A 72,089-nucleotide genomic window follows, 5' to 3' on the forward strand; every position below is an offset into this window, starting at 1 on the left:
AATGAAAAGATGAAAACTCATCACTGAAAGTATGGATAGCATTACCCTATTGTCAGATTCTGGGAATTCTTAAAAATTAATTTCAAGACTGGTGATAGTTGTCAATTCATGTCCTTGGCCCACTTTTTGATGGGACTGTTTGTTTTTTTCTTACTGATTTGTTTGAGTTTGTTGTAGATTCTGGATATTAGTCCTTTGTCAGATGTATAGATTGTGAAGATTTTCTCCCACTTTGTGAGTTGTCTGATTACTCTGCTGACTGTTCCTTTTGTCGTGCAAAAGCTCTTCAGTTTAATTAGGTCCCAGCTATTTATCTTTGTATTGCATTTGATTTTGGGTTCTTGTTCATAAAATCCTTGCCTAAGCCAATGTCTAGAAGGGTTTTTCCAATATTATCTTCTAAAATTTTTATAGTTTCAGATCTTATGTTTAAGTCCTTAATCCATCTTGAGTTGATTTTTGTATAAGGTGAGAGATGGGGATCCAGTTTCATTCTCCTACATGTGGCTAGCCAATTATCCCAGCACCGTTTGTTGAATAGGGTGTCCTTTCCCCATGTAATGTTTTTGCTTGCTATGTTGAAGATCAGTTGGCCATAAGTATTTGCATTTATTTCTAGGTTCTCTATTCTGTCCATTGATCTATGTGCTTATTTTTGTACCAATACCATGCTGTTTTGGTGACCATGGCCTTATAGTATAGTTTGAAGTCAGGTAGTGTGATGTCTCCAGATTTTTTTTTTTTTTTTTTTGCTTAGTCTTGCTATGGCTATGTGGGCTCTTTTTTGGTTCCATATGAGTTTTAGAATTGTTTTTTCTAGTTCTGTGAAGACTGCTGTGAAGAATGATGGCAGTATTTTGATGGGAATTGCATTGAATTTATAGATTGCTTTCAGCAGTGTGGTCATTTTCACAATATTGATTGTACTCATCCATGAGCATGGGATGTATTTCCATTTGTTTGTGTCATCTATGATTTCTTTCAGCAGTGTTTTGTAGTTTTCCTTGTAGAGGTTTTTTGACTCCTTGGTTAGGTATATTCCTAAGTATTTTATTTTATTTTTTTTGCAGCTATTGTAAAAGGGGTTGAGTTCTTAATTTAAGTCTCCACTTGGAAACTGTTGGATATGGGTTGAGAAATTATCTATTGGGTACTACACTCACTACCTGGGTGCAATATATCCATGTAACAAACTTGCATATGTGTCCTCTATATCTAAAATAAAAGTTGAAATTAAAAAAAAATGATGATAGAGAAATAAAGGACAATCAGTGACACAGTCATATTCCATGTCCAGAGAAGAAGACCCAACCTCAGTGAAATGTGAAATGAAGACACCCTTGATTCCTTTTCCTCATGACCCCTAGTACTTAGTGCTGTTGTTAAGAAGTTTTATGTTATTCTGATCCATGATACATTATAAATCACCTGATTTTTTTCTCTCTGAAAGCATTTGAACTTTTTATTTATATGTGATGCTTTGAAATTTACAATAATTTGTATCGATGTCTTGATTTTTATTATTCAATTTACAACTCACAGGCTTGGCACTTATCTAAAGACTCACATGGAACTTCAGATCTAGAATATTGTTTTCTATAATTTCTTTGAAAATGTCTTCCCTCTGTTTTCTCACTCTATATTCTTGCTAGTTGGATATCAAACTCTTCTAAGTTGGTGCTGTTCCCTGGATTGTAATACTTGAATCTGCAGTCATTTTTTGTTTATTTTAATTTAATCTTTTTATTTATAGTGTCCAGTATCTTTAATGTTTGGTATTTTCGCTTTTTTTTTTTTTTTTTTTTTTACGGAGTCTCACTCTGTCACCCAGGCTGGAGTGCAGTGATGCAATCTTGGCTTACTGCAACCTCTGCTTCCCAGATTCAAGCTATTCTCCTGCCTCAGCCTCCCAAGCTAGCTGGGATTACAGACGCCCCCCACCATGCCCGGCTAATTTTTGTATTTTTAGTAGAGTTGGGTTTCACCATATTGGCCAGGCTGGTCTTGAACTCTTGACCTTGTGATCTGCCCGCCTTGGCCTCCCAAAGTGCTGGGATTACAGGAGTGAGCCACTGCTCCCAGCCACGTGTACATTTTTAATTAAAAATATTATTTTTAGAGATTTTGTCTGGTGTCTGTCTTCTACTGACTTCCCCAGAAGTGGAAACATCTCAAATTTCAGAATGTGGGCATATACTAAGGCAAAAATGCATGATCCTACTGCTAGACCAGTGTAAAGATAAACACGTTTTTTTTCTGTTTTTTTGTTTTTTGTCATTTCTTTCTTTTATTTGGCTAACAGGTTAAATACTTGCCTGCCAGGCATTCTGTACACTGAAGTGGAAAGTTCCATTGTTTAGTATTTATTATCCAAGTATTCCAATTTTCATACCCACCTTTTTTTCACACCGGTGATTAAAAGTATGAAAGTTTTCCAGGGTCTAGCCAGTCATTAATTTCCTTTGCACACATTGTAGGGGATGGATTCTTATACTGTATATCAATCACTACTTCTCTGTGTGTTCTCTATCTTGCAGAAAATTGAAATTACCGTATCTATCATTTTCCCCATGCCAAATGTCATTATTGTAGTTCACATACCCATAATGTCTCTTCTTTGATTCATAAAAGCCATGGTTACGTAACTTTCAGGTTCTTCTCAATTCAGTTAAAACTTGCTTTCGCCATCAGGGTTTTCTACCTAAATAACAAATATAATTATGTCATTACAGTGTTTAAAAACTTCTCTAATTTAACCATTGATTATGGAATTAAATGTAAACCTGTATTAGCCTACAGTATCTGTAAAAATCTGTCCCCAACATAATATTTGTGTATGCTTTTAATAATTAGCTTAACTTATTTGACAGTATTTTATTCTATCTTTTCTAGACAATGTGCCTATTAGAAAAGGGGCAGGTTTTATTTACCTGTGCATCTCAGTGCCAACAAAAGTTTGCCACAAAATATTTTCATTAATTCCAAACACTTTTTGAGAATTCCCACAATATCAATTATTTGTCTAGATTCTAGATATGCAATTTCGAAGAAGACATATAGAATTACTGTTTTGATAAAAATCTGTTGGACACATTAAATATATGTGTAAAACTTTCCAGCCTGTCTCCTTCCCAGCTATGCCCTGCAGCTGAATTTTTCAGCATTGTCATAAAATAGCAAGAACATTTAGAATTCTGGGTCTTGTAAATTCATTTCTGTGGTGTAAGACTTAAAATTAATACTCAAAATTATGTGCTACCTTGATATCTGGTAAAATCAGCAGGGCTTGAATATCCTAACCGCAAGTTCCCCTCTACATTCTGCCTCCACAGATAAGGACCCCTAGATAACCAACCCTAGCTATCAAAGGATCAGGCATAGTTCTGGTTCATCTCTGTATTGTGGGTTTCATTTTCCTGACAACTATGAAATTATTCAAATAAGGCAATCACATTGTCCTACAGAAAACAGAGGAGTACCCTACCCTCTTGATGCCATAAAGCCCATCTTTCACGACCCCTGGTTCCTCACTCTGTTCCTATGCACAATCCCTGTGTGGTACAGTGTCCCCTTCCATCTAGATGTGAGTATATGTGACTAATAACTGCTGTTGTTCTACTTTGTCCAGTGTTGGCAATATATATGCAATTGTTCCTACAACCATAGGGCAAGAAAACCTCTTTTGCCAATGGGATGAATAGGCAGCTATTGAAATAATTCCTCTGCTTGTAAATCTTTACATTTCTTTGACTTATCTAGCCAAAAGTGTCTTCTTTCATAAAGGTTTTTCAACTTATCAGGAAGATTTACTCCATTTTCTTTACTATTTCTAATTTTTATTAATCTATTTATAGTATGACATATGCTTTTATGCATATTCTTTTCTCTCATATATGGTGAGCATCTCAAAGAAAATAATTATCTTTTTACTCCTAGTAACTAGTAATATGCAGAATACTAAGATTTGCTCAGAATTATTGGTTAGAAAAATTAGTATATCCAAATATATGTTGTTATTTTTAGCTGGGGCTGAGCAACCATTTAGAACCATTGCACTGAGAGAGTCTTCCATGGTACCTATTATTTAGCAAAACTAAGTAATCTAAGATTAAAAGTTATGGCCAAGAAAATTCAGTTTGATTCCTCGAATAGTTTTTGTATATAAAGAAAATAAGCAAATAATATAATATGACTGAATTGGAATGTTTCCTATAAAATTGTATACCATTTGAAGATTTCATTTTTATAATAGTATATTGAGATAACTAAATGTACAAGACAATAGAAAAAGACTAGGAAAGAACATGTTCTAAAATGTGTCTCAAGGAAGTGAATAGTTCCTGAGAGGTCTGGTATATTCAGGCAATATAATTATATGGAAATTGCTGGAAAACCATTTGAAATCAAAAGAGTGGCAATCTCTGTTCCATTTGGATTGCTTCATTAAGTGGAAATAATAGAAAGCCATAGGAGCTTTCCATCATCATTTCTGAACAGTTGATTGAATTCCTAATAAATAATGGAAGGCAGAATACACAAAGTGGCACATTGTTAAATTATTGTACTAAATGTTTTGAGAGAAAGTCTGGGAAATAGTGTTCTGAAAAATTTCTATATAAATCAGTAAATAACCTAATTTGCCAAAGGAGGGAGTAAACTACCTCTGTAGTGTAATGTTTACTTGAGCAATGAGTTGCCTATATTCTTTTATGTGAGAGAGAGAAGAAAAATGGAATGGAAGTACAGGTAAATAGAGAAAAGGAAGAAAGAATGAGTGATTAGTACAAGGAGCATGTTCCTATGATTTTCAGTAAAACAATTGCAACATACTTTAGTGTGCATAATTCTAGATAATGACAAGAAAAAAAGCATAGCCTTTTGACATTTTACACAAGAATTATCCTTAGTAAAAAAAAAAATGTTAAGAATGCTATTTCATAGTGACATATCCATCCAGAACCCTAATGTATTAGACTTTGCAATATCTAATCGCATCAAGTAGATACTACTATGAAATAAACCATCTCAAAACTTAGCAGCTTAAAACCGTTTATTTAGCTTATGATTTTACTGGATGTCAATTTAGGCTCGGCTCAGTTGGACAATATTTCTTCTTGGATGAGCTCCTTCATACATTTTTAGTCAAGATGTGATCAGCAGCTTTGTTGATCTTGGCTGGGCTTTCTCATATGTCAGAGGCCTTTTATAGGACAACTAGATAGACTCTGCCCTGGTTCATGCAATCTCTTATCATCTAGGAGACTATCCCAGGTTTGTTCACATGGTGGCTGGACAGAGTGTCAAGAGAAAAGGAAGCATGCAAGGCCTCTGGAGGTCTGGTCTTTGAACTGCTTCACTATTATTTTTACTGTATTGTATTTGCCACCACAGAATCATCTCAGATTCAAGGGCTGGAGATTTATGGACTACTTTGTAAGAGAAGCTGTGATGTCACATGGCAAAAGGTACTGATATAGAGAAGAACAGAGTATGGTAATTGTAGCAATTTAGCACATACATCTACAGAAAAAATGGAGACTACTGAGAACAAAGTCCTAGAAAATGATGACAGACATAAAATATTTTAAAATCAGAAGTTCTTTCAGAATATTGTTTTAAAATTTGATAAGTATTTATTTTAGGTTTTTATTTCCATTGACTATTTCTCAAAAGCATTGATGAATGTAATAGGAAAACAATGGATCTTGCACAACATAAATGTAAGCTAATCTACAAAGGAATATAAACTCAGTTGCCATTACTAGTTGCACAAGTTTGTGGTCTTCCATTGATTCTATTCTAGCTAAAAATAAGTTTTTCAGCTATTCTTGTGTAATTTATTATAGGTCAATAAATTTGAATGGAAAGCATTTACTGATAAATTTGACATTTCATTAATATTATTTAAAAATATGTAATAATTTAAAAGATCTAGGCTGGGCACCATGGCTCACGCCTGTAACACCAGCACTGTGGGAGGCCGAGGTGGGTAGATCACGAGGTCAGGAGATCGAGACCATCCTGGCTAACATGGTGAAACCCGTCTCTACTAAAAATACAAAAAATTAGTTGGGTGTGGTGGCGAGCACCTGTATTCCCAGCTACTTGGCAGGCAGAGGCAGGGAATGGCGTGAACCTGGGAGGCGGAGCTTGCAGTGAGCCGAGATGGCACCACTGCACTTCAGCCTCGGCGACAGAGCAAGACTCTATCTCAAAAAAAGAAAAAGAAAAAATAAAAAAAAGATCTAACTATTAACAATTTAAAAGGCCATGATTGATTGCAGATTTTAGCTATATTTGTTATTAGAGAAAAAATTAATAGAATCTCTCTGTAATTGATAAGGAATATATATATTTTTAATTTCCTGTACCATAGCTAAAAATGTGACTCCTACAAAAACGTGAAACCTCCTTCATATAACTCTAGAAGTTCCCACTACAGAAGAGTGAGTGATCAGAATCAACCGGTGTTGGTTCTAAAATATGAGTTAGTGAAATTATCTGTAATATTTCTTAGAACAGCATTTTCAGCTTCCTTCACATAAAGATTGATTATATAGAAACAGAAAACTGAGGTACCCAAATAAAACGTTTCCTAATTTATTGTTATTAGCTAGCTCAGAAAGCAAGGAATCCAAAGTTTTATCCAATTCAGATAACTCATATTCAAAGAATATTACCATGAGTATTTATATTAATAATCCATTTTTATATACTGGAAGCCAAACAAAACAGTGCTGAAATGAGTTGACACGAGATTTCAGATTTTAAAAAAGAGAGAGAGATCTACCTGAATTACTGATTGATGAGAATACCAGTAAAGACACTAGTGTTATTATTTAAGTAAAATAGTGACTAAACTCTTCACCCAAAACACAGAGGAGATGAAACAAGGTAATTGCTTTTCTACAAGCTAAATTATAGAGCATACCAGTGCTAAAAATTATGTTTGACTTCCTATGGGAATGGAATAGCGACAATTATCCTAAATATGTACACACCAACACAGGAGCTCCCAGATTCATGAAGCAAGTTCTTCAAGACCTACAAAGAGACTTAGATTCCCACACAATAATAGTGGTACGTTTCAAAACCTCGCTGACAGTATTAGGCAGATCATTAAGGCAGCATATTAACAAAGATATTCAGGACCTCAAATCAACACTTGACCAAATATATATAGGAGGGGAGTTTATTAAGTACTAACTTACAAAATTACAAGGTCCCACAATAAGCTGTCTGCAAGCTGACAAGGAGAGCCAGTCAGTCTGAGTCCCAAAACTAAAGAACCTGGAGTCCGATGTTTAGGACAGGAAGCATCCAGCACGGGAAAGTACTCTTTCCTATTCAAGAGGTTTGTCTGTTCACTTTGTTCAGTATTTCTTTTGCCTTGCAGAAGGTTTTTGGTTTAACTGAGTCTTATTTGGCTATTTTTGTTTTTGATACCTGTGCTTTCAATCTTAGTCATAAATTCTTTGCCAAAATCAATGTGATACCTCCAGCTTTGTTCTTTTTGCCTAGGATTGCTTTGGCTATTTGGATTCCTTTTGGTTCCATATGAATTTTAGGATTACTTTTTCAGTCAAGAATGGTTCTGGTATTTTGATAGGGATTGCTTTGATTTGTGGATTGCTTTGGGCAATATGATTATTTTACTGACATTAATTCTTCTGATACATGAGCATGGAATGTTTTCTTCCATTTGTTTGTGTCAGTTTCAATTTCTTTTATCAATGTTTTGTAATTTTCCTTGTAGAGATCTGTAACACCCTTTGTGGAATTTATTTCTAGCTGTTTTTTTTTCTCGTACTTATTGTAAGTGTGATTGCTTTCTTGAGGTCTTTCTTGGCTAGATCATTGTTGATATATAGAAATGCTATTGATTTTTGTATGTTGATCTTGTATCCTGCAACTTTCCTGAATTCATTGATCACATATAGGAGTTTTTTGGTGGAGTCCTTTGTTTTTTTTTCTAGCTATAAGATATATGATCTTATATAATATCATCAAAAAAGAAAAACAATTTGACTTCTTTTCAAATTTGTTTGCCTTTGTGAACACCAAAACTCTGAGACAGATTTCAGTTCATTTAGACAGTTTATTTTGCTGGGGTTGAGGATGCATGCCAGTGACAGCCTCAGGAGGTCCTAATGGCATGTGCCCAAGGTGGTCAGAGCACAGTTTGGTTTTATACATTCTAGGGAGACATCAATAAATGTAAAATGAACATTGGTTAGGTCTAGGAAAGGTGGGACAGCTCAAAGCAAAGGTGGGACAACTGAAAGTGGGGCGGGGGCGGGGGGCGGGGGCGGGGGGTGGCGGTTTCCCAGGTTAGAGACAGATAAGAGACAAATGGTTGCATTATTTTGAGTTTCTGATTGGCTTCTCCAAAGGAGGCAATCAGATATGCATTTATCTCAGTGAGCAGAGGGGTGACTGAATAGAATGGGAGGCAGGTTGGCTCCAAGCAGTTCCCAGCTTGACTTTTCCCTTTAGCTTAGTGATTTGGGGGCCCCAAGATTTATTTTCCTTTCACACTTTCTATTTTTTTCTCTTATCTAATGGCTTTGGCTAGGACTTCCAGTACTATGTTGAATAAATGGGGTGAAAGGGGGCATTCTTGTCTTGTTCCTGTTCTTAGGGAAAAGGCTTTCAACTTTTCCCCATTCATTATGCTGTTAGCTGTGGGTTTGTCATATATGACTGTTACTATCTTGAGGTATGGTACCTTCTATGCCTAGTTTGTTGAGTTTTTATCATGAAGGGATGCTACTTTTATCAAATGCTTTTTCTACATCTACTGAGATGATCATACGGTTTTTGTTCTTAATTCTGTTGATGTATGAGACTTATCAATTTGTGTATGTGGAGCCATCCTTGCATCCCTAGAATAAAACCCACTTGATCATGGTGTATTACCTTTTTGATGTGCCATTGGATTCAGTTTGCTAGCATTTTGCTGAGGATTTTCATATCTGCATTAATCAGGGATATTGGCTTGTAGTCATTGTCATTGTACCATTGTATGTTTTTAGTATCAGGGTTACGATGGCCTCCTAAAATAAGTTAGGGAGAATTCTCTCCTTTTTAAATTATTTTTTGATGTGGTTTTAGGAGGGTTGCCATTAGCTCTTCTTTATATATTTAGTAGAATTTGGTTGTGAATCCAACTGGGCCTGGGCTTTTCTTTTTTGGGAGATTTTTATCACTGATTCAATTTTGCTACTTGTTATTGTTCTATTCAGGTGTTCTATTTCTTCCGAATTCAATCTTTGCAGGTGGTATGTTTCTGTAAACTTATCCATTTTCTCTAGATTTTTCAGTTTGTCAGCATATAGTTTTTCCTAATAGTCTCTGATCTTTCATAATTCTGCGGTATCAGTTGTAATGTCCCCTTTTTCAATTCTGATTTTATTTGGGTCTTCTCTCTTTTTCTTAGTCTACCTAGAGGTTTATCAATTTTGTTTATCTTTTTGAGAAATCAAGTTTTCATTCCATTAATGTTTTATATTGATTTTTTTTTTGAGATAGAGTTTTGTTCTTGTTGCCCAGGTTGGAGCACAATCCTGTGATCTCGGCTCACCGCAACCTCTGCCTCCCGGATTCAAACGATTCTCCTGCCTCAGCCTCCTGAGTAGCTGGGTTTACAGGCATGCACCACAAGGCCTGGCTAATTTTTGTATTTTTAGTAGAGAGGGGGTTTCACTATGTTGTTCAGGTTGGTCTCGAACTCCTGACCTCAGGTGATCCACCCACCTCGGCCTCCCAAAGTGTTATATTTAACATATATTTCTAAGTGTTGTTAGAATTAACAACAATTAGAAAATAATTAGATTTTTTCCTTCTTTTTTAATGTAAGCATTTATTGCTATAAATTTCTCTCTTAGCAATGCTTTTGCTGTATCCCATAGATTTTGTTACATTGTGTCTTCATTTCCATTCGTTTCAAGAAATTTTTTATTTCTGTCTTAATTTCTTCATTGACTCAGTGGTCATTCAGGTGCATGTTATTTAATTTCTGTGTATTTGCATAGCTTCCAAAGTTCCTCTTGGTATTGATTCCATTATTGTCAGAGAAGATGCTGGATACTATTTCAATTTTTAAAAATGTTTTGAGAGAAATTTTTGAACCTCCAGGTGGTTTGCTTGGATGTTGGTAGTTGAAGCAGTGGACTTGGTGGGTGGGTGAGGTAGGTCCCTGGGCAGCCTGTGTGTCATGGGCAATGGCAGTAGCAGTGACAAAACAATTCCTTGGGTCCTGAGTAGCATGTTTCGATGTTGGCAGTAGCTGTGGTGGGTTGGGTGTGCCAGTCTCCAGGCTCGGAGTTGGTGCTTGCAGGTAGGTGCCAGCTGAGGTGGTAGTAGCCGGGAGTTTAGACCCCACTTCAGGCACCCAGAAGGAATGCTCAAGTGCCCAAGGTGGTAGCTTGGGTTGGATTATCCAAGACCCTGGATTATGTGCTCTGTCTCAGAGGGAAATGCGAAGTCAGTCTTGACTGACTTGTGTTCAGGCTTCTCAATGGTGAGAGCACACACTGGCCATGATGTGTGGGACAGAGTTGATTCTCAGGCTCCAGGCAGAGAGCTAGGGCGATGGGCAGTAGGAGCAGCACTGAGGCCATACCATTGGAGTGGGTGGGGCTTGCCTCAGTGTCCATAGCCTCGGCCGGTAGTAGGGGAATACATATCCCTCTCTTGCCCAAGTTCTGGTGGGGTTGTCCCTAACTCCCCACTATAGGAGCACTCTTCCAGCTTGCAACTAAGTCGCAGCAGCAACTTGTGCCCCACTTGTGTTCCAGTTTCAGTCCTGCCAATGCTCGCTTCCTAGCACTGGCAGCTGTAGCCCATGTCCCACTTGATTCTCAGCTTCTGCTGAGAAAGTCTGTTCACAGCTCATCCTGCAGTCCCAGCAGTGACAGCCTGTGTTATTCCAATGCCTCTGTCCCCGGGACAACAGCCATAGAACATGAGTTTCCCTAATGCTGGGCTCTAGGACAAAGGCTGTGATTGAAAATGGCTCCTTGCTGTAGCTGCTTGAGTCTCAGAAAGGGTGTGGGACCCAGCAGGGGAGCTTCTGTCCTGGAGAAGTGCCATATCATGGTCTCCTGGTAGCTCCCTATATTAGTTTCAGAGCTTGGGAGGGTGGAGGGGCTGTCCTGTGGTCAGGATTATACAATTCCACAGTGGGGATGTGGAATGCTGGAAGTCTTATCCCAAGGTTGGGAAGTCACAACTGATCCTGGCCAAGCAGACTGCCTTTTTTTCTTCTCCTTCCCTGCTTTTGATGTTTCTCTGTCAGTTTTCTGTTAAATTCCAGTGTTCTCTCTTGGATAATTATTCAAAGTGTAACTGTCTGTACACTATTTTGGTTCTTCTAAGTGGAGCAGGTGAGCATAAAATACTTCTAGACTGCCATCTTGAAGCTGAGATTCTAATTTTTTAAGGTCATAAAGTTTATTTAGGCCCTATGTAATTTTAGCATTAAAGTCATAAGTAGCAATCTTTTAAAAGGCAAAGGGCATTTGCTATTTTTATAACTACATTGCAGCATTCTTATAATATTTTATGTAATATTTTCAATAGCTAAATTTCAATAGGATTTATTATGCCAGTTTAGTTAAGTTCTTAGAGATTTTTACCTATACACAGTAATTATGCAAATTAATATTGCTTTGAGAATTGACCACTAACATTGATCACATGCAGTAATCAGTCATACAATGTGTACAGAATAATTTGTCCTTCTGAGAGTTCCAGCTGACTTATCAAGGTACTTGCTGTAATTTAATCCTTGTCAGCTGTATATATAACAGGGGCTGTTTAAAGTAAGAAAATTTTAAAAGTGCCACAGTTTTAATGTTCATCTTGTTACCTAAGCAAATGTTCTTGATGGTATTCCAATTGGAATCTAGCTTTTTTCTACTTTAAGACAACGTTATTGAGGACTATGAGTAAGTGAAAATTAAGTTTATCATCCTCATGGTCTCAAAGTTGTCCTTAGAGGGAGGTAATGACTGCCTTAGTCTATTCCTTCTCTTGGGGTGCTCAGGCTTGTCTGGCCAGGACATGGTTTGATGGGTTGGAGGGAGAAGTCCTCATCTAAGACTGTGGAAGATGACAAATCACTTGGGTTCACTGGTCCCAAATAACAAAATGAACCAGGACTAAATTAAGCCAAAAAGACATTTCTTGTAAGACTGGAGAACCAGGCTTAATGGACTACATTTATTGGGTGCTTAATAGGTGAAAAGAGCTGTTCTCAGTACTTGAATTGTCTCATTAAATCTTTACTATAAGCCTAAGATGTGTGTTATTGTTCTTGTTTACAGCTAAAGAAACAGAGGTACAGAGAATTAAGTAAATTGTTCAAGGTTACACAGTGAATGCAGTACAGGCCCCAGGACAGGAACCAGACTGCCCTGGGTGACTGTGCATAACTACAGTACTGTTCTGCCTGGGAGGAGCAGCTGGATCAAGTGCACACCAGCCATTTTTCAATCTGTGGAGCTCTCTGTCCAATATTCAAACCTCACAAAAGACATCTGTTGATGTGACTTGGGTCTTAGCTGATCAGTACAGGGGACTTTGAAAGGATTCCTATAATAATATGCACAATGAGAGATGAACAGTTTCCCAAAAGGAAATGGCAGTGCTGTTAGGAAGGAGAATGGATGATGCATGTTTTAGTTCTTTTAGTCTGCAAGAACAAAATATAATAAATTAGATAGCCTTATAAACAACAGAAATATATTTGGAGACTGGGAAATTCAAGATGAAGGCATTTTTGATGTCTGGTTAAAGTCTATTTTCTGATTTATTTATGGTGCATTCTTATGCTGTCCTCATATAGTGGAAGAAGTGACTGAGCTCCTTTGGACCTCTTTTATAAGGTACTAATCTCATTCATGAGGGCTCTTTGCCCTTGTGCGGTAATCACCTCCTGGAAGTCCTATCACCTAATACTGTCACCTTAGGGGGTTAGGATTTCAACATATGAATTTTGAGAGAATAAAAATATTCGGGCCATAACACTGGGTAATCCTCTAGAAATCAAATCCCTTCTACACTAGAGGACTAATTAAACTCAAAATCAAGTCTTATCTCTTGCAATAAGGATGAGTCAAGAAGGTTATCATCACCAAGGAACTAAGAGAGGAGAAAGAATGATTTTTTTTGTTGTTGTTCTAAGGAAGGTGTAAACAAGCATGAGATGAAGAGGATAAAGAGTTTCCTAAAACATCAGACTGTAGCCTACTTTTATAATACATGCTTAGTTTATAAGCTACCAAAAAAATTGAGGGGAACTGAACCCACACTGTAAATTAGACTGGTATAGAGTTTACTCCCTATTTAATTTAAATACATAGCCAACTACAAACCATATACAAGAGTATTCAAGTAGTGATTAATTTACATTTTTCCCTAGTTAAGAAAGTGCTGAAACCCTTAACAAGGCATATCCTCTTCCTCCCTAGTTTAAGTGCTGTGTTGCCCACATGGTCATACTTGCTTATATCCTGTACCATCTTTTCTTTACAGAGGCTGAAATAATAATGGATGCTACTTAGATACATCTACAAAAAAATGGTCATCTTACTCTTGGAGTTCAGCACTGGGCAGATCAGGTAAATGTTCCTTCTTCTCTTAACGAGGCTTCATGATGTTTGGGGTGTACCATGCTCTTCATTAACAAAGGGTCAGAGAAAGCTTTTAAAATGGTGTGTGATCTAGCTGCTGTATCTGTTAATTCTTTCAATTCAATATCTTAAAGTTTCCAAGGGGAACTTCAATGCGAAAATGAGAAAAGAGATGAGAATAGACAAGCTGAGAAAGGCCAAAAAGGGTCAGGGAATACAGAGGACACTGGCTAGAATTTTTTCATGAAATTCTCATCTGATGAACGATTGATTCTCTCTAAAAGAGAAATTTGCTTATAAGGTGTACTTGTAATCAGTTCTTTATATTTAACCAAAATGTTTGATAAATTTTGTTTATAATTTTATACATTGTAAAATTATAGGTTATCTTATACAAAATTCTTTTTTGCCTATTTTTGTCCTAATTTTAAGAATCCTAAGGGTAATTTTTGTTTTAAAATATTATAGGAGGGTCCTTTATTATATTTATTCTAATGTAACAATTGTGCTATTTGCTATAATGTTTATACATTTGAATAGCTAATAGTTAGATTTTCTAAATTAAAAGAAAAATGTCATATGATTTTCTGATTCTGGGTGTACTTTACTAAAAATATGTAAGGTTACTTGTTTGTTAGCTTTGGCATAGACCCACTAACTTTTGTTGTACTTGATGGAAGTTCCTTTGTAACAGGTAAAAAGGAAAGCAGGTTGTGAGTGAATGCCATGATTTCTCTGCAGTGCAATTCACTTGTTTAAATAAATTACTTTTTAAAGTGTTTTTGTTTATGTGGACCTTGTTTGAGATAGAATATAGAATGGCTTACTTGGCTATGACTCAATTTAAATTCAGTCTGCTATATTGCAAACAGCTCTGATTTTTCAATATTTCTAAATTAATTTATGGAGACACTAAGTTTATATTTGCGCATGGTAATCATAAAATTTTGACAAAATAGTCTAACATTTTAATATCTATTGTGGGTAGTATTAGGTCTTTCATCCAGTTGAAAAAAACAAGACAAAACACAAAGATAAACGAGGAAAATAGGCAACAGGTGGGATTGTGTGTGGGGGGGGCAAAACACGAAGGGTCAGCAAAGCTGTGGGCTGATACAGGAGGAGATGCAGAATTGATTCTTAATGTCCTATCTCAAAATGATTTTTGAAAATAAAATGAAACAAATTATGATGCTACCTTAGAATTCTTAGAAGAATAGGAAAGTTATCTTTCTCATTTAGTAATGAGTGAATGAATGAGCTACTACCATACTTTCCCCTTCTCAAACTTGAATAAAAGTTACAACTTCTATATATACTTACTGTACTTTTACTTTATCTTCATTTTTCCCCTGAAATTGCTCCTGTCAAGGTCAGTAATTAGCTTATTTTCATGAATAAATCCATCTAGATATTTAGCTTCGGCCTATTAGCTTCTGTATTACATTTGCTTCTATTGGTTTCTGTGTGTTTTTAAAACCACTTATTTAAAAAATAAAAATTTGTATTTTTTTGTTTAAAAATATTTCATACAAAAAAGTCATATATACTAAAAGTATCATAGTAAAAATGATAATAATAATGGTCCTGGTCACCACCCAGCAGTATCCTTCTCCACAGCTCTCCAGATGCAAACAGCTTCTGCCCTTTTAGATGTTTACAATTACTGTTGTAATTGTAAGTAGTTTTCTTATTCTACATCCTAAAAACTTAACTTTAGAATTTAAATTTTTTGTTCCGTGAATATTTTAGTTTATACCTTGTCTTCCTCTTACCATCTCATCACAATATAATTATACATAAAAAGTTGGATAGCATATTTAGTAGCTTCACTGTTACGATAATTTAAATAGCTTATTTCTATTCCAAATAGTGTCTATAATTTTGTTTTTTCTTGTATGAGCTTATTAATAATGCCTCATTTTTTATTTTCTAATAGTTATTAGAATAACTATTTGAAGTATAATTTTTGTCAAATATTTTCCAATGCGGTTTTCTATATGGACAAGTTTGCTAAATAATTTATCAGTTCAGTCACTTTTTTACTGGAGACATCTTCCTAGAACTCTCTGATCTCTTCTTGTATTCAGACCCACCAACTCTTTTGGCAGTGGTATAGCATTTGTCTTGGAAATTCTTGCCTTTCTGCCCCTTTGTTAGTCTTTCTTATTCTTGGTTTACTCTTTTCTTGGTGGCACATGTTTTTCTAGTAGTTTCTTGAAAACAAATAGGCCCATGGCAAGCAAATATATAAAGATTCACCTATTGAAAAATGTTTTTATTTTATATATTCCCTTTGCTAGTTAGTTTAAATAAGGGAAGAAATCCATACTGAATCTCATTTTCGCTCAGAATTTTGAAAGCATGGCTTCATTGTCTTCTGGCTTCTAGTATTGGCATCTTTTATTTTTTCTATGTGACTTTAGTCCTCTCTTGAGAAGATTCGAAGCCTTCCTTTTTGTTATTTTATTTTGAAATTTTATGAGAATGTGTCTCAATATAGTTATTTAGTGTAGGTTTAATTTTTTCCTTTCCAATTATTTGGGTAATTGGGTAGGCATTTTCTTATCACTTTAGAGGTTCCCAAGTTGTGGAAAATGTAATTTTCTTATTTTTTCAGTGATTCCCTTAATTTGCATATCAATTTTCTTATTCTCAAATTTCTATTGGTTTAATATTTTATTTTCTGGATTGATGCTATACGTTCTCCCCCTATTTTTATCTTTATTTTTCTCTTACGTTTTGGAGGATTTCCTCTTGTATATTCCAAACCCTCCATTGAATCATCTTTTTAGTTATTAGTTATCAGAGTTTTTGAATAGATCTTTATTTTTCTCTGAATGTCCACATGTCTTAGCAGTGCACCTGTGACACTTTGAGATTTGATCCCAGCCTTATTTCCTGTCACATATCTTCAAGCACACAATTATCTGTGTGTATAGAAACTTAAGTCAGTCTCCTGAACATGCCATGATGTCTCATAACTTTGTGACTTTGTGTATGAGGACCTAGCTTTTGGAAACACTCTTGGGCTGTCTTGTGGTTGAGCCTTACCTTGTATCTTTCTCACATTATATTTCTCTCTTTGTGTTTGTCATTGACTATTTTAATACTTTTTGTGGTGGTTGTTTTTTGCCTTCTCCATTAGATTATGAGTTTCTTATGGACAGAAACTGAGCTCCATTTGTCACTGTATCCAACGTGGCTTGCTAGTTTTTATCACATAATAGATGGTCAATAAGTATGTATAATATTGTTTACTGATTCCATAAGACACATGCACAAATTAAACCCATGCCATTAAAGTTTTACTTCATATACAGTCAGCTCTTTTGTGATTCAAATAGTATGGTTTATCACTTTCCAGGAATTAATAATACATCATTTAGAAAATAATAAACACAGAGTAAAAATAATTTGTGAGACAGTGACCATTTAATATAATTTGTGAAAAAATAAACACTGAATAATTTTTTTGTTATTTATAGGACATCTATGGGTCGTATCAGATGACTGCTGAAACAGTAGTTCATCTGCAATCTCACCTCTTATATTAAACTAGGTAAACCTACTCTATTATTAATATTGAAAAAATTTAACTGATAGATAACACTACTATATTTGAATAACCCAATTTTTTTCCTTTGCTTGATGTCTAGATCCTATATTGGATAACATAAGTATAAATGAAAGAAAAAGGGAGGCTGTAAAAATTAAGATTATAATGTGGGACACACAAAAGAGCTGTTTTGATCCATGATATATTTTTAAAAGATTAATATAATTTTCCAGAGACAAAGTGCACCAGAGCTACTCTAAAATATGATTTTGAATTTGAATTTCTCTGAGTTATTTTGTTAAAGCTTGCAATATTTTTTTTTTTTTTTTTTTTTTTTTTTTTTTTTTTTTGAGACGGAGTCTCGCTGTCACCCAGGCTGGAGTGTGATGGTGCCATCTCGGCTCACTGCAAGCTCCGCCTCCCGGGTTCCCGCCATTCTCCTGTCTCAGCCTCCCGAGTAGCTGGGACTACAGGCGCCCGCCGTCACGACTGGCTAATTTTTTGTATTTTTAGTACAGACGGGGTTTCACCATGTTAGCCAGGATGATCTCCATCTCCTGACCTCGTGATCCACCCACCTCTGTCTTCCAAAGTGCTGGGATTACAGGCGTGAGCCACTGCACCCGGCCAGTTTTTAAAACTGTAATTATTAAATGTTACTTTTAAGAGCAGTTTTAGATTCACAGCAAAATTGAACAGATAGTACAGAGAGTTCCTATATATGAGGATCCCTATGTCCTCTGTAAACAAAAATAGTTTTATTTCTTCCTTACCAACATGTAGACTTTTTATTTTTTCTTCTTGTTTGATTGCATTAGCCAGTACTTCCAGTACAGTGTTGAAAACTAGTGGTGTGAGGAGACATCCTTGGCTTGTTCTTCATCTTAGCAAGAAAGCTTGAAATCTCTCACCATTAAGTATGATACTAGCTATACATCTTTTGTAGATACTCTTTATCAAGTTGAAGATGTTCCCCACTATTCCTAGTTTACTGAGAACTTCTATCATGAACGGGTGTTGGATTTTGTTAAATGCTTTTTTCTACATCTATTCATATAACCAGGTGAATTATCTTCTTTAGGCTATTGATATGATGGATTACATTTGTTGGTTTTTTAAAAATATATATTTTTAACATTGACTGATTTTTGAATGTTGAACCAGCCTTGCATACCCAGAGTAAATCTCACTTGATCACAATATAGAATTCTTTATATATATATATATATATATATATATATATATATATATATATATATATATGTATATACATTGTTGGATTCCATTTGCTAACACTTTGTTGAGAATTTTTGCATCTATGTTCATGAGAGAAATTGGTCTGTAGCCTTCTTTTCTTGTAGATTCTTTGTGTGGTTTAGATATTCTGGTAGTGCTTGCTTTATATAATGAGTTAGGAAGTATTCCCTCTGCTTCCATATTCTGAAAGAGAATATGGAAAATCGGTATAAAGTCTTTTTTCAAGGTTTGAATTAATTAAGGAGTTTATCTGAACCTGGGTACTCAATTTTAAAAGGTTATTAATTTTTTATTCAATTTATTCAATAGATATTGTGTGCTATATTCTGAATGTTTGTGTTCCCCAACCCCAGATTTATATGCTAAATCCTATCCCCCAAGGTGTTGATATTAGGATATGTGGTCTTTGGAAAGTGACAAGGGGCAAAGCCCTTGTTAATAGAGTTGGTGCTCTTACAAAAGTGACTTGAGAGAGATCCTTTGCCCCTTTTGCCATGTGAAGTTACAGTGAGAAGGTGGTTTTCTAGACCCTCATCAGATACCAAATCCGCTGGCACCTTGATCTTAGACTTTCTAGCCTCCAGAACTGTGAGAATTTTTATTTGGAAGTCACTCAATCTGTGGTATTTTGTTGCAAAAGCCAGAACAGACTAAGACGTAGGCCTATTCAGATCTTACATAAATTTTGGAAGACTGTATCTATCAAGAATTTAGTCCATTTAATCTAGGTTATCAAATGTATACACATAGAGTTGTTTATGCTGTTCTTTTATTATCATTTTAATGTCCAGGCGATCTGTATTGATGTTGCCCTTTTCACTTTTGATATTAGTGTTTTAGTTTTCTCTCTTGTTGTTTTAGTTTGCCTGGCTAGAGGCCTCTCAGTTTTATTAATCTTTTCAAAGATCCATCTTTTGGTTTCTTTGATTTTTCTCTATTGATCTTCTGTTTTTTTTTTGTTTGTTTGTTTTTTTCAGTTTAATTGACTTATGTTCTAATTTTTGTTATTTTCTTCTTTGGATTTAATTTTCTCTTCAGCTAGATTTTTAAAGTAGAAGCTTAGATATTTGATTTTAGATATTTCTTCTTTTCAAATATATGCATTCAACATTATAAATTTCCCTCTAAGCACTGCTTTTGCTGTATACCACAAATTTTGAATACATTGTATTTCCTTTTTCCTTTAGTTGATAATATTTTAAAATTTCTCTGGAGTTTTTTTTTTAAACCTATGTGTTATTTAGAAGTATGTTGGTTAATCTCCAAGTATTTGGGGACTGTAGTGGTTAATACTGAGTGTCAATTTGATTGGATTGAAAGATGCAAAGTATTGATTCTGGATGTGTCTGTGAGGATGTTGCCAAAGGAGATTACCATTTGAGTAAGTGGTGTGGGAGAGGCAGACTCACCTTCAATCCGAGTGGGCACCATCTAATTGTCTGCCAGTGTGGACAGAATAAAAAGCAGGCAGAAGAAAGTGGGGAGATTAGACTGGCTTAGCCTCCCAGCCTACATCTTTCTCCTATGCTGGATGCTTCCTGCCATTGAACATTGAACTCAAAAGTTCTTCAGCTTTGGCACTTGGACTGACTTCCTTGCTCTTCAGCTTGCAGATGGCCTATTATGGGACCTTGTGATTGTGTGAGTTAATACTCCTTAATAAACTCATATATATATATATACACACACACACACACACACACACACACACACACACACACACACACACATATATATATATATATATATATATATATATCCTATTAGTTCTGTCCCTCTGGAGAACCCTGACTAATACAGGAACTTTCCAGCTATCTTTCTGATATTGATTTCTAGTTTAATTACACTGTGGTCTAAGAACAGACATTGTATGACTTATTTTTTAAATTTTGTTAAGATGTATTTTATGGCTTAGAATATGGTCTATCTTGATGAATGTTTCATGTGATCTTGGAGAAGAATGTATAGTATGCTGTTGTTGGTGAAATAGTTTATAAAAGTCAATTATATTCAGTTGATTGATGGTGGTGTTGAGATTCTTTCTTCAGCTGTGTCTGGTCTACTAATGAGCTTATCAAAGGCATTCTTCATTCTGTTACAGTTGTTTTTTTTTATCTCTGGCATTAGTTTTTGATTCTATCTTGGAGTTTTCATCTCTTTTCTTACATTGCCATCTGTTCTTGTATGTTTACTTTTTCAGTAGAAATCTTAGCATATTAATCACGGTTGTTTTAAATTCCCAATCTGATAATACCAACATATCTGCCATATCTCACTCTGGCTCTGAGGTTTGTTCACTTTCTTTAAACTACTTTTTGCCTTTTAGTATGCCTTGTAATTTTTGTTGAAATCTGGACATGATGTACTGGGTGAAAAGAACTCTGGTAGATAGACTTTTAGTGGTATGACATGAAGATGTGGGAGGAGAAAAAGCATTTTATAGTCCTGTGATTAGATCTTAGTCTTTTGGTGATCCTGTGACTAGACTGTGAACTTCAACAGTGTTTCTCAGTACCCCCACCCCTTAAGTGGGACAGGATGGCTAGAGGGAGCTGGAATTTGACGTTTCTTTTCCTCCATGTGGAAGTATAGAGAGAGCTAAATATTTCCTTTCCCCCATGTGGAAGGCCAGATGATGTTAGGTATTTTCCTTCCTCTAGATAGGTTAAAGTCTGATAAAACCATGCCAGGTTAGGCTGTCATAAAATAGTTTCTCCAGACGGCAGGCCTTGTTAAGATAAACAGAATACTCTGATGTATTTCAAAGTGGTTTATTAAGATAGATATGATAATAGCAATGTATCATAAAGTTGTAAGGATTAAATATGTTGATATATTTAAGAATAGTGACTGCTACATAATAAGTTCTAATATCTGATAGACTTAGATTTTCAATGACTTCCTTGCTAGTTAATTAACTTTGCTATATACTTTCCTGTATGGATGTGAGATTTCACAATTAACGAAGTTGATTTGGCAAACTGAAAGTCTGGGAATTACATCATTGTATTGTTTCATGCAAAAATCATTTTGTTACATACAAATAATGTGAGTAAATTTAATAAGTGCTGCTAACATGACAATACAATCTCAGATATTATTCTTAATACAATTAAGTAGCTCATGGCTTGTGTATTGACCTAGAAATATTGGCTTAGACTAAAAAATCCCTGTTTTTGCTATTTCTACCTCAGTGAGACATGCAATTTAGGGAATACTTGTTTTTATTTCAAAGAAAACAAACAACAGGGTGTGTGTGTGTCTGTGTGTGTGCATTTATACAAAGATAAAAATAGAAAAGAAAATAACTACTGGGATAAATAGCAGCCAAATAATTGAGAGTTAGCTAATTTATTTATGTAATTCACTTCATAATAAGCCCAAATATAGTAAATCAGTATGCTTTTGAGCTATTCCTTCAAAGATGATAGAGGATGGTTTTTGGAAAGACAGAGATTGTAAAAATACATGTATCTCTGGACAATCTCCATTATTATGATTATGATTATGATTATTTTCGGAATCTAACCAGGAAGTAACTCTTCCTGGTTAATCATGCCTTAGAATTACTCTTCTTTAACCCATCAGGTGAATAATGTACAGAGAGCACTGAACTGGCAGATAAAGACCTGGAGGATCCCACATTAACAGCCAACATTTTGTGGAGCGAATTGGATAAAGGAGCACTCAGCAGATAATTCCATTCTTCAATTTTTCTTTTCTTAACCCAATCCTCCCTGATTCTTGTTTCCTCGCTCCTCTCCCACTGAGACACCTCTGGTCTCCACCTTACCAACTGCTCCCTTATCAGTACTCATCTCAGGTGACCTCTCAGCACCTTTATCAGTTCAGCTTGGCCTTCTTGAAACACTGTCATCTCCCGTCCTCTCTGATACCATCCCCGTGAATTTCTTCCTGCTCCATTCCCACTTATCTTCTTGCTCTCATTGCTAGTTCATCTTCCTTTGTCTTATATGTTTTGAGTTTCCTAATTCCTCTTCTCTATCTGCATACTCTTTCTAGCTTAAGGTATCATTTTTGTGTTGATGTTTCACAAATGAATGGCTGGGCTTATTATTTTCTCTTAGACTCTTTAAAATAAGTGGTAGATGTCTAATTGGGATGTTAAACTTAAATATATCCATAGAACTTTTGATTTCTCACCCCACCTTCAACCCTCATTCCTCACTATCTCAATAATACCAATACCTGCCATCAAATTACTTAGATCCAACTCGTTTTTTAAACTTTAATTTTAGGTTCTGGGGTACATATGCAGGTTTGTTATCAATGTACACTCATGTCACAGGGGTTTGTTGTACAGATTATTTTGCCACCTAGATACTAAGCCTAGTACCTAATAGTTTTTTTCTTCTGATCCTCTCTCTCCTCCCACTCCCCACCCTCAGGTAAGCACCAGTGTCTGTTAGTTCCTTCTCTGTGTGTTCACACTTTTAAGCACTCTCATTTGCAGGGATATAGATGAAACTGGAAACCACCATTCTCAGCAAACTAACATAAGAACAGAACACCAAACACCACATGTTCTCTCTCATAAGTGAGAGTTGAACAATGAGAACATGTGGGCACAGGGAGGGGAACATCACATACCGGGTCCAGTCAGGGGTGGGGTGCTAGGGGAAGGATAGCATTAGGAGAAATACCTAATGTAGATGATGGGTTGATAGGTGCAGCAAACCACCATGGCACGTGTATACCTATGTAACAAACCTGCACGTTCTGCACATGTATCCCAGAACTTAAAGTATAATAAAAAAAGAAGCACTCTTGATTCCTCAATTTTCTTTATACCCCATTTCTCATTTGCTATCAAGTAACACCTGCTGAAACTTCCTGACTATGACCCTTCTCTCTACTATTGTATACCCATCCAAGTCTCCAAGCTTTCTTACATTTTTCTACTGTGAATTCTTCATCCAGCCTTCAAAATGCTCTTGTAATCTTAAATGGGATCATATCCCTCTTTTTCTTAACAGAATATGGTGAGAATTAAGTAACAAGTATTATTAATATGGTGTACAGGCCTCTGTCTTACCTGCACACTGCCTATAGCTCACTTTCATATGCTCCAGATGAAATGGTCTTCTTTCCTCCTTTCAAATATACCAAACTTCCAGGACTTTTCATTTGCACTTCTCAATGCCGATAAACTTCTTCCAGATTTAAAAAAAAAAAAATTTTGAGACGGAGTCTCACTTTGTCACCCAGGCTGGAATGAAGTGGCGTGATCTCTGCTCACTACAACCTCCGCCTCCTGGGTTCAAGCAATTCTCCTGCCTCAGCCTCCCATGTAGCTGGGACTACAGGTGCAACCACAGGCTAATTTTTGTATTTTTAGTAGAGACAGAGTTTCACCGTGTTGGCCACGCTGGTCTCAAACCCCTGACCTCAAGTGATCCACCCACCTCAGCCTTCCAAAGTGCTGGGATTACAGGTGTGAGCTACTGCGCCTGGCCTTCTTCCAGATTTTTAAAAGATTATCTCCTTTTCATTTAGTCCTCAGCTCAAATGTCATCTTTGCCAAGTGGTCTTCTAGCCTGGCTAAAAAATCCAACCTTCACTCCTGCTATTTAATAACCTTTTACTCCTTTTTTATTTCTTCATGGCACTATTATTATCTCTGATGAGCATGAAAGACAAGCTCCACTAAAATACAAGCTTGATGAGGAGAGGAATTTGACAACTTTTTAATATGTAGTTGGAACCTAGAATAGTGTGCAGCAAGAGCAGATGTTTGATAAATAGCGGATGAATGAACTGATAAAAATTCAGTTCTTGAAGAATGCATTTGATGAATAACAAATTGAATCAATAATAAAGGACTTGAATAAAAAAGTAAGATATTATGACCCAGATAGCATTAGGAAAGAAACCATTGGAATTAGAATTTAGAGAATAGAACGAGGCTATGCTTTCACTCATAATTGCTTAAAATGATTAATAATATCATCATGAAGAGGAGCTGAATTTTGGTATTATAATCCCTGTATTATTTGTTGTATATAAGCTTAATCAATGATATATAAGGCAGAATAAATAATTCCTAACATTTATTTTGTCATCTTTACGGAATCCACAGATAATTTTTTCAATGATTATTAATGTGGATACTGTACTTGGTATATCCTGTGTATATGCACAAAACCAGGTAAGCAATGCAATGCTGTTTTGGGAATTCTCTCTTCACAAATTTCATTTCTATCAGAGTCTACTCTGATATAAATGAATATTAAAAGACATTTGACAAAAATATAAGACTATAACATTAATATTACTAATTTTAGTGTAAAGTGCTCCCCCCAGCCAACCCTACATCTTTGTCTATATGTATATCTATCTATATATATTCTGCTCTATTTACTTATTTTCCAAAACACTGAAAGCCATTGAATCATCAAAACAGGTATGCTGGAAAGCCAGATATACTATCTCAGTTTTCAAAAAGAGAGGAATATTTAGCCCAACAAGATTTGAATGTGAGAATTTAAAGAGGAAATAACTCCCTAAGGGACAGGGTGGATTTACTAAGAAGGCACACTTTGATAAAGTGTGAGGTAGTTTCTCATAGTAGTACAAGCAATATAGCAAATTCTAATGTCAGTAACAATTTGACAAATTTTAAATATCATATCTCATTGAAAAATATGTGTATAATACTTGATAGGAAATTAAGTGAATTCTTAATCAGTGAAACCGCTGTACTTGAAGAGTCCTACTGATTATACTGTCATCAACCTGCAGGACATAGATGTCTGGTGGTATGTTGTTGAGTTTTTTTATTAATATCACTGACTTGAATGTTGACACAGAAATAATTCTTTCTAAGTTTGTAGAAAGCTTGAAGCTGGGAGTATAACAAATATATTTAGTGACAGAATCATCATCTAACATGACCTCTTTATGTTGCAAAACAGTTCTTTAGCAAGATGAAACTTACTTGGAAAAATACTGAAGTACTACATTTAACTTTTTAAGGAAAAAGTCATCTTTATTTCATGTAGAAAAATTTTGTCTATAAAATCAATATGAACCAACAGTTTTGTTTACTAAATAAATATTTATTATGTACTTATATGTGCTTACCTTTTAAAATATTTTATGGATGTACTTTTTGGTTAATTTTTCCTTTTTATTTTTGGTTAAATATTCCTGTTATTATGTGTTCAGTTCTCAGAACTCACCCTAAAATTGACATATACAAATTAGGGTTCATAGAATTGGGGAAGATTCTGACAATTTTAATTTATAAAAAATGATGTAAAATTCTGAGAGGATGCCTTGGAAAAAAAGACAATTTATTAGGTTGGTGCAAAAGTAATCGAGGGTTTTGCCATTACTTTTAACATAAAGTATTACTAGTTCTAAAATGAACTGCAGATAAAAATGGATTTATTTGTGGCTCCAGTGGGAAGGATCGGGACCAATGGACAAGTGTTACACAGAAATAAGTTTTAACTCAAGAATAACCTTTTATCTATAAGGACTTCCTGGTAAATAAAATGGATTGCTTTACTGAGAGTTTTCAAACACTGGGAAATGTTCAAAGAGAGACAGAATGTCCAATTGTAATGAATGTTGATGATAGGATGGATGAACAGGTTTAATTTGCTTTCCAACATTCATATTTACTGCATCCATCTTAACTTTTAGAATTACCTGCTCTTGGCAAAATCTCTATAATTCTTTTCAACTGAAGACAAGAGTCATCTGTAATGCTTTCTTTTGGCTCCCCAAATATTCTGGCTGTACTCCTGGTTTCCATCAGACTGTAAAATGTAAATGCTCAGAAAATGTACCTGCAATTTCTTAAATTACTATTTTTAAATGTTGTTTTTATTTTTCTCTTATGTTTATGTAATTTGAGCTTTGAAATTTTCTGGTAATGGTTTATAATGACCTGAAGAGTTTTACATTTTCTATTAACTTTACTATATGTTGGCCAGGTGCGGTGGCTCACGCCTGTAATCCAGCAATTTGGGAGGCAGAGGTGGGCAGATCATGAGGTCAGGAGATCGAGACCATTCTGGCTAACATGGTGAAACCCCATCTCTACTAAAAACACAAAAAATTAGCTGGGCATGGTGGCATGTGCCTGTAGTCCCAGATACTAGGGAAACTGAGGCAGGAGAATTGCTTGAACCTGGGAGGCGGAGGTTACAGTGAGCTGAGATCGTGCCACTGCACTCCAGCCTGGGCAACAGAGCAAGACTCCATCTAAAAAAAAAATGTACATTTTGATAGCATTAAATTATAGATAGCATTAAAAATATTTTCCAATACACAATGTAAGTATTTTAAAGATGTATTTCACTAGTATTTTTGTGTGGAAAATTGTACACTAACAAGTCATTTCTTTTCTTGCCTACATGTATTTCTTCTACATGAAAAATGTACATAATATTGATGTTATATTAGCCCTGCCACCTCTGTTACAATTATTTTAGCCTTTATAGAACTGTGTATTTTCTTTTTTCATGAATTTCTTTCACCCATGAGACTGTAAAATCAAACCAAGTTATACAATGGGAGTACAGGCATTAAGTAGGCATTCTCTGTCCAGAAGGCAGAAATTAGCCAAAAGAAAAGGACTATAGGCTCCACACAAGTCTGAAACCCAGCAGAGCAGTCATTATACCTTAAAGCTCCAAAATGATCTCCTTTGACTCTGTAACACACATCCAGGGCACACAGCTGCAAGGGGGTGGGCTCCCAAGGTCTTGGATAGCTCAGTCCGTATGTCATTTCAAGGTTGAGCCCCCACAGCTGCTCTTACAGGTTGGAATTGAGTGTCAATAGGTTTTCCAGGTGCATGATGGAAGCTGATTGTGGATATACCATTCTGGGGTCTGGCGGATGGTAACTCCTTTCCCACAGCTCCACTAGGTATATTACGGTGGTACCTCTGTGTTGGGGCTCTAACTCTGCCTTTTTCCTTCTCCCTGCTCTCCTAGAGGTTTTCTGTGAGGACCCTGTTCCTGTGGGAGGCTTCTGCCTAGGTACCCTAGGCTTTTCTATACATCCTCTGAAATCTCAGTGGAGACTGCCAAACTTCCTTCACTCTTGTCCTCTGTGCACCTTCAGGCTTAATACCACATTGCAGCCACCAAGGCTTGCAGCTTTTACCTTCTGGAGTGGTGACTGAACCATATCTAGGCCCGTTTGAGCTAGATCTGTAGAGTGGGGATGCAAGGAGCAGCCACCATAGGTGGCACAAGGCTTTTGTGCTTCTGGCCTGGCCCAGGAAACCATTCTGTCCTTCTGGGCCTCTGGACCTGTGATGGGAGGGGTTACCTTGGAAGATCTCTGAAATGGCTTGGAGGCCTTTTTCCCATTGTCTTAGCTATTAGTTCATAGCTCCCTTTTCGTTATGCAAATTTCTCTAACAAGTGGTTGCTCTGCAGCCTGCTTGGATTCTTCCCCTGAAAAAGGCCTTTTCTTTTATACCATGTGGCCAGGCTGCAAATTTTTCAAACTTTTATACTTCTGCTTCCCTTTTAAATATAAGCTTCAACTTTAGGTCATTTATTTGCTCCCACATCTAAGCATAGGGTGTTAGAAGCAGTCACACCACATCTTGAACACTTTTCTTCTTAGAAATTTCCTCCACCAGATACCCTAAATCATCACTATGAAGTCTAAACTTCCACAGTTCCCTACAGCATGAACAGAATGCAGCCAAACTCTTTGCTAAGGGATAACACACATGACTTTTGTTACAGTTTCCTATAAGTTCCGTATTTCCATTTGAGACCTCTTCATCCTGACTTCCCTATGCATGTCACTATCAGCATTTTGACCATAACCATTTAACCAGTCTCTAAGAAGATCCAAACTTTCTTTCTTTTTTCTTTTTTCTTTCTTTCTTTTTTTTTTGAGAACAGCATCTCACTCTGTCACCCAGGCTGGAGTGCAGTGGTGCAATCTTGGCTCACTGCAAGCTCAGCCTCCTGGGTTCATGCCATTCTCCTGCCTCAGCTTCCCGAGTAGCTGGGACTACAGGTGCCCACCACCACAGGCAATTTTTTGGTATTTTTAGTAGAGATGGGGTTTCACCATGTTAGCCAGAATGGTCTCAATCTCCTGACCTTGTGATCTGCCTGCCTCAGACTCATAAAGTGCTGGGATTACAGGAATGAGCCACCGCACTCGGCCCCAGAAGATTCAAACTTTCTTTGATATTCTTGTCTTCTTCTGAGTCCTCCAGACTCTTTCAACCTCTTCCCATTCCAAAATTTCTTCCACATTTTCAGGAATATTTATATCAATGCCCTGCTCCTCAGTACCAATTTTTTTTGTGTGTGTTAGGCTATTTGTTCTTGCATTGCTATAAAGAAATACCTGAGGATGGGTAATTTATAAGAAAGAAGGTATAGTTGGCTCATGGCTCTGCAGGAAACATAGTACCATCATCAGCTTCTGGTGAGGACCTTAGGAAGCTTCTAATCATGATAGTAGGTGAAGGTGGAGCAGGTATCTCACATGGCATGGGTAGGAGCAAGAGAGACAGTAGGAGTTGCCACACATTTTTAAACAATCAGATCTCACATAAACTCACTCATAACAAAGGGGATGGCACTAAGCCATTTCATGAGGGATATAGCCCCATGATTCCAATGCCTTCCACCAGGCCTCACCTGCAACACTGGGGATTGCATTTCAACATTAGATTTGGGGAAGACACATACCCAAACCATATCAATGGTAATGGCTTTTCACTGTATAGGATATTAGCAGATGAAATGATGATAAAACATTAGATTTTCTATGCTAGAACCTCAGAGTTTCAATGCTGCAAGGGACTTTAAAAGCTTTTAATACAATATCCCAATATTGATAAGAAGAAATTGATACCCAGGAATGCTAAGTGACTAAATCAAAGGTAACAGAGTACAACTGGGCCCTTAGACGTTTAGCAGTGATAATGAGTCTTTTTCACTGATAGACAGAATGGTGTGGTAAAAGGCTTTAGAGCCTGGTGGAGTTGGGCTTGAAACCTGGTGAGGCTACTTATGGCCATGTGCCTTGGAAAAGTTATTTAACAGGCTTCTCTGCATCCATAAACTGGGAGTAATATGACTTAATCTGATAGGATTACTGTAGATAGAAGTAGACATAATTATGTAAAATATCTGATTCAAAGTATGCTTTAAACCAGTGTTAACTATCAGAGGTTATTATCAAAAGAAATGCTGTTATTATTTGTTGTAGATTCATTACATTTGAGTTTTTTCAGAATAGGTCAATATTTTTTTCTGTTCTTTAGAATGAATTTTGATATGAGGTTATTTTGATCTTATATTACTTTCATTATTGATCATGTTTTCCTGTTGAGTGCTTTGAATTAAATTACATCAGAGGAATATGAATACATACAGTTTTCATTTTTGTTAAGAAAAGGAAAAAAAATGTGAATATTTGCTCACCAGGCAAATTTTTATTCATTATTTCAAATCTAAGAATAGAATGAAGACCTATGTGCTATTGTATTTGTGAAAGGAAATAATGCTACCATCTTGGTAGAATGAAAAGGGATGATTTGGCTGGAAAATAAACTATAGTGGATATAAAAAGATGATCAAATATTAGAGAATAACTTCAAATGTTGAAAAAGCAGATAAAAAAGTACGTTTAATTGAAGATGGCCCTTAAAGAACTTAGTGATAATATTGAACTGTTAAAATATTCATAATGATTATCAACAAAGCTGAAGATAAATAGCTAAAAAACAGATGAAATAATGGAAATGGCAAATACATGTTAAGTGGACAAATTATAAAATATTATGTTCATATAAAGTGGTAGTAGGAACTTTTAAAAATGAAGTAAGGGTATGATATGAATTTTTTAGTTTTGCTGAAATCTTTTGCCTTCATTCAATTAAATAAAAAGACAATATTCAATTTTATGGTTTTAAAGAAAGGACTAGGAAAAATACTTATAAAAATGTAAGTTGTTGGACTAAGAAAAATAGTAAAATTTCAAAAGGGCCAGATACACACTGCTTTCTGACTCTCAATGGATGTTTAATACTGTTGGGTTTAGGTAATGGAAAAGTATTTTAGCTTGCCTATTCACATACACGATGCAGCAGAACCTGAAGAGTCCAGTCTGCAGCCCTCTTTCAGGGGTTTGGATTTATTAGACTGGGATAGGACCTGGAAATCTGCATCTTAAAAAATTTCTTCAGATAATTTGCAACTAAGTTTGGAAAGTACTGCAACATGTTAAAATATCAATTACGTTAAGAAAAATGAATATTGTGCTTTAGTTACATAGAAGAGATTGTTCTGGACTCTTGGAAGCATAGATGATCATTTCCTAGATCTTCTTCTCAAAGAACTTAATCTATTAGAAGAGAGTTTCCCTAGCAATCTCATAAGAAAAGTACTCTTACATTAGCTAAATGTAAGAGTAGATTACTTTCCTTTTGGAAAGGAGAAATGTAAGAGAACAAGTTTTCTGAATAAGGCTTTGATAAACTATGAGGCCTTAATAGGATCCATGGGAAGAAGGCTTTCCAGGAATGAGCAATAATGTGAGCACCAGCAACAAAATCTGCTCAGGGTAGATTTGGAGAAAGGCAAATCATTTTAGTTTAAAAGACATTGATGGCCAAATATTCATTCAGTTAATAAATATTTATGGAGAGCAAACCAAGGGAAAAATAGTTGTAGTATGAGGAGAGAAGTAATTAGATTCAAATGATATTCAACTAGGACTTAAAGATTAATAAAATGTAGGCTAAAACTTAATGATTACTTGGGTTTGGGCAGAATGTGAATGAGGGAGAAGAGTAAAAGATCACTTGAGATTTCTGGTGCAAACCACTGCCTGTGTGACAATAATAGGTACTGGTTTTTGGATCCCTTGTATAGACACTGACTTGCTCATTTGACTTGGTTTCACTTAAACTTTGTGACAGTGCAGTACAGTGGGAAATACAGCACTTTTGTTGATACTAGAGATAGTCATATAATCATGAATGGATAAGGAACATTTTCCATACTTGACAGGACCATTTTCATTCATTTCCTCTGCTATTAAAGAAATCAGGAATAGTACAATACATTGATTAATATTCCACTACTGTCAATGGGATATGATACATTCCAATTCATATTCAAAATAAAAATATTTTGAATTACCATTGCTTTAGCTAAAATACTTAATTTTGGTAAACAGTCCTCTCATTGGAGATCAACTGTGATTGTGCTTAACATTGAGCTTAAGAATTCATTAACACTATTTATTACTCTCAATTTAGTTGCATGCCCTTGGACAAAGTTATTTATTTTAAAATAATAATCCCCTAAACCACTTATTATCAGGAGTTATGAAAACAAATGGAGATATTTTAGGGTGTGAAAATCAAATGTATTTTCCTCTTAATTTTCACTAACAGTAGGGGTGAGTTTTTAAATATAATCCCAGGAAGAGCTCATGTTCCCTCTCCAAAAAGTATGCTTTTTCACAGAAAGACATTAAAAATTCAGAAACAGAGTAAAATTAGAAAATCAAAGATTACTATTAATAAACATAATGCTCTTTCATAGTTTCTGCTATTTTATTTTTCATTGTCATTTATGGCATTATGAATTTTGTAAAAGAATTTGGTCAGAATTTCAAAAACAAAAGGAACCTAGTGTAATCGCCAATTCTAACTTCAATGACCAATTTGTTGGAAGTTAAGCAGTACAGTCACAAGATGAATACATGTATAATTACAATAATTCTCAACTAGAATATCACGCCAGGGTGTGGTTCCTTAGCACACAGTTCAGTGCTGCTCATACTTGTCCCCCAAATTTAGTTAGCACACATTTTTGCTTGAAGAAGGAACATCCTGTCAAAATCTAGTTTAAGGGTGTAGTCACCAATGATGAAATACGAGAAATTTAAATTCTACTGCCTAATGCCCCAGGGGCATGGGAGAGGTTTATAAGTAAGGCCACATTCTGCTCTTACCCAAATATCCCATCAGCCCTGGATCCTGCTAAATTCAATAGCGACTAGAGACAAGACTGTGTACCTCAGAGTTGTTTGAAGTGTCTGTAATTAAGAGAAGGATTAGAAAAATTTGGAGATACTGTAAATATAATATATAGATCTATAAGCAGCCTTAAGCTTGAAGTAATGGTGTAAGTTGCAATTTTTGTCATGTTCATAGAGAAGAAACTGCTATCATTAATTTCTTTTCTATTCTACTTCAGTACATAGATTAGAGGAATGTCTTGTCTATGATCAAACAAAACTATTTATCAGACCCATATGAAAATAGTATTATAGGTAGATTAGATAGATAGATAGATACCAACTTATTTTTACTACTGTTCAGAAGGTTGGGACAACATATGCTTAGTCTTTAGACCTGTGTCTTCTCCGTTTCTTGGTTTCCAGTAGTGAGGGGTGACAAGCACTGTTAGAGCACAACCAGTGGAGAGTACACTGGGGACTGGATGAGGTCTAAGGCCTGCAGTTAAAACCCTGTGTAATTAACTACTCCATTTTTGTGAGACTAAAAGACACACTGCCAATAACAAGACGACATGATTTTTTATTATAGAACAAAGGAAAGTAAAATGAAAGCCAAGCGCAACCAGTAATTCATTACCAATGTAGTTAACACTGATTAATATACAAAGGTCATTTGCAGTTGTGCTTTCAGTCCTCATGATCCATTTACCTCCAGGTTAATATTGTCCTCTTGCTTACTATTGTTAGTGAGAATCAGAAGCAGCAAGCTCTTTTGGGTCCCAGCTATTTTATGTCTTATTAATAGCCATCTTCCTACAGTAGAATAGTTTGATTCATCTCTCCCATGGAGCAAAACCTACTGTCTATTTCCATGCCCACTGCCATTCTGGCTGTCTCTGTACAACACCTACTTTACCTCTAAGTTTAGCCTAAACCCCAGTTTCCTGCTCTTTGTTGGCCTACCTTTTCTATTATAGTGGTTATTAGGTCTGTTCACAAATACTCCAATTTGCCTCTCCTTACAGAAACATGGTAGAACTGCATTTCACCAGTGATTTTAAATTAAGTATGGTCATCTAACTTACCTTGGGCAAAGAAATGTTGAAGTGTCATGTGCCATTTGGAAGAAGTGTCATTTCCATGTGGAAGCTTTTAAGAGTCAGTGCATGCTTTGCCACAATCACTTTTTCCTGCTTCAGAGATCATGAAAATACAAGTTATTAATATCAAATGTATGTCAGCAGCATCTTTGAATAAACACAAACAGCAGGGCCTTCTTTCAAATCTGCAGTGGACATGAAGCATTAGAACACTGAAAATTTGAGCTTGTTTATTACTGCATCAGAAATTAGCTTATTCTGACTCACTTTATACTTCGAACTTGGCAATTTTCTATTCAACTTGACTGGTGTCACCAGCTAAAACTGGTGAATGATTTGAAAGTTGATTTTTGAAAGCTTATTCTTATTTTAATCTAGAATACTTCCATTAAATAATCACAAGAAACAAATTTTTAAAATTGATCTTTATTTTTGCATGATGAAAAATATATTTTTTGACTTTCTTTATAATTTGTCCCCTACATTGCAAGGTCCAATTGTCTAGATAATATAAATGATTTCTCCACGGAAATTATATGTTTATAACCCTAGTGAAAATAGCAATTAATCTAGGCACAGTGGTGCATGCCAGCTACTCAGGAAGCTGAGGCGGGAGGATTGCTTGAGCACAGCAATATAAACTGCAGTTTGAGTCTAGTATAGGCAATATAGTGAGACTCTGTCTTTAAAACAACAACAACCATACATCTAGATAGTTGTTGCTATATATATGTGTGTGTATATGTATATATATAGAGTTGTTGCTAAGTATATATAAAGTTATTTAATTATATATAATTTAATTGCTATATTATGTTATATAATTGTAAGTTATAAACGTATAACTTCTGAAAAGACATCATTTATATATTTATTATATATTTATATTTATATTACATTTATATTATTTAGACAATTGGACCTTGAAATGTAGGTGGTAAATTATGAAGTCAAAAAAGATTTTCCATCATGCCAAAAAAAACCATTTAAAATATTTGCTTCCTGTTTTGAATATAAAAATATATATATTTATATATATATTTGCATATATATAAAACAGGTATATATATACACATACACATATATACACACACACCAATTAAAATTATTTTGAACACCAAATGTTTAGGCAAAACTATATAAAAGCAGATAAAATGGTCTCTGACTTACCCTATTTTTGTCTTTAAGCTATTATATTAGCTTAAACTGTATATCATGTTACTTAAAAAATAAAAAATCTGTGTAGATCTGAAATATATGTTTTACCATTTTAAAAGTTTAAGTTTTTCTTGTTAAATGGCTGTCTGAGCCTGATTATAAAGTCTGATTTTAAAGGTACAGCTATTGCCATAAGAACTCTAAAACCAGTATATGAGCTCAGTTTTAATCATTTTAATTTTTTCCTTTTTATTTTTCCTTTTTATTTCAGTATTTTTCATTGAAATTGAAAATTATTTTCTGACTTTATAGTATCTTATCCAAGATTCAAGGAAGAGTTTAGAGTTGTAAATTAGAGAAAGTTTGACTTTTGCTATTTCTGAGTTATTTCTTTGTCCTCTGCTCTATTCCCTGTCAATACCTCTCCTTTGTTCTGCTGTTTTCACAGTCACAGAATCAACTCAGGTCTAATGCCAGTAAATTACACCTTTGCACAAATTGAAGTCACTAGTTTTCCTTTTCTTAAGAATCCATGCATGTTAAACTGTCTGTGATAATAGAAGAGCCCTTGTATATCCTTTGAAAAACATTTCATACATTGGATGGGAGAGGGGCTTTGGGGAACAAGAGCTGCTTTCTAGCACCTCTCCAATCATGCCCTTTGGTGGAAACTTTTCGGTCAACAGATGGGAACATCCTGGCTTTGAAGTTTAGACAAAGCAAGAGAGGGGCTCAGGCCACTCACTTGCATAAATACTTTTATTTCTATTCAACTGTGTTTCAACTGACTTTCTAACCTTTTAGAAAGCAGCATTTTGGATTGTTTGCACCACACAGTAACTCTGTGTGAAATTTATAATAATTTAAAAAGAAATTCCCTCTGGCTTCACATGACTGAACATTTGATTAAAATTAGAGAAATGGAGCTACCAGGCAAGTCATTCTAGCTCCGTACGGAACATCTGCTGAAGTAAGCCTTCAGAAGTCAGACATAATTGAAATATCATACTCTGGGGGAAATATACATAACACAAAATTAAATGATATCATGAACAGGAGAGTTCATAAGGTATATACTGTGTGTAAGCTGATTAGTTACTGGCTTAAATGTAGGGGCTTCAGGAAACAGTAAAAGAGGGTTTGTAGATTTGTTTGCTTGTTTGTGTTATGTAATACTGTAGTACTGCACCCAAATGTAGGTGCAGTAAAATTGCAGGTAACATAAAGGTTTTAAAAAACAAAGGCTCATTATAATTCAATTTTAAAATATATTTAAATGTTAAAATATTATATGCATTTCAAAAACTCAAGAGTAAAAAATTATTATATTAAGAAAACATCAGTATACAAGCCAAAATTTTTAGAATTCAGGAAAGAACAGTTATTGGCTTAATATAACATTAAAGAACTAAGGCTTTTAAGGAAATTATAATTTGAGATACTGGGAAATTAAAACATATGAAATATTCTTGCTAAATTTTTAACATCTATAAAGACATAACTGACAGTGACAATTTCACCAAAAATTATCTCCAAAGAGATGTGTTACAATATTACTTGACCAACTAAGCTAAAATTTTTCTCAAAGTTAAACAAGTGGCATATTAAACCCATTGAAACAGCAAGATGAATAATTGTTGGTACTTCCTTACTTTGACAAAACAAAAATTATTGATATCATTTTGGGCCTATGCCAGTATTTACATCAACCAGCATTATTTATAGCTGAATAAACAGTAGGTAGATGATAAGTCAAAGCAATATTACTGATTATTTCTTCCTCTATTATGATTAATTAGACAATTACCATCAGCATAATAAAGTTATATGTAATATTTTATTGCTCATTTCTCAAAATAACCATGTGTATTAAGTTTTATATATTCAAAATTATTTAAATAATAGATTTGGCAATTGTTTGACATGCTTTACTACTGTAATATCCTTTTTTTTTTTTTTTTTTTTTTTTTTTTTTTTTTGAGACAGAGTCTCGCTCTGCCGCCCAGGCTGGAGTGCAGTGGCCGGATCTCAGCTCACTGCAAGCCCTGCCTCCTGGGTTTACGCCATTCTCCTGCCTCAGCCTCCCAAGTAGCTGGGACTACAGGCGCCCGCCACATCGCCTGGCTAGTTTTTTGTATTTTTTAGTAGAGACGGGGTTTCACCGTGTTAGCCAGGATGATCTTGATCTCCTGACCTCGTGATCCGCCCGTCTCGGCCTCCCAAAGTGCTGGGATTACAGGCTTGAGCCACCGCGCCCGGCTACTACTGTAATATTCTTATTGAACACAGTGGTTCAGTCCACTTGAAATATTGTCTATAAAATCAAAATTCTAATGCTTGGTACTTGACAGCGAAATAGAAAAGTAGAACTTGAAAGACAGAGGTGCAGTATAGCAAGGTGGTATTAAAGGGAAATAAATTTTGAAGAATTTATGTTTCATCTGTGCTGCATTGGTACGATTTGTTGAAATTCACATAGCTCATTACTTTCAGCAAGAAATATAACATAAATAAAGATTTAAGAGATATAAAAATGTTAGCACCTCATTGGTTAATAGAAATATGTTTTCATAAATGACTACATCAGAAAGATTTTATTTCAAATATATGCTTTAATAAAATATCCTCATACATATTCATGTGGAAATTCATGCGTATGACTCACAGGACTTCTCAGTGATTTGTGAAAGAATTAAAATTAGCCTGTGGGAGAGGGCAGGTGTTTCTCCTGTTGCTGCTCCTTAGAAAACCGTGGTACTCAAATGATTAGGTAAAATTTAGTTACCACGTTTAGTCCTTAAGGATTAAACTTTAGGACTCAGATGTTATTTACTAGTATTAATGTTCCACTAATATTTTAGAATACATTTCTTCATCTAGGTTAGGTTAATTGGGGTCCAGGAAAAGAATAGACAAATTAAAACTTCAGCCTATACAGTATTGAAGTGGAGGCCAAAATGTTGTATTAAAGTTAGTGCAAGGGCGGAGCAAGATGGCTGAATAGGAACAGCTCGTCTCCAGCTCCCAGCGCTAGTGACGCAGAAGACAGGTGATTTCTGCATTTTCAACTGAGGTACTGGGTTCATCTCACTAGGGAGTGCTGGACAATTGATGCTGGTCAGCTGCTGCAGCCCGACCAGTGAGAGCTGAAGCAGGGCGAGGCATCACCTCACCTGGGAAGCTCAAGGGGGAAGGGAATCCCTTTGCCTAGCCAGGGGAACTGAGACACACAACACCTGGAAAATCGGGTAACTCTCACCCCAATACTGTGCTTTACCAAGGGTCTTAGCAAACGGGCACACCAGGAGATTATATCCCACACCTGGCCAGGAGGGTCCCACGCCCACGGAGCCTCCCTCATTACTAGCACAGCAGTCTGCAATCTAATGGCAAGGCAGCAGCCAGGCTGGGGGAGGGGCACCCGCCATTGCTGAGGCTTAAGTAGTTAAAGCCGCTGGGAAGCTCAAACTGGGTGGAGCTCACAGCAGCTCAAAGAGGCCTGATTGTCTCTGTAGACTCCACCTCTGGGGACAGGGCACAGCTAAACAACAACAACAACAACAACAACAAGAACAACAAAGCAGCAGAAACCTCTGCAGACGCAAACGACTCTGTCTGACAGCTTTGAAGAGAGCAGTGGATCTCCCAACACGGAGGTTGAGATCTGAGAAGGGACAGACTGCCTGCTCAAGTGGGTCCCTGATCCCTGAGTAGCCTAACTGGGAGACATCCGCCACTAGGGGCAGACCGACACTCGACGCCTCACACACTGGAGTACACTCCTGAGAGGAAGCTTCCAAAGCAAGAATCAGACAGGTGCACTCGCTGTTCGGCAATATTCTATCTTCTGCAGCCTCTGCTGCCGATACCCAGGCAAACAGGTCTGGAGTGGACCTCAAGCAATCTCCAACAGACCTACAGCTGAGGGTCCTGACTGTTAGAAGGAAAACTATCAAACAGGAAGGACACCCACACCAAAACCCCGTCAGTACGACACCATCATCAAAGACCAGAGGCAGATAAAACCACAAAGATGGGGAAAAAGCAGGGCAGAAAAGCTGGAAATTCAAAAAATAAGAGTGCATCTCCCGCTCCAAAGGAACAAAGCTAATCGCCAGCAACGGTTCAAAGCTGGACGGAGAATGACTTTGACGAGATGAGAGAAGGCGGCTTCAGTCCATCAAACTTCTCAGAGCAAAAGGAGGAAGTACGTACCCAGCGCAAATAAACTAAAAATCTTGAAAAAAGAGTGGAAGAATTGATAGCTAGAATAATTAATGCAGAGAAGGCCATAAACGAAATGACAGAGATGAAAACCATGACATGAGAAATACGTGACAAATGCACAAGCTTCAGTAACCGACTCGATCAACTGGAAGAAAGAGTATCAGCAATTGAGGATCAAATGAATGAAATGAAGCGAGAAGAGAAACCAAAAGAAAAAAGAAGAAAAAGAAATGAACAAAGCCTGCAAGAAGTATGGGATTATGTAAAAAGACAGACCTACGTCAGATTGGGGTGCCTGAAAGTGAGGGGGAAAATGGAACCAAGTTGGAAAATGCTCTTCAGGATATCATCCAGGAGAACTTCCCCAACCTAGTAGGGCAGGCCAACATTCAAATTCAGGAAATACAGAGAACGCCACAAAGATAATCCTCAAGAAGAGCAACTCCAAGACACATAATTGCTAGATTCACCAAAGTTGAAATGAAGGAAAAAATCTTAAGGGCAGCCAGAGAGAAAGGTCGGGTTACCCACAAAGGGAAGCCCATCAGACTAACAGCAGATCTCTCGCAGAAACTCTACAAGCCAGAAGAGAGTGGGGGCCAATATTCAACGTTCTTAAAGAAAAGAATTTTCAACCCAGAATTTCATATCCAACCAAACTAAGTTTCATAAGTGAAGGAGAAATAAAATCCTTTACAGATAAGCAAATGCTTAGAGATTTTGTCACCACCAGGCCTGCCTTACAAGAGACCCTGAAGGATGCACTAAATATGGAAAGGAACAACCGGTACCAGCCATTGCAAAAACATGCCAAAATGGAAAGACCATCGAGGCTAGGAAGAAACTGCATCAACTAATGAGCAAAATAACCAGTTAATATCATAATGGCAGGATCAAGTTCACACATAACAATATTAACCTTAAATGTAAATGGACTAAATGCTCCAATTAAAAGACACAGACTGGCAAACTGGATAAAGAGTCAAGACCCATCAGTCTGCTATATTCAGGAGACCCATCTCACAGGCAGAGACATACATAGGCTCAAAGGGATGGAGGAAGATCTACCAATCAAATGGAGAACAAAAAAAAGCAGGGGTTGAAATCCTAGTCTCTGACAAAACAGACTTTAAACCATCAAAGATCAAAAGAGACAAAGAAGGCCATTACATAATGGTAAAGGGATCAATTCAACAGGAAGAGCTAACTATCCTAAATATATATGCACCGAATACAGGAGCACCCAGATTCATAAAGCAAGTCCTTAGAGACTTACAAAGAGACTTAGACTCCCATACAATAATAATGGGAGACTTCAACACTTCACTGTCGACATTAGACAGATCAACGAGACAGAAAGTTAACAAGGATATCCAGGAATTAAACTCATCTCTGCACCAAGCAGACCTAATAGACATCTATAGAACTCTCCACCCCAAATCAACGGAATATACATTCTTCTCAGCACCACATCACACTTATTCCAAAATTGACCACATAATTGGAAGTAAAGCACTCCTCAGCAAATGTAAAAGAACAGAAATTATAACAAACTGTCTCTCAGACCACAGTGCAATCAAACCAGAACTCAGGACCAAGAAACTCAATCAAAACTGCTCAACTACATGGAAACTGAACAACCTGCTCCTGAATGACTACTGGGTACATAACGAAATGAAGGCAGAAATAAAGATGTTCTTTGAAACCAATGAGAACAAAGATACAACATACCAGCATCTCTGGGACACATTTAAAGCAGTGTGTAGAGGGAAATTTATAGCACTAAATGCCCACAAGAGAAAGCTGGAAAGATCTAAAATTGACACTCTAACATCACAATTAAAAGAACTAGAGAAGCAAGAGCAAACACATTCAAAAGCTAGCAGAAGGCAAGAAATAACTAAGATCAGAGCCGAACTGAAGGAGATAGAGATACAAAAAACCCTCCAAAAAATCAATGAATCCAGGAGTTGGTTTTTTGAAAAGATCAACAAAATTGATTGACCGCTAGCAAGACTAATAAAGAAGAAAAGAGAGAAGAATCAAATAGACGCAATAAAAAATGATAAAGGGGATATCACCACCGACCCCACAGAAATACAAACTACCATCAGAGAATACTATAAACACCTCTATGCAAATCAACTAGAAAATCTAGTAGAAATGGATAATTTCCTGGATGCTTACACTCTCCCAAGACTAAACCAGGAAGAAGCTGAATCCCTGAATAGACCAATAGCAGGCTCTGAAATTGAGGCAATAATTAATAGCCTACCAACCAAAAAAAGTCCAGGACCAGATGGATTCACAGCTGAATTCTACCAGAGGTACAAGGAGGAGCTGGTACCATTCCTTCTGAAACTATTCCAATCAATAGAAAAAGAGGGAATCCTCCCTAACTCATTTTATGAGGTCAACATCATCCTGATACCAAAGCCTGAGTATTTATGAGCTATTTTTGACAAACCCACAGCCAATGTCAAACTGAATGGGCAAAAATTGGAAAAATTCCCTTTGAAAACTGGCACAAGACAGGAATGCCCTCTCTCACCACTCCTATTCAACATAGTGTTGGAAGTTCTGGCTAGGGCAATCAGGCAAGAGAAACAAATAAAGGGTATTCAATTAGGAAAATAAGTCAAATTGTCCCTGTTTGCAGATGACATGATTGTATATTTAGAAAACCCCATTGTCTCAGCCCAAAATCTCCTTAAGCTGATAAGCAACTTCAGCAAAGTCTCAGGATACAAAATTAATGTGCAAAAATCACAAGCATTCTTATACACCAGTAACAGTCAAACAGAGAGCCAAATCAAGAATGAACTTCCATTCCCAATTGCTTCAGAGAGAATAAAATACCTAGGAATCCAACTTACAAGGGATGTAAAGGACCTCTTCAAGGAGAACTACAAACCACTGCTCAATGAAATAAAAGAGGACCTAAACAAATGGAAGAACATACCATGCTCATTGATAGGAAGAATCAATATCGTGAAAATGGCCATACTGCCCAAGGTTATTTATAGATTCAATGCCATCCCCATCAAGCTACCAATGAGTTTCTTCACAGAATTGGAAAAAACTGCTTTAAAGTTCATATGGAACCAAAAAAGAGCCCACATTGCCAAGACAATCCTAAGTCAAAAGAAACAATGCTGGAAGCATCACGCTACCTGACTTCAAACTATACTACAAGGCTACAGTAACAAAAACAGCATGGTACAGGTACCAGAACGGAGATATAGACCAATGCAAGAGAACAGAGCCCTCAGAAATAATACCACACATCTACAGCCATCTGATCTTTGACAAACCTGAGAGAAACAAGAAATGGGGAAAGGATTTCCTATTTAATAAGTGGTGCTGGGACAATTGGCTAGCCATAAGTAGAAAGCTGAAACTGGATCCTTTCCTTATTCCTTATATGAACATTAATTCAAGATGGATTAGAGACTTAAATGTTAGACCTAATACAATAAAAACCCTAGAAGAAAATCTAGGTAATACCATTCAGGACATAGGCATGGGCAAGGACTTCACGTCTGAAACACCAAAAGCAATGGCAACAAAAGACAAAATTGACAAATGTGATCTAATTAAACTAAAAAGCTTCTGCACAGCAAAAGAAACTACCATCAGAGTGAACAGGCAACCCACAGAATGGGAGAAAATTTTTGCAGTCTCCTCATCTGACAAAGGGCTAATATCCAGAACCTACAAAGAACTCAAACAAATTTACAAGAAAAAAACAAACAACCCCATCAAAAAGTGGGCAAAGAATATGAACAGACATTTCTCAAAATAAGACATGCATGCAGCCAACAGACACATGAAAAAATGCTTGTCATCACTGGCCATCAGAGAAATGCAAATCAAATCCACAGTGAGATACCATCTCACACCAGTTAGAATGGCAATCATTAAAAAGTCAGAAAACAACAGGTGCTGGAGAGGATGTGGAGAAATAGGAACACTTTTACACTGTTGGTGGGACTGTAAACTAGTTCAACCATTATGGAAAACAGTATGGCAATTCCTCAATGATCTAGAACTATAAGTACCATATGACCCAGCCATCCCATTACTGGGTATATACCCAAAGGATTATAAATCATGCTGCTATAAAGACACATGCACACGTATGTTCATGGTAGCACTATTGACAATACAAAGACTTGGAATCAACCCAAATATCCATCAGTGACGGACTGGATTAAGAAAATGTGGCACATATACACCATGGAATACTATGCAGCCATAAAAAAGGATGAGTTTGCATCCTTTGTAGGGACATGAATGCAGCTGGAAACCCTAATTCTCAGCAAACTATCGCAAGAACAGAAAACCAAACACCGCATGTTCTCACTTATAGTTGGGAACTGAACAATGAGATCACTTGGGCTCAGGGAGGGGAACATCACACACTGGGGCCTATCATGGGGAGGGTGGAGGGGGGAGGGATTGCATTGGGAGTTATACCTGATGTAAATGACGAATTGATGGGTGCTGACGAGTTCATGGGTGCAGCACACCAACATGGCACAGGTATACATATGTAACAAACCTGCACGTTATGCACATGTACCCTAGAACTTAAAGTATAATAATAATAAAATTAAACAATAATAAAAAAATAAAAAAATAAAGTTAGTGCATAGTTTTGAAAAGGAAATGCATCCTGAGAAAGAAATATAGAAAATTAAGCCTACCCATGTAAGATCACTGAAGGAAAACACCCCAAAGAGTCAGAGGCAGAATAATGTTGAAGCCATAGTTCTATCCCTCATGGGTAATATACTGTGCTCATGCACTACTCTGGGTATTGGAATTCAAAATTGAGGTTAGATAGGAGATTGGCTCTCCAAGAGCTTGTAGAATAAAGAAATGCAAAAGCATTAAAAAATTGGAAAGTACTGTATATGAGTTTGTCTTTTGACTTCTAAATGATGTTGAAAGGTGCAGATTTCTTTAGCATAGAACATCCTTCTACAAAATAACTTGTGTAGTTATTAGGGATCAGATGTAATAAGTAATTAAATTAAGATATGTATCACATTACTGTCTATCAGTTTGAGTTAAAGTGGAGTTCACTTAAAACTTGTAACTGTGTTATGAAGTGTTGCTCTTTATTTTTATAAAATAGAAACCAGATACAATCTGGAAAACTTAAAGTTCTTATTAACTTTTGACTTGGTTGATTCTCTAACGTAGTTAATAAGCCAATAAATTTATATATGTTATAGAAGGTTTTAAAATAATTTTTTGTAGACTTTCTCAAAATCAGTGAGCATGCTTTAATAACCAGTTATTTGAATAGATATAAAACAAACAAAATAAAATGTAAAGTTGACAATTTTGTCATTTGCCCAAGCTATTTAGCAGTATGAGTTATATATTTTATATTTTACAATATTTCTATTTATTTTAGTGCAAAATGACTCACTGCCATTAGGTTTTTGTGGCAAAATAATACATTATAATAATGTCTTCTTATATAAAATTTTATCTGGTGGCAAGCATGTCTTCTTTTCTCAACTAAGGATTTTTGGAGAATATACCACTCAATCTAAATCATTGTTTTAGATACCGTATTTGAAATTGGTGAAATTTTTACATTATCATTCGTAAGGTTATTATTCATATGCATGCCAAGCTAAATTTTACTTGGAGTTTTTGTTACCCTTTCCTGTCAGTGTCAATGTCAACTTGTTCTGATTATTTTCCCTGTTGCTGCTCAGCTTCTCTTTACTTGGACGCTACCTTTTTATCTAGGCTATCCATTATTATTTTTATTATTGTAATCACAGAGTACTCTAGAAGCATTCTTTCACAACAAAATCTGAGATTTTAACCAAAGTTAAAACTTATGTCCACACAAAAGCCTACACATGGGTATTTATAGTAGCTTTATTCATAATTGCGGTAACTTGGAAGCAACCAAGATGTCCTTCAATAGGTAAACTGATAAACTGTGGCACGTGCACAAACAACAGAATAACATTCAGCACTAAAAAGAATTGAGCTAATAAGCCATGAAAAGACATGGAGGAAACTTAAGTGGATAGTAATAAGTGGGAGACACCTATATGAAAAGGCTACATACTGTATGATTCCAACTTTATGACATTCTGGAAAGGCAAAAGATCAATTATTGTGAGAGGATAGGGGTAGGGAGGACATTCAACAAGCCGAACACAGAGGACTTTCAGGTTAGTAAAAATATTCTGTAAGATACTATAATGGTGAATACATGTCGTTATAGATCTGTACAAATTCAGAGAATGTACAGCACCAACAATGAACCCTAATAAAAATTAAGGACTTCTAGTGATTATGATATGTTGATATAGGTTTATCAGTTGTAATAAATGTACCATTCTGGAGGGGGGTGTTGAAATTTAAAACGCTTTTTTAGAAAAGTCATTTACTAACAAGTATATTGGATAAGAGAAATTCAGACCTCCATGCTTCCTATTTGAAGCTGTATGTTGTAGAGCAGCTCTTCATTTTCTATCAAAATAACCATCATAATTTTCATTAGTCTCCTGGTGCTTTCCCCAAAATTGTGAGGCTTAATGGTTGGGAGCTCTAGCTCTAAAGTCAGTTCTACTGACTCCATTACATGGAGCTGTGTGACCTTAAGCAAGACATGTAAAGTCTCTAAACTTTAGTTTCTTCGTCTATGAAATAGGGATAAGAATAACAGCCTCATGGCATTTTAAACATAACTATGACATAAAAGGCATTCAATTAACATTGAAAGAATGAATGAATGATAATGTGTTGTATTTTATATGTGTTACATCATGAAGGGATTTGCATAGTGTCTGGGACCTAATCAGTTTTGGTTTAATGATAGCTTCTGATATTAATCCAATATGACTTTTTCTTTTTTATTTCAAGAAACTTTTCAGTATCCCTTTTTATCACAGAAGTCCTACCAACAATCTAATGCTTTACATTGTGCACATGAAGAACATCACTGAAGTGTTTATTAATAGACTTTGGGCAAGAAAACGATGTGGTTGACTGAAAAAAGTACTAGTTTTAGAATACATTTGCAAACTAGGCAACGGGGTAAATTGTTAAGTCTTTCTGAGACTCATTTTGCTCCTTGAAAAAGTGGTATAATATCAATCATTGGAATTGTAGTAAGAATTAAATGAATAACACTTATTGTATAATAATGAATAATCCTATTTTTTTTGAAAGAGAGACCACTGCTTGATATAATTACCATTTCATTATACTAAACATGCCAAAAAATATACTTGCCTTCTTCCCCACCAACCATTCCAACCACTAAATGCTATGGAATCTGTACTCTATATTCGTGGTGATTATCCTGTTCAGTAACATTTGCTTTGAAGTGGGGTTGAATTTGTTTTGGTCTGTGTTTTACCAGTTTATTTTTATTTTAAATAAAAAAGCTCACTTACATTTCTCAGGCATTAGGTTTCATTAATGCTTACCTGTAAAACAATATTGTGTTGTCACACTTTAGGAAATAAGGAACTCAAATGATTATAGCACAAATACAGAAGGTGATCATCTTATGTACAGATGATTGGAGATGTTGCTTAAGCACTTCTACGTACTACAGCTCATCATTTTGGTAAGGGCACATATAAAGGCCATATTTGGAGTAACTCAAAGTAAAAATTATATGACTTGAAGGGCAATCTAGTAGAAGCTCCTCAACTTACAGACAATACAACACAACCAGGGGTTCATGACATACGTCTCTAGTCCTGAGTTCTGTAGAACAATTTGTTCCCAGTCTTGTCATTTTCTGCCTTGTTATAGATATTATCCATCTATTGACTGGATTCTAGGTCTTTTTCATAAATACATTTGTGCTGAAGGGGAAATTGTTAGAAAAATGAGGGAAAAACAATGTCAATAAAATGCATGCCTTATAAAAATAATTTTTTAAACATATATTCTGTGGATATTTAACTGGATCAGTTATTTCTAAGGTTATCTTCAAGTAAAGATTTAAAGAGAAAAAACAAAAAGAATTTCTTATTTATTTTTAAAAGTACTGTCAGCAGGCTATGACATGGGACTGAATTTACACTGAAAAATGTTGACTATAGGAGGATACCTAAGCTTGAGAATAGCTTTTGCAATTTTACTATGCAGAATATTTCCTAAGCATTGGATTCCTCAGTCCTTATGTTTTGGCCTCAAACTGATGATTATTTAACAGAAGAAAATCATTTTTCTTGAAATGGTAACTGATGATTATTTAACAGAATAAAACCATTTTTCCTTGGAATGGTTTTGCAAAGATAGAAATATAATGTGTTCGTCCGGGCGCGGTGACTCACGCCTGTAATCCCAGCACTTTGAGAGACCGAGACGGGCGGATCACGAGGTCAGGAGATAGAGACCATCCTGGCTAACACGGTGAAACCCCGTCTCAACTAAAATTACAAAAAACTTAGCCGGGCGTGGTGGCGGGCACCTGTTGTCCCAGCTACTCGGGAGGCTGAGGCAGGAGAATCGCTTGAACCTGGGAGCGGAGCTTGCAGTGAGCCGAGATCGCGCCACTGCACTCCAGTCTGGGCGACAGAGTGAGACGCTGTCTCAGGAAAAAAAAAACAACAAACTATATATATACACACACATATATATACACACATATATACATACATATGTGTGTGTATATATGTATATGTGTGTGTGTGTGTGTATATATGTAATGTATTCTCCATCTTCCCCTAAGCATTAAACAGTACTCACTGATAGATACAGAATGTCAAGCCAGATTAACTACTGACATTTTAGGCTTAATAGCTCTTTTATTTTCATGGTAATTATCATTGGTTGGACATTAGTGTATATAAGGTATACATGAAGTTTCAAACTAACTATAGGGTTACATGAGCTTCAGTGTCCCTCTAAGTGAGAGAGGGAAAAAAAGTCAAGTGAAAAATGTATGAATGTAATAGTTTATAGAACCCCATGACCTTTATTAAATGACCTGAAATTTTATAGGAGCTACTTTATGGGTGATGGGATGCAGTCTTCTAAATAAAACACGATGTAGAAAATTGATTTAGAAAAACATGACACTGGATACAGAGGGAGAGATCTATTAGAAAAAAATGTATTAAAATTGAAAGTTATATGTTTGATTAAGAGAAGCAGAAACAAGGCCGGGCGCGGTGGCTCAAGCCTCTGATCCCAGCACTTTGGGAGGCCGAGACGGGCGGATCACGAGGTCAGGAGATCGAGACCATCCTGGCTGACACGGTGAAACCCCTGTCTCTACTAAAAAATACAAAAAAAAAAAAAAAAAAAAAAAACCCTAGCCGGGCGAGGTGGCGGGCACCTGTAGTCCCAGCTACTCGGGAGGCTGAGGCAGGAGAATGGCGTAAACCCAGGAGGCGGAGCTTGTAGTGAGCTGAGATCCGGCCACTGCACTCCAGCCTGGGCCACAGAGCGAGAATCCGTCTCAAAAAAAAAAAAGCAGAAACAAAAGATTTAAAAATATGAAATTGAAATGAAATGAGATGATGAACATTTGTTAATAGCCCTGGGTGTGGCAGTGCAACCTGTAATCTCAGAGCTTTGAGAGGCCAAGGTGGGAGGCTCTCTTGAAGACCATTCAAGGTAATGTATTGAGACTTACTCTCTACAAAAATAAAGAAAATTAGCCAGGAGTGGTGGTGCATGACTGTAGTCCCAGCTACAGGAGGATCATGGGAACCTAGAAGGTCAAGGCTGCAGTGAGCTATGATTATACCACTGCACTCTGGGCTAGGTAATAGACCAAGACCCTGTCTCGAAAAAAAGTTTATTAATAAAATGTGGAAACAGAAGGTATAAAATGCCAATAGCATGATTACCTAAAACAAATGCTTAAAACATTTGCAAAGCAGCTTTCATACAGAGGGCAGCAATTATTTATTGAATTAATAAATTAATGCCTAAACCCGTCTACCCTAACATGCACTTGAAATCACCATTTCTGGAAAGCCTTGAAAGGATATGAACAGACATTTCTCAAAAGAAGACATGCATACAGCCAACAGACACATGAAAAAATGCTTGTCATCACTGGCCATCAGAGAAATGCAAATCAAAACCACAATGAGATACCATCTCACACCAGTTAGAATGGCAATCATTAAAAAGTCAGAAAACAACAGGTGCTGGAGAGGATGTGGAGAAATAGGAACACTTTTACGCTGTTGGTGGGACTGTAAATTAGTTCAACCATTATGGAAAACAGTATGGCGATTCCTCAAGGATCTAGAACTAGAAGTACCATATGACCCAGCCATCCCATTACTGGGTATATACCCAAAGGATTATAAATCATGCTGCTATACAGACACACGCACACGTATGTTCATTGCGGCACTATTGACAATAGCAAAGACTTGGAATCAACCCAAATATCCATCAGTGACGGACTGGATTAAGAAAATGTGGCACATATACACCATGGAATACTATGCAGCCATAAAAAAGGATGAGTTTGAGTCCTTTGTAGGGACATGGATGCAGCTGGAAACCATCATTCTCAGCAAACTATCGCAAGAACAGAAAACCAAACACCGCATGTTCTCATTCATAGGTGGGAACTGAACAATGAGATCACTTGGACTCGGGAAGGGGAACATCACACACCAGGACCTATTATGGGGAGGAGGGAGGTGGGAGGGATTGCACTGGGAGTTATACCTGATGTAAATGATGAGTTGATGGGTGCTGACGAGTTGATGGGTGCAGCACACCAACATGGCACAGGTATACATATGTAACAAACCTGCACATTATGCACATGTACCCTAGAACTTAAAGTATAATAATAATAAAGAAGAAAATAATAAATGAATACATGCTCAATTTGTTGAATTTCTACAATGTATCTTCAAATATACTAGATATATTGCATGCATTATCCCTACGGTAATCATATCAGGTAAGAATTTTTACTCCATTTGACAGATGCACAAACTGAGGTTCAGAGATTGAATGTAACTTGCTCAATGTTATACAAATAAGAAATAAATAAGCCAGGATTTCAGCCTAGTCTGGCTGACTCCAAAACGTAAGCTCTTAACATTTCTGCTACATGCACCTCTACATTCAGGAAGAAAGAAAAGATAATAGTTAAATTTAAACTTAAAGCTCATAGACAATATTCACTAACTTAAAAGACATTTCACAAGCATGAAATACAGAAGCAAATAATCTATGGTCTTGAGTGGTACCAGAGTCAGGCTGAAATAGATGATTATATTTTCAAGTAAATGAATTATGATTTGATAAAAGGAAATCCTAGGATGGCTTGGAAGCACAGATTAAGGTCACCTATCCCTGTCTAAGTAGGTTTTTTTGGGTATGAATTCTGAGCTAAATATTGAACAGCATATAAGAGTGAACTCAGTGAAGTCAGAGGTGGGTTTTAAGAGAAGGGAGTAACATTTGCAAGGTTTATTGCAGTCAGGGTGCAGGGAAGAAGCCCAGATACAGGCTAGGGGAGATAATAGACCAAAGGGGATCTCGTTACTGAATTAAGGTTTTTTCCCCTGAGGCAGTGATAAGCTACTGAAGGATTTTAAACAGGAGTCATTTTTTTTTCTTTTGAGAATGACTCTTCTGTCTATAGTGCCATAAATGAAGATAGAACACTGCTGCAACATTCTAGGCAGTCTAGCATGATGATACCTAGACCTGTAGTCTCTGAAGTACGGGGTATGTACTCCTGGGATACATAAGGGCGGCTAATGGGCCAGACAAAAACAGAAACATTTTAACTTCTATTTATTTTTATTTTATTTCAACCATGTTTTTAGTTTTGCATGTTTTTATAACATATCAATATATACACATATAATAATGTTTTGAAATAAAATGTTTAGAGAACACTGTTTTAAAAGAGATGGTCAAATATAAGTAATGTGTTAGATTTTTGTAGGATTTGGTAGGATTTTATTAAGATTTAGATAAATGGATGTAAGATAGTGGATAATATAGGTAAGAGAAAATATAATAAGAGAAACATAAAATGAGTAATTTAATTTTATGATGAATTTGTGGTGCTATAGTTTAAGTAAAAATGCTTAAAAGATAGATCAATCTACTAACACTAAAGTAAAATGATATATTAGCTAGTGCCATAAGTTTTGGAGTCAATGTGATATGGAGGTCAGTTGAAACCATGTAAGTGAATGAAATCAGCAAAGGAGTCTAGGGAAGGTGAATAAAAATGATAACCTGGCCCGGAACCCCAGGGACACTGACACTTAGAATGAGCACCAGAAAGGCAGAGGAGGAGAATGAAATAGAGGGGCCACAGAGGAGGAATGAAGACTGATGTAGAGAATGGTTTAATGGAAACTGAAGAGAGTACTGATGTTGAACAAATATTGATATGCAATTCTGCTGAGAGGCTAAGTAGGAGAAGAGCTAAAATATATTTTGTGTTTAGGATGTGTAGTGATTGGCAACCTTTTCAAGAAGCAGCTTCAGTGACATTGTGGGAATGAAAACCATTGTGGGAATTCTAAGGGTGGAATAGTGAATGACAAGTGAGGAAGTGAAGATTAGGAATGATTTCAATAATTTTGGCTGTGAATGTGGATGAGAGAAGACTGGAGTGGGATGAACTATTTAAAACATTAAAATAGGGAAGAAACGCACACATTTAAATGATGCTGATGAAAAAATCACTGACAGTAGCAAAGCAGAGGATACAGGGATCTGTGATTTCTTTCCTGTCTTTATCAATGTCAATCTTGTTCCTTATGGCAGCTCTGAACAAAGGAACTGAGAGGCAAAGTTTTCCCAAAACACAGTCCTAATCATCTGTGAATTGAACATGGAAGAATAGAATGAACAGTACTTTCAGTCCCCCATGACAATAAGAGTGAAAAACAACCAGAAATACATAGAGGCACAGAGATCAAAATAGGCCTGCATTTTTTAAAAAGGAAACTATCTGCAATGGATTCCTAGAGAGGCTCCCACTTCTCTTCCCCAAGAGTAACATCTGCTTCTTGTGAAATTAGCAGAACTGAAGATGCTGAACATTATCCTCTCCGTTAAATGAGACTCGGGTGTGGGGTGGAATTTGGGGCACCGCTGCCTCAGGTTGGGTTAGGAATTTGAGAGTGGTAGGAGCTGACAACAGGAAAATAACTGCTATTGATCAGAAAATCTTACCTCTAGCCCATTTTGTACATTTCCTAATTTATTGAGGACTTGATTATATGTTTCCATTTTGTCTTATCCCATTTTACTCTGAGAAATAGATTTAATAGAATTGTCTAAAATTATCCTATTTTTTTTTCATGCTGCCTCTTTTTCTGAATCTAGGTTTAATTCTTTAACATTTTCCATTGCTGTATTCATGTTTTATTTGTTTGTTTGTTTTTGGTACAGCATTTGCAACACCTTAGCTAACTAATCAGTTCATAGTACTATTTATCCTAACTAGTATGTGAATATTACATGAGAAGATGTCATAGTTCATTGTACTATCCTTGGGCACAGCATATATTCTGACAACTCTTCTAAGTTTAATATTATGAAATGAGTGAGTGAATGAATGAATAATGCATCATGGAAACAATTTTCCTGTTTCTCTAAAATAGGTACTTTTTATGGATTATTTATATATATGTAATGTATAAGTGTGGATTTACCATATTACTTACTAAATACTTATACTTACTTAATACTTATGCTTACTAAATGCTTATATGTATCCCTATTTGTCAATGACTGATTTATTCGGCTCATTTGTGGCCATTCTGCTTCAATTACTGTTCCTGTTTAAGATTAGCTCACTGTGTCAAACCTGATTCTTTCTCCTGAAGTCACATTTCCAAGTCGCGTTTTCACAGCTCATTCAGAAAAACTTCCAAGCTTCCAGTTATTCTTCTTCCTAGAGTGGACTCGTTTCCATTTGTCTCTGCAGTGAGTACTTCCAGAACTGGCAAGAATCAGAGAAAAATAATTGAGTTTTGATATATCACTTGCTCAGATATATCAAAGATATATTTTATGGTTATTTAACCATAAAAACTCTTGTGACCGTCATTAAAATAATAATAAAATCCCTTACCTCTGTTTTAATCCATTCACCCCCATCTCCATTCTCTGCTTTATTTTTCTCTGTGGTACTAATTATTTCTTAATCTCCAATCTGATTTACTCATTTTTACCAGTTTTAAAAAAATTTTTCCAGGATTCTCTAGAATGACACTTAAATGAGGGTAGATACCTTTATTTATTCACTACTTTGTCAGTGACACATAGAATGTGCATAACAAATGTTTGTTAAATCAATAATGAGCTAACATGGAGATCTTCATTTGTATATTTTTGATAACGAAAAGTATAGACATAACGAACGTGTAGATAACGAAAGTATAGACATCTCTTATTAGCCAAAACTTTTTCATTCCTAAAAAGAGCAATAGCAAATTTCCAGATAGCAGGAGCCTATATTTCATTATTTTTAATGGAAAAAAATCATAATAAGTTCTAAGCACATCCCAAAATGCCAACCAAGTGTTATTAAAACATTTAAAAATATCAAAGTCATAATCCACAAATGATTTCTGGATAGCATAAAACAGTCAGAATACAACATACCTAATTATTTAACAAGTAATACAGTGAAGTTACTTCACTGGTGAGTATAGTTCTGTGCAGTATACAATATTACTGTGAGTTTTCCTTTCACACTGCAAAGGACAAGAACTCTAATGCAAATAAAAAATAAAATAATATGATAAATATAGAAAAGTGACTAACTAAATTGAAACTTGTTAATAGTGCCCTCAGGCATCTGACATAGCAAACAGGAGTCTGTTTTAGTATAAACTTCAAAGTAAAGTGTGGAGAACATAATAGTAATAATGTAAAAGGTTTAAACAACTTTAATATACATCATAATCTCATCAGGAGAACAGCACAGATAAAACTGCAATATGATTGATGTTTTCTCACAAGGAAGAACACCCAATTTAGATGTCTTTGCCAATATGCACATGCAATTTTGTTTAGGGACCTTTCGACTTTGATAGTGAAGTTTTGGTAAAAAAAAAAAAAAAAAAAAAAAAAAAAAAAAATGCAAGTCATTATAGTGAATGAATAGTGAAATTTTTGAATAGCAAGAGCTAATTTTATATATCTCAAAGGGTTTTTGAGCATTAAATGGGATATTCTCTGTAAAGGACTTGACCCTTTTACTCATTGTATAGTAATGAATGTTATGTCTGAAAGTAGGAGAAAGATAGATATGATTGTTGTCACTGAATTCACTATCAATTAATGATATGCCTATTTTTGCTTGTGAACGTTCTCTGTCCCCTCCTCATCAGTGATTTTTTCTAACTCAGCAATCTTACAATTTGCCAATTTTGGGAAAATGAAATAAAAGAGAGGCCCTAAAACAATCACATAGAAGTGTCATTCTAATCAGCTGTAAGCAAGTAATTGACTATCCTGTAGCTGCAATGATGACTGTTATTCTTTCCAGCTGCTCTTAATAGGACTCATATCGATTTGTCTGATGTCCAAAATAATTTTCCGAAAGTGTTACCCTAGGACCTGGGGGCCAGTTACGTTGTTAGCATCTGGTTTTAACATTTTGGGAAGTACTGATATCCTGTTCTGCCTATTTTAAGTCCATCTGCGTTATTTGAGATGCCGGGTCTCTAGTAGGTTTATGTATCCAGTATTGCACTTATGAAATTATATATTTATTTTGAAATCAAATAAATAGTGTATATGAAATATGGCTGGAAAACTGATGCTAGCTTTGTAGATTCTGTTAGTGTCACTGTGGAACTACCTTGCATATCTAGCTTGGTTGATAATGACCAACAACAACAAAAAGATAGAGTAAAATATGAGTCTCCCATGCTACCTGATAGTAAAATTTTATTTTTCTTTTAGAAAACATCTACAAGTCAACTAGAAAAATAAGTCTCTGGTTAAATAGCTAAATGGCTTATTTCCCTTTGCATGGAAAATATCTGTAGTAGTCTACATAATTTAATAAAGGGGTACCTTATTAACCTAAAAAGTTAACTGAGATACCTGTTAGTCTCATTCTCTACATTACCAATGACTTAAAAAAATACTATTCACCCACAACAGCATCACTAATTAAAGCCAGAATTTGTATTCATATTACCATTTTAGCTTCATATGCACAGCTTTAGTTTAGTTTGTTTCTTTTGAAAATTGTCCTGTGCAATTTGGAGCTCAAGAATATGTATTTTGAGTTTCCAGGTTAAATAAACAGCATTTGCTCTCATCCTGGTAAACAAGCTTGAATGCAATTTGGAAGAGAAGTAGAATGCTAAGCAATAAAGAGCTAAAATGCAAACATACTGAGTAGATTAGGGAAATACAAGTTTCTCCTATGAAAAAACTAATTGCTTTTCATTGATAGTGGATTAATTAATATGCATATGATTTAACTATATCTTAATTAGTTCACACATTTAACAAATATTCATTTAATACTTTTACAGTTTCAAACACTTTACTAGCACAAATTAATTTGCATAATAACAAGAAGAAATACACAAAAAATTATAAGGAAAACTCAAAGACTAAGATTAATATGTGCTACTATTCAGTGGAGTTATGGACTAGAAGCTGGGAAATTCTCCATGATTCCAAAGACAGATGGAAGACCACAGAAGTCTTTTTTCATGTAAGCAATATATCTTCAGCCTTATTTAACAGAGACAGTAAAAGTCACTGAGAATACATAGAGAAGGCTTAAGAATTAAAGAGGAAAATGAAACGAGTGAAAATCAGTAAAAAAGAAATAAAAGATGCAAAAGAGATGTACAACAAAGCAAAGTTGGTGTTTCATAAAAACACTAGTAGAAAAGACAGACCTCTGTTGTGATTAAAACAGGAATGAAAGAAGACACAGATAAATGTTGTGAATAAAAGGAAGGCATACATACAATAGCGATTATAATGATAAGACAAATACTATAAAATATAGCAACAATTTTGAAAATTTTAAAAATATATTAACGTCTAAAAGCCTGCAATTATGAGAATTGACTCATGATGAAATAAAAACATTAATAGTTCTATGTCTGTCAAAGCAATTGAAGCACTTGTTAAAAATATTATTCCTCAAAGAAAATACCAGCCCATGATGATTTTACAAGTTATAAAAAATAAGAAAGAAACCATACCAATTTTCTTTCTTTCTTTTTTTTTTTTTGTGGTAAGAATGTTTGACATGAGATCTTGTATTATTTTCCTGATTTTGTTTAGTTCTCTCTGTATTATTTGTAACTCACTAAGCTTCTTTAAGGTGATTATTTTGAATTATTTGTCAGACAATTCATAAATCGGCATTTCTTTAGGGTCAGTTATTAAATATTTACTTCTTTATTTGTTCTTTTAATTCTGTTGTTTTCCTGATTCTCCATGTTTATTGTAGTTTGCATTGGTGTCTGGTCATGTAAAGAAACAGCTACCTCTTCCAATCTTTACAGACTGGCTTTGGCAGGAAAATATTTTCCTCAGTCTGCCCATCTAGAGATTCTGGGATCCTCTCAAACCTTGTCTATGGATGTATTTTCTCTGGAGTTATATGTACCATGGGCCAAGACATTGGAGGCGTATTCCACTCCTCTCCCCTCCTTTCTTGTGGAGAAGGCTTGTGTTCTGTGCCTCTCCAATCTCTCCCAGTCTTTCTGAGCCATGCTAGGCATATCAGGTACCTTGACCCTTTTTCTTTGCTTTTAGCTGCCACCCTCCCCCACCCCCACCCCCACCCCCAACCACCAAACCGTGAAAGTTCCACCAGTGCTCCAGGTAAAGTGAAACAGAAACCAGCCCTCAGGAAGCACACTGAAAGCAGGGACATTGGAAAAACCCTCCACTTCTCTTGCTCCTAAGAGAGTAGCTTCCATTTCTGCCTTTCCTTTTAATCTTGCAGAGCTTTGATAGCCACAGGAACCTTCCCATCATTTTTTCTTTATTCTTAACTGCTCCCAGGCATCTGAACTATACTTGTTCAATCAGCACTTCATCCCAATTTTTAATCAAATTTTCTAAACATCAGAGAAGCAGAAAAGTTATTTGCCCCATTCTCCAATTCATTTACCAAAATCAAAATTATTAGGAGAAAAAAATTGCATACACATTTTAATCATACATATATAACAAAATCCACAAAGAAAATATTAACATTATTCAATGTGTATGAAAAAAAGATACACTCCAATTATGTTAGGTATATTTTACGTGTAAAGGAACAGTTTTGTTTTACAAAATACATAAATATAATTAATGTTAACATATACAAAAGAAAAATCATATGATCATCTCAGTTGATGCAGAAAAAACATTTGATTAAAAAACTAACCACAATTCACAAAAATCATTATTAAAAAAATTAGTATTAGACGATAACTTTGTTTTCCTGAAAAATTGATTCTATTTTTTAAGTTACACTTTTTATACTAATTGAGAAAAAACAAAGGATTTGGAGATACGGAAATATGCAAAAAAAAAATCACATTATCACCACTTCCATTCTATTTTATAGTGGAAGTTCTAGGAAAACATGACAAATTTTTACAATAGATGGTTGAAGAAGAATACTATATTGCTATACATGCCATATTCGGTTATATAGAATATCTTAAACTAAAATTATTAGAAATGATAAGGGTATTTATCAAAGTAATTATGAGATTAGTGTATTAGAGAAAATCATATTAAATTTGCCATTATGTGATCCTTTAGACATATAAAAATGGTATATGTTATGGTTCAACCTAATACAAAGCCTGTTGAATTTCTAAATACCAAAAGCAAACAATAAGAAACATGTTTTGTCTGTGACATTATTTATAGTATTAATAACATCAAGTATAAGTAAAGCTGACAAAAAGTGTGAAATTCTGTTGTTTGATAGCAAAGATACCTAAATAAGAAAGAATTTATGTTGTGGTTGTAAATAAGAAGGATTCATGCTATGAAGTTGCCAATTTTCCCAATTGATCTATAGACTCAATAAAATCCCAATTAAAGGTTGTGAGAAAATATTAATGCAAATCTAATTATAGGGCGTTACAAGAAACTTTATTAGATGATTCTAAAAATTTCTGTGGTAGAGTAAGTAAGCAGACAAGAAGAGCCAGGATATTTCTAAAGAACTACAAGGAGCAAGGAATTATCCTACCAAGTTTCAGGATTTATAAAATTTTTCATTAAAATACTGTGGTACTAATCCATACATTAAAAAATATTTGTAACCAGTGCAGTAGAATTAGGTAAGTGGAATACACCTATGCATTTATGAATACTGATATATGACAAGTAGCATTCTAGATCATAAGAGAAAGTAAAACTGATCAATACATGGACTGGAAAATTGGCTGTCTATATTTTAAAAGGTTACATTGAACTCCTACCTCAAACCATACACAAAAGTAAATTCTAGATGGATTAAATACTTAAATTTCAAAAACAATGATTAAAAATAAAGGTAGATATTTTTAAAATCTTGGAGTAGGAAATATTTTCTTAAAAAAAAACACTTAAAGAAAAGATTGACAAATATTACAACGTTAAAAGTAAGAAGATTTGTTTATCAGGACATCATTTGTGTAAGTGACAAGATTATATAAATTAGAAAAGGGTATTCTTGTTACATATGACCAACAACATATTAGTATCAAGAATAGCTAAAGAACTTCTACCAACCAATAAATAAAGCACAAACAACTCAATTTAAAAAAGAAACAAAATATATGCAAAAGCATTTCACTGAAGAGGAAATACATGCAGTCAATAAATATATGAAGAGGAGGTGTTCAATATCCTTAGTGATCAAGGAAATGCAAAGCAAGACAATATCGATATTAATTTTTACACTCATTTGATTGGCAATGTTAAAGGCAATATCAAGAGATGTGTGTTCACTAGCTCTCTTATACCTTGTTGGTGGGAGATTTAAATGGTGCAATGAATTTTGCAAATGGTTTGGCATTATCCCTTAAAATTTAATAATGACATACTGTATGACACAAAAGAATCTATAAGCATGTATTCAATAGGAAATGTACAATAGGAAACTGTGCCAGAATGTTCATAGTCACACATTTCACAGTGGTTCAGAGGCCCAGCAAATGGAGACAGGATGGGTGAGTTATTCACCTAGTTTAGTTTTCTGGTATCATGGCAGACAGGGTGTGAAATATTTAAAGGTTGACAGATGATGATCTTGCTCTCTGGGACTTGTAATTTTTACAGAAATATAACTATTAGTAGAAAAAGTCCAAAGTCATGAAATTCAAGTGATCTAATTTTGATGTTCTGATTTTCCTAAGCTATGGCTTAAGTAAAATCATATTAAAATTTGTGGTCTTAATGTAATCACCTAGAATACCTAGAATGTATCACCTGGAACAGTACCCTGGCACATGGTAGGTGTCCAGTAAACATTTGTTAGATGAATAAATGGTATTTATCACATTACTAAAATTATGCATATTTAGAATACTAAATTTAAGTAGCATATTAAAATATAATCTATAAAGTATTAAAATACTGAAAAATGAAAATGTTTGCCCAAAACTCTCTTTGGAGATGGTATTGACAATGACAATCAGGAAAAGTGGCATATAGGAGTCAGGACTAACATGCAGCTCCTACTCAGACAGATAGAGCAGCATGAGGAGACTTACATCATAAATTTTGCTGCAAGAACTACTGTAGGGACATACCAGGAAAGCTACGATAATCCACAGACCCTTTGAAGGAAGCAGCTTGCTACAACAGGCTCTGTGACATGGCTGAAAAACTGTGAGTACTCAAAGGGTGAGGGGGGGAATGTCCATCCCCGAATACACGTCCTCACCGGGGAACCTGAAGGTCCAGATCACGAGGGAAGGATTTGACCTTACCTATATAAAATGTAGGGGTAGAGGAAGCAGCATCAAGAGCCCTGTGGACATTCTTGGTTCCAGGAATCCATTCCTGACTTTGTCTTTCAGGGGTCCTTGGGGAGGAAACTGTGGCAGGGGGGAGCTGTGAAACCTGAAAGCTCTCCTTGCATTCTCAGTGGGGAGGCTTATAGCCTGAGGAAAGGTCTCAGGCCTGCTCACCAGCTGCATGGAAACAAACTTGGTGCTGTTGAGGAGAGACATAGTGGGAGTGAGACTGGCCTTTTGGGCTGCCTGGGAGCTGGGTGAGACCTGTCACTGCTGGCTTTCCCTCACTTCCCTGCCAACCTGTATGATTCATCAGAGGCAGTCATAATTCCCCTGGGAACATAACTCCATCAGCCTGAGAACCACACCCAATCCTCCACAGCAGCAGCAAACCCTGCCCAAGGAGAGTCTGAGCTCAGACACCCCGCCCCCACCTGATGGTCTTCCTTGCCTGCCCTGGTGGCCAAAGACAAAGGATATGATCTCTTGGGAGCTCTATGGCCCCACCCACTGCCTGAGAAATCTGAATACTTATTTAGGGCACCCTAGGACAAGATTGTATCCTCCCTTACAAGACCATAGCTGATACTCTCTTGAAAGCACCACCTCTGAGCTGTAGGCCAAGCAACAGAAAGCCAATGCACTAAACAAAAATACAACCAAGGACCTTCACAGAGTCAACTTCACTTCCCTGCTGCCTTCACTAGAGCAGGTGCTGGTATGCATGGCTGAAAAACCTGAAGAGAGATTGCATCACAGGACTCCTTGCAGACACTCCCCAGTACTAGCGTAGAGCCTGGTACTGGTGGCTCTGCTGGGTGGCTAGACTCAGAAAACAAGTAACAATCACTGCAGTTTGACTCTCAGGAAACCTCATCCACAGGGGAAAGGGGAGAGCACTACATCAGGGGAGCACTCTGTGGGACCAAAGAATCTGAGCAACCGTCCTTGAGCCCCAGTGCTTCCTCTGACGTAGTCTACCCAAATGAGAAGGAACCAGAAAACCAATTCTGGTAATATGACAAAACAACGTTCCTTAACACCCTCAAAACATCACAGTAGCTCACCAGCAATGGATCCAAACCAAGAAGAAATCTCTGAATTACCAGAAAAAGAATTTGGAAAGTCAATCGTTAAGCTACTCAAGGAGGCACCAGAGAAAGGTGAATACCACCTTAAATAAATTAAAACAAATGATACAGAATATAGATGGAAAAAATTGCAGGGAAATAGATAGCATAAGTAGAAAACAATCACAACTTCTGGAAATGAGGGATACACTTAGAGAAATGCAAAATACACTGGAAAGTTTGAGCAATAGAATCGAACAAGTAGAAGAAAGTACTTTGGAGCGTGAAGACAAGGCTTTAGAATTAACTCAATTTGACAAAGACAAAGACAAAGTAATTTTAAAAAATGAACAAAGTCTCTAAGAAGTTTGGGATTATGTTAAACAACCAAACCTAAGAAATGGTCTTCCCAAGGAAGAAAAGAAATCTAAAAGTTTGACAAACATATTTGAGGGAATAATTGAGGAAAACTTCCCTGGCCTTGCTAGAGATCTAGAGATCCAAATACAAGAAGTCAAAGAACACCAAGGAAACACATTGTAAAAACATCATCGCCTAGAAACATAGTAATCAGGTTATCTAAAATCAAGACGACAGAAAGAATCTTAACAAATGTGAGGGAAAAGCATCAGGTAACCAGAAAGGAAAACCTATCAGATTAACAGCAGATTTCTCAGTAGAAACCCTACAAATTAGAAGAGATTGGAGTCCTATCTTTAGCCTCCTCTAACAAAGCAATTATCAGCCAACAAGTTTGTATCCAGTGAAACTAGGCTTCATAAATGAAGGAAAGATATAGTATGTTTCAGACAAACAAATGTTGAGAAAATTTCCACTACCAAACCAGCACTACAAGAACTGCTAAAGGGGCTCTACATCTTTAAACAAATTCTCAAAATACACAAAATAGAACCTCCCTAAAGCATAAATTTCGTACCTATAAAACAAAAACACAATGAAAAACAACAATAACAAGGTATTCAGGCATCAACTAGCACAATGAATAGAATAGTACCTCACTTTTCAATACTAATATTGAATGTAAATGGCCTAAATCCTCCACTTAAAAGATAGAGGATGGCAGAATGAATAAGAATTTACCAACCAAGTATCTGCTGTCTTCATGAGATTCACCTAACACATAAGAACTCATATAAACTTAAGATAAAGAAGTGGAAAATGACATTCCATGCAATGGACACCAAACGCAAGTAAGAGTAGCTATTGTTATATCAGAAAAAATAGACATTAAAGCAACAACAGTTAGAAAGACAAAGAAGGACATTAAATAATAATAAAAGGACTGCCCAATAGGAAAATATTACAATCCTAAATATATATGCACCTAACACGGGAGCTCCCAAATTTGTAAAACAATTGCTACTAGCCCTAAGAAATGAGATAAACAACAATACAATAGTAGTGGAGTACTTCAATACTCCACTGAAAGCACTAGACAGGTCATCAAGACAGAAAGTCAACCAAGAGACAATGGACTTAAAATATACCCTAGAACAAATGGACTTAGCAGGTATTTGCAAATACATTCTGTCCAACTGCAGAATATACATTCTATTCATCAGCACGTGGAACATTCTCCAAGATAGATCATATGATGGGCCACAAAACAAGCCTCTAAACATATAAGAAAATTGAAATTATATCAAGTATTCTCTCAGATCACAGAGGAATAAAAATGGAAATCAACTCCAATAGGAATATTCAAAACCATGCAAATACATGGAAATTAAATCGTCTGCTCCTGAATGATCGTTGTGTTAACTATGAAATCAGATGGAAATCAAAGAATTATTTGAACTGAATGATTATAGTGACAGAATCTATCAAAACCTTTGGGACACAGCAAAAGCAGCACTAAGAGGAAAGTTCATAGCATTGAATGCCTACATCAAAAAGTCTAAAAGAGTACAAATAGGCAACCTAAAGTCACATTTCAAGGAACAACTACAAGAATAAACTACTTTTACACTGTTGGTGAAAATGTAAACTAGTGCAACCACTATGGAAAATAGTGTGGATATTTCTTAAAGAACAAAATGTAGATCTCCCATTTGATCTAGCAATCTTACTCCTGGGTATCTACCCAGAAGAAAAGAAGTCATTATACAAAAAAGATACTTGCCCATGCATGTTTATAGCAGCACAATTTGCAATTGCAAAAATGTGGCACCATTCCAAATGTCCATTAATCAACAAGTGGATAAATAAAATGTTATATACACACACACACACCATGGAATACTACTCAGCCATATAAAGGAACAAAATAATGTCACTCACAGCAATCTGGATGAATTTGGAGACTATGATTCTAAGAGAAATAACTCTGGAATTGAAAACCAAGCATTGTATGTTCTCATTCTATGTCAGAGTTAAGCTATGAGGATGCAAAGGCGTACGAATGATACGTTGGAATTAGGGGACTTGGGGGTAAGGGTGGTGGGTGGCGTGGGATAAACGACTACACATTGGTATAGCATACACTGTGTGAGTTATGAGTGCCCCAAAATCTCAGAAATCACCACTAAGGAACTTATCCGTGTAACCAAACACCACCTTTTCCCCAAAAACCTATTGAAATACAGAAATTAAAATAAAAAAATAATTGTTTTTATTAAAAAATGAGTTAAAACTATAGAAATTAGTTTTCTATTAGTGATTGTTAATATAGTAAATAGCACTCATGAATCACTATAAATAACTAATAGTTTTTTACTGTTAGTAATCCACTAGGTAAATATTTCATTGGTATAAATTAGTAAGTAATATGTAATGGCCCACTAATTGTATTATTGCAGCTTGTTGGTTTTAATGATACTTTCATTGGTACAAATACTAACTCTGTTAAAATTTAGTGATGTATTTCTACATGTTATTTTTTAACTTTTATTTTAGGTTCAAGGGTACATGTGTACCTTTATTACATAGGTAAATTTATGTCATGGGTATGTGTTGTACAGATTAGTTTGTCATCCAGAAACTAAGCCTAGGAACCAATCGGTCTTTTTTTTTTTTTTTTTTTTTGGATCCTCTCCCTCTTCTTAACCTGTACCTTCAAGAAGGCAACTGTGTCTGTTGTTCCTTTCTGTGCCTACATGATATCTTAAATGATACAAATTTTAAGAGTTCCAAAAAGAATGTAATAAAATAATAATAGGTGCCATAATCAAGATCAACCATAGAGCATGGAAAGATATTAGAAAAATAATTAAAAATTAGAAAAAATTTGCATCAAACAAAAAATTTAGGGAGGAAAATATAGAATGCCAGGGAAAAAGAAAAAAATTTTTGTTTCAGTTATATATATCTTAGAAACATAAAATATGACTGATAAATTTCACCAATAACTAAAACAGAAAAAAAATCTCAAGAATTATTAAAACTGACTATAGATTTTGCAAATCTTTAAGCATATGATTATGTAATTTGACTACTTAAATTACTTTCCTTTTGAAAATTATTGATCTCAAGCAAGAAATTCTAACTTTCCAGATGGTAGGAAGTTTTGGAAATGAATATTATATAAAAGTTTCAAATGACAAAATAAATGGTTAGAATCTTTTTACTTCATCCTATTTCAAATGATTCTTCATTTTGTCTATGTTTTAAACTCTTTGCAGACAGAACAGAATGGACTCAAGAGTGGCAAGTTTTTCATGTATTTCAGATAAACATGAAGAAAGGGGGATATATGTTAAATTAAATATTTCTAATTGTATTCTGATTTTAAATATTTATAATTACCAGTGCTGCAATAAAGAAACTATATGTAAATGAGGAAAATAATGCCATGTGGCATTTGAATTCCTGATTCAGTTTTTAGTGATGCAATGTCTAACATCAAAGATTAGCCAGGAAACTTTATGAGCATGATTATGAGAACTTTTGCATTTGGCAGGAATTGTAGCAAAATTTGAATATTATGGGAAACATTTATGCAGAATACAAATATTGCCACCAAAACAACTACATGTTATTTGGGGGCATGAAAAACAAGTGAATAATTAAGACAATAATAAACATGTTTATGAAAATAACTGAATATGAATTGATACTACTTGATACACACACACGTACACATGTATAACTCATCACATAAACTTTGCTCAATTGAGAATAACTGCTGTTTGATTTGAAAAATTCCAAAATGCATATTTTGCAGATGAAATATTTTTGTGTGGGTTTGCTCAGTAGATGACAAAATTGAGGAAAAACTAAAGACATTTTTAGCAGACTTGTAAAATCTGAATGTAACCAAAGATAATCCAAGTGGAAGGGTAAAACAATGTGCAAGGAAGAGAAAAGATTGCAACAAGGGGGAAAAGGACTGTATTCAATAAATGGTTCTGGGATAATATGCAGAAGATTGAAACAGAACGCTTACTTTCACCATATACAAAAATTAACTCAAGATGCATTAAAGAAATAAATGTAAGACCACAAACTGTAAGAATCTTAGAAGAAAACTTAGGAAACATCACTCTGGATATTGGCCTTAAGAAAGAATTTATGACTAAGAGACCTATCGGTGCGCTGTATTCAAGAGACCCATTTCACATGCAAAGACACACATAGGCTCAAAATAAAGGGATGGAGGAAACTTTACCAAGCAAATGGAAAGCAGAAAAAAGCAGGGGTTGCAATTCTAGTTTCTGAAAAAACAGACAAAGATAAAAAAACCAATAAAGATCAAAAAAGACAAACAAGGGCATTACATAATGTAACAAGATCAATTCAGCAAGAAAAGCTAACTGTCCTAAATATATATGTACTCAATACAGGAGCACGCAGATTCATAAAACAAGTTCTTAGACCCTACAAAGATACTTAGACTCCCACACAGTAATAGTGAGGGACTTAAACACCCCACTGACAATATTAGACATATCATCAAGACAGAACATCAACAAGGTTATTCAGGATTTGAACTCAGCTCTGGATGAAGTGGACCTGATAGATATCTACAGAATTCTACACCCCAAAACAACAGAATATACATTCATCTTGACACCACATGGTACTTACTCTAAAATAGATCACATGATTGGAAGTAAAACACTCCACAGCAAATGCAAGAAACTGAAATCATAACCATCTCTCAGACAACAGCACAATCAGTTTAGAACTAAAGATTAAGAAACTCACTCAAAACCACACAACTACATGGAAATTGAACAACCTGCTCCTGAATGACTACTGGGTAAATAACGAAATTAAGGCAGAAATAAATAAGTTCTTTGAAACCACTGAGAACAAAGGGACAATGTACCAGAGTCTCTGGGACTTAGCTGAAGCAGTGTTAGGGAAGTTTATAGCACTAACTGCCCACATCAAAAAGTTCGAAAGATCTCAAATCGACACCGTAACATCACAACTAAAAGAACTAATGAACCAAGAGCAAACAAACCCAAAAGCAGGCAGAAGACAAGAAATAACCAAGATCAGAATGGAACTGAAGGAGATAGAGACATTAATAATCTTTGAAAAAATCAAGGAATCCAGGAGCTGTTTTTTTGAAGAAAATAACAAAATAGACTGCTAGCTAGACTAATAGAGAAGAAATGAGAGAAGAATCAGTTAGACATAATAAAAAAGGATAAAGGGGAAATCACCACTGACCCTACAGAAATACAAACAACCATCAGAGAATATTATAAACATCCTCTATGCACATAAACTAGAAAATCCAGAAGAAATCGATGAATTCCTGCAAATATACACCCTCCCAAAACTAAACCAGGAAGAAGTTGAATCCCTGAAAAGACCAATAACAAGTTCTGAAATTGAGGCAGTAATAAATAGCCTAGCAACCAAAAAAAGCCCAGGACCACACATATAGCTGACTTCTACCATAGGTACAAAGAGGAGCAGGTACCATTTCTTCAGAAACTATTCCAAACAATTGAAAAGTAGGAACATCTCCGTAACTCATTGTATGAGGCCAGCATCATTCTGATACCAAAACCTGGCAGAGATACAACAAAAAAAGAAAACTTTTGTTTTTTTTTTTGGATGTTGTGTGTGTGTGTGTGTGTGTGTTTTTTTTTTTTTTTTTTTTTTTTTTTTTTGTGGCCAGCATCCCTGATGAACACTGATGCAAAAATCCTCAATAAAATACTGGCAAACAGAATTCAGTAGATGCTGGAGAGGACGTGGAGAAATAGGAATGCTTCTACACTGTTGGTGGGAGTGTAAATTAGTTTAACCATTGTGAAAGACAGTGTGACAATTCCTCTAGAATCTAGAGGAATCTAAAGTTTCTTGGCTGATTTTTGATGTTAGACCTTGCATCACTAAAAACTGAATCATGCATTCATGATCTAGAACTAGAAATATCATTTGACCCAGCAATCCCATTACTGGGTATATACCCAAAGGATCATGACATTCTACTATAAAGACACATGCACACGTATGTTTATTGCAGCACTATTCACAATAGCAAAGACTTGAAACCAACCCAAATGCCCATCAGTGATAGACTGGATAAAGAAAATGTGGCACATATGTACCATGGAATACTATGCAGCCATAAAAAAGAATGAGCTCATGTCCTTTGCAGGGACATGGATGAAGCTGGAAACCATCTTTCTCAGCAGAGTAACACAAGAACAGAAAAGCAAACACCACATGTTTTCACTCGTAAGTGGGAGGTGAACAATGAGAACACATGGACACAGGGAGGGGAAAATCACACACCGGGGCCCACTGAGGGGTTGGGGGCTAGGGGAGGGATAGCATTAGGAGAAATACCTAATGTAGGTGATGGGTTGATGGGTGCAGCAAACCACCATGGCACATGTATACCTATGTAACAAAACTGCACATTCTGCACATGTACCCAGGAACTTAAAGTATAATAATAATAATAATAATAATAATAATAATAATAATAAAGATTATCCACCATGGGCAGGTGTAGTGGCTCACTCCTGTAATCCCAGCACTTTGGGAGGCTGAATGGGGTGGATCACCTGAAGTCAGGAGTTTGAGACCAGCCTGGCCAACATGGCAAAATCCTTTTCTCTACTAAAAATACAAAAATTAGCCAGGCATGGTGACACTTGCCTGTATTCCAGCTACTCGGGAAGCTGAGGCAGGAGAATTGCTCGAACCCAGGAGGCGGAGGTGGCAGTAAGCTGAGATCATGCCACTGAACTCCAGCCTGGGTGACAGAGTGAAACTCTGTCTCAAAACAACAACAACAGAAAAAAACAAAAACTAAACTAAACTAAAAAACAGATTATCCATCAGGAGCAAGTCGTCTTTGCCCCAGGATGCAAGGCTGGTTCAACATATGCAAATCAATAAATATAAATCATTACATAAACAGAACTATAGACAAAAACCACATGATTATCTCAATAGATGTAGAAAAGTCCTTTATAAAATTCAACATTCCTTTATGTTAAAAACTCTCAATGAACTAGGTATTGCTGAAACATATCTCAAAATAATAAGCCATTTATGACAAACCCACCGCCAGTATCATACTGAATGGGCAAAAGCTGGAAGCATTCTCCTTGAAAACCGGCACAAGTCAAGAATGCCCTCTGTCACCATGTCTATTCCACATAGTATTGAAAGTTCTGAACAGAGCAATCAGTCAAGAGAAAGAAATAAAGTGTATTCAAATAGGAAGAGAGAAAGTCCAACTGTCTAAGTTTGCAGGCGACATGATCTTATGTCTAGAAAATGTCATTGTCACAGCCCAAAAGCTTGTTAAACTTCAACAAAGTCTCAGGATACAAATTAATGCACAAAAATCACAGGCATTCCTATACACCAACAATAGACAAGCAGAGGGCCGAATTATGAATGAACTTTGTAATTCACAATTGCTGTAAAAAGAATAAAATAGGAATACAGCTAACAAGGGAAGACAAGAACCTCTTCAAGAAGAACTAGAAACCACTGCTCAATGAAATAAGAGAAGACAAAAACAAATGGAAAAACATTTCCATGCTCATGGATAGGAAGAATTAATATTGTGAAAATGGCCATACTGCCCAATTTATAGATTTAATGCTATTCCCATTAAACTACCATTTACATTCTTCACAGAATTAGAAAACTACTTTAAAATTCGTATGGAACCAAAAAAATTCTTGAATAGCCAAGACAATCCTAAGAAGAAACAGTGAGACTGGAGGCATCACATTACCTGACTTCAAACTATATTACAAGGATACAGTAACCAAAACAACATGGTACTGGTACAAAAAGAGATGCATAGACCAATGGAACAGAATAGAGATCTCAGAAATAAGACCATACATCTACAACCATCTGATCTTCATCAAACCTGAGATAAGCAATGGGAAAAGAATTCCCTATTTAATAAATGGTACTGGGAAAACTGACTAGCCATATGCAGAAATCTGAAACTGGATTTCTTCCTTACACTTTATTCAAATGTTAACTCAAGATGGATTAAAGACTTAAATGTAAAACCCAAAACTATAAAAACCCTAGAAGAAAATCTAGGGAAAACCATTCAGGACATAGGCATGGGCAAAAATTTTATGATGAAACATGAGAAACAATTGCAAAAAAAGCAAAATTGACAAATTGGATCTAATTAAAGAGCTTCTGCACAGCAAAAGAAACTGTCATCAGAGTGAACAGACAGTCTACAGAATGGAAGAAAAATTTTGCAGTTTGTCCATCTGACAAAGATCTAATATCCAGAATCTTAAAAAATTTACTTAAGGAACAAATTTATTGTTAAAATTTTTTAACAAGGAACTTAAACGAATTTACAAGAAAAAACAACCCCATTAAAAAGTCAGCAGAGGACATAACAGACAGTTCTCAAAAGAAGACATTTGTGTGGCCAAGACACATATGAAGATCACTTGAAAACTGGCACAAGTCAAGAATGCCCTCTCTCACCATGCCTATTCCACATAGTATTGGAAGTTCTGGCCAGAGCAATCAGACAAGAGAAAAAAATAAAGTGTATTCAAATAGGAAGAGAGAAAGTCCAACTGTCTAACTCAACGTCACTGATCATTAGAGAAATGCAAGTCAGAACCACAATGAAATACCATCTCATGCCAGTCAGAATGGCAATTATTAAAAAGTCAAGAAACAACAGGTGCTGGCACAGTTGGGGAGAAATAGAAACACTTTTACACTGTTGGTGGGAATGTAACTTAGTTCAACCATTGTGGAAGACAGTGTGGTGATTCCTCAAAGACCTAGAACTAGAAATATCATTTTACCCAAAAATTCCATTACTGGGTATATATCCAAAGGAATATAAATCATTCTGTTATAAAGATACATGCACGCATATGTTTACTGCAACACTATTCACAATAGCAAAGACATGGAATCAACCCAAATGCCCATCAATGATAGACTGGATAAAGAAGATGTGCCATCTATACACCATAAAATACTATGCAACCATTAAAAGGAAAGAGATCATGTCCTTTGCAGGAGCAGGGATGGAGGCTGGAAGCCATTATCCTCAGCAGACTAACAGAGAAACAGAAAGTCAATCACCACATGTTCTCACTTTTAAGTGGGAGGTGAACAATAAGAACACGTGGACACAGGGAGGAGAACAATACACAGTGGGGCCTGTCAGAGGAGGGATGGGGAGGGAGAGCATCATGATAAATAGCTAAGGCATGTGGGGCTTAATAACTAGGTAATGGGCTGACAGGTGCAGCAAAACACCATGGCACATGTTTATCTATGTAACAAACCTGTATGTCCTGCACATAATCCTGGAACTTAAATTACAACAATTAAAAAAAACCCTAAATTATGACTAAGTCCTCAAAAGCTAATGCAGCAAAAACAAAAATTGACAAGTGGGACCTAATTAAACTAAAGAACTTCTGTGAAGCAAAAGAAACCATTGACAGAGTAAACAACCAACCAACAGAACAAGAGAAAATATTCACAAACTATGCATCTGACAAAGATCTAGTATCAAGAATCTATAAGGAACTTAAACAATTGAACAAGCAAAAAACAAATAGCCCCATTAAAAAAGGGCAAAAGACATGAACAGACACTTCTCAAAAGAAGACATACAAGCAGCCAACAAATATTTGGAAAAAAAAACACTCCACATTACCAATCATTAGAGAAATGCAAATCAAATCCACAATGAGTTATCATCCCACACCTGTCAGAATGGCTATTATTCAAAAGTCAAAAAACAATAGATGTTAGTGAGGCTCTGGAGCAAAAGGAACCATGTTGGTGGGATTGTAAATTAGTTCAGCCACTGTGGAAAGCTGTCTGGAGATTTCTCAAAGAATTTAAAACAGAACTACCATTCAAAACAGCAATCTGACTACTGAGTATATAGCTAAAGAAAACAAGTTGTTCTACCAAAAGACGTGTGATTCTCTGCTATGATAGCACTGTTCACAATAACAAAGATGTGGAATCAATCTAGGTGCACATTAATGGTGTATTGGATGAAGAAAATGTGGTAATGTGGTACATATACATCATAGAATATTATGCAGCCATAAAAATGGATGACGTTATGTTCTTTGCAGCAGCATGGATGCAGCTGGAGAGCATTATTCTAAGCAAATTAATGCACTAGCAGAAAACCAAATACCCAATTTCCTCACTTATAAGTGGGAACTAAACATTGGATACTCATGGGCATAAAGATGGCAGCAGTAGACACTGGTGACTACAAAAGGTGGGAAGAAAGAAGGAGGGCAAAGATTGAAAATCTCACTATTGGGTACTATGCTCAGTCCCTGGCTGATGGGATCATTTGTACTCCAAACCTCAGCATTATGCAGTATACCCAGGTAACAAACCTGCTCATGTACCTCCTGAATCTAAATAAACCTTGAAAAAAAGATTGCCACAGGAGATTAAAAATATAGCCTAGGTAATTTTATATTGCTTGGTTTGTAAATAAATTTCTTAGTGAATGATGCAGCTAAAATCTCTTTTGACACAGTTGATATTTTGTTATTGCTCTTGTTAAAGAACTATACAACTATTTTTCAGCTTCAAAGAAACATGGGAGTATGTTAAAAGCACATTTATAGTCATAAACTTTAAACTGGTAACAGATATTTTTAACGTGATATTATTTCTTAAAGAGTACTCCGTAA

The 72,089-nt window shown here is 35.7% G+C and overlaps 1 long non-coding RNA gene across 1 annotated transcript; it reads right to left on the minus strand.

Moving 5' to 3' along the window:
• Positions 1 to 2,347: 2,347 nt before the first annotated feature.
• LOC115896843 lies at positions 2,348 to 59,960 on the minus strand. The gene is made up of 3 exons (XR_004056735.1): positions 59,864 to 59,960; positions 52,756 to 52,890; positions 2,348 to 2,701 (listed from the first exon to the last, which is right to left on the minus strand). It is a non-coding gene; the product is annotated as an uncharacterized LOC115896843 (long non-coding RNA).
• Between the last annotated feature and the right edge of the window lie 12,129 nt (positions 59,961 to 72,089).

This window comes from Rhinopithecus roxellana, chromosome 4 (assembly GCF_007565055.1).
Source record: "Rhinopithecus roxellana isolate Shanxi Qingling chromosome 4, ASM756505v1, whole genome shotgun sequence".
NCBI classification, from domain to species: domain Eukaryota; kingdom Metazoa; phylum Chordata; class Mammalia; order Primates; family Cercopithecidae; genus Rhinopithecus; species Rhinopithecus roxellana.